The following is a 72,089-nucleotide window of genomic DNA, read 5'->3' on the forward strand; positions in this document are numbered from 1 at the left end:
TTTAATAAGTCACAGCTGCAAAATACTAACGCGAATTCTTTACAGACGAATGGAAAAACTGGTAGAAGCGGACCTCGGGGAAGATCAGTTTGGATTCCGTAGAAAGGTTGGAACACGTGAGGCAATACTAACCTTACGACTTATCTTAGAAGAAAGATTAAGAAAAGGCAAACCTACGTTTCTAGCATTTGTAGACTTAGAGAAAGCTTCTGACAATGTTAACTGGAATACTCTCTTTCAAATTCTGAAGGTGGCAGGGGTAAAATACAGGGAGCGAAAGGCTATTTACAATTTGTACAGAAACCAGATGGCAGTTATAAGAGTCGAGGGGTATGAAAGGGAAGCAGTGGTTGGGAAAGGAGTGAGACAGGGTTGTAGCCTCTCCCCGATGTCATTCAATCAGTATATTGAGCAAGCAGTAAAGGAAACAAAAGAAAAATTCGGAGTAGGTATTAAAATTCATGGAGAAGAAGTAAAAACTTTGAGGTTCGCCGATGACATTGTAATTCTGTCAGAGACAGCAAAGGACTTGGAAGAGCAGTTGAACGGAATGGACAGTGTCTTGAAAGGAGGATATAAGATGAACATCAACAAAAGCAAAACGAGGATAATGGAATGTAGTCAAATTAAATCGGGTGATGCTGAGGGAATTAGATTAGGAAATGAGACACTTAAAGTAGTAAAGGAGTTTTGCTATTTAGGGAGGAAAATAACTGATGATGGTCGAAGTAGAGAGGATATAAAATGTAGACTGGCAATGGCAAGGAAAGCATTTCTGAAGAAGAGAAATTTGTTAACATCGAGTATAGATTTCAGTGTCAGGTAGTCATTTCTGAAAGTATTTGTATGGAGTGTAGCCATGTATGGAAGTGAAACATGGACGATAACTAGTTTAGAGAAGAAGAGAATAGAAGCTTTCGAAATGTGGCGCTACAGAAGAGTGCTGAAGATAAGGTGGGTAGATCACGTAACTAATGAGGAGGTATTGAATAGGATTGGGGAGAAGAGAAGTCTGTGGCACAACTTGACTAGAAGAAGGGATCGGTTGGTAGGACATGTTTTGAGGCATCAAGGTATCACAAATTTAGCATTGGAGGGCAGTGTGGAGGGTGAAAATCGTAGAGGGAGACCAAGAGATGAATACACTAAGCAGATTCAGAAGGATGTAGGTTGCAGTAGGTACTGGGAGATGATGAAGCTTGCACAGGATAGAGTAGCATGGAGAGCTGCATCAAACCAGTCTCAGGACTGAAGACCACAACAACAACAACAACAACAACAACAACAACAACAACATTCCTTGTTATTTAAGACTATAATTTGTTTTGGGCGTTATGAGTTCGTGGGAGTTAGAGATGTGGGATTGTTTCGGAAAGATGTGAAATCTCTTTTAAATATTTGTCATAAAATTATAGATGGTTTAAGAGTGTGTGTCCCTATGCTTCCTAACCGAGCAGAACTTTGGCGAGAATGTTTGCCTAAGGCAACCAGCCGCCGATTCATATTATGACATCGTAGACGCTCTATAGGCTGAGAATGGGGATGCAGGTTCAGCTTCTGGAAATAGGGCTTCACCAGTGATGACGTAATTTGCGAGTGCGATAACATGCAGGACCAACATCTGCTAGTCTGCAGGATATGTGTACTACCATTGATCTTGCTGAAACACACAAAACATTAATCAATACTGCCGATTACCGGGCTAGCCACAAAACATGGATGGTATTATCCCGCTGTTTGTATTTTATTTTATCATCTTGTCAATGTTCTAAGGAATTTTCTCTGTAATTTATTCTTTGTAAGTAAGATGATTTTGTAGGTTCTGGCCCATAGCTCAATTTTATAAAAAATTGCTCATTAACACTCACAATTTTTTTTATTTTTCAAAAAAATTGACCTAATTATCCTGAACCTACATAATCATCCCACTAACCCTTCACATAATAATTATAATATAATAGTAACTATAGTAAAATAACTCTTATTTTACATACATTTCTCATAGGTGACTGTAATAAATATATAATATATAATAAATTAAATGTATAAAATTATTTACTTTCTGCTTTAGCAGCCATAAGATCACTATGATCTGTTGTTTGTAAATGTTTTTTGAGTGATCTCTTCAATACAATCCTACCACATTCATAAAATTTGATTGTTTTGAAAAATTAGTTGAAACTTTGTTGTTGAAAGTAAAGTAAAGAACTTTTCTTATGTATATGAAGATAAGTAAACCAATTAAAATGTATTAGTTAACAAAGTACATTTTAAAATTTTAATTTTTAACTTTTTTCTATCTTGAAATGTTTCAGAAATTTATATAAGCATGAAGTTAACACTTTTATTACTATTTTAAGTTTTTCATTCTTCTTACCATACATTATTTCATAAGCAAGTATAACATCTGGAATTTTATCATTAAAAGTTGGACAATGTTTCATAATTTGGATAATTATTTACTAACTAAATGGACCAATATCAGTGTCTGATTTTAGTAATGTAATATGTTTAAAATCTAAAAATGCATCATATGCTTTTAGAAAATAATTTGGTGGAATAACATTCCACATTTCTTGAGGAAAAACTTCATTTCTACCATTTTTTTTATAAATATTGAGTAGTTTAACATGATTAAATTATGACAAATCAACTAATTGATTATTATAAAGTTCTTCATTCCTTTCACTATTTACTTTTCCGTTATTAAGAAATATGTCGTTCTAAACGTATTTTATCAGTAAAAGATGAAGTAAAATATAATAAAACTGTTGATGAAATAAAAGGATGTTCGATTCTAGGTAATATATTATTTCTTTTTTATTGTTACAAAGCAAACAATTTAGCTACATAATTATCAATTAATTTTTATTTGATTTTCCATCATAAGTTGGATAATCTGTATTATCATTTCCAATAATTTTAAAATTCATATATAATTGGGCATGATTTGGATGTAGCCAACCATCACCAATATTTATTTCAATTTCTGTATCTTTGTTAGGAACATGCAAATTATTTCTAGTTTTTTCATTAAAAGGAAATGAACAAAACTGATAACTTTCAATTTTATTCATGGCACAATCAGATTGCTTTAGCTATCTTATTGTTTTACTAATTATTTATTTATGAAGGAGAAAATTTATTAAGATGTTTTTAAAATAACTGTTACAGTAGCACCATTAAATTCAATTAAATTATGAGTTTCATTAGTTATAGTAACTTCTAAAATATTGAATTGTATCAAAAATAGGAACTTTTACAGGATAATTTGGTTCATAAATTATTGGCCCACCAGATTCAGCATTATGTTTAAATGAAGCAATAATATTAGTTTCTTCATGAAAATGATCCATTATGTTTTTCATACATTCCATCAGAAAGATTAAAATTTATATTTATTAGTTCAAAAGGAATTATTTTTGTAACATCTTTAGCTACAGCTTTTTCATTAGGTAAAAAACTTGATTATTAAAACAAGTAAATTTCCAATTCTATCTTGAATATCCATGTATAATTTTACATCACTTTCAATATTAATTCTATTTAAAATTTCATCTGCTTTAATATGAATATTAGGTTTTTTCGAATGAATAATTTTTTAAATTGTTAAAAACCATATTGACCTACTGGAATTTCTATCTTTTCTACATCACAATAAAGTTTATTATATTTTGTTTTAATATTTGGTGTTCAGGATATTGAATAAAAACCAACTACTGAAACATCAGTATAATTATCACATATTTTCTAAGTTCAGATGATTTATTACGAAGTTGAAATAGGTGCCGAGCCAAAGCTGTTCTTAGATTGCGTCAGGTGGCTCATTAACTAATGAAAAATGTAAATAAATGTAAAAGTATAAATAAATGTAAAATGTATAAATAAATGTAAAAATTTAGTAAATGTAAAAATATAAATAAATGAGATATAAATAAATAAAAAATCATTAAATAAATGAACAAAACAGATTGGGAACCTAAATTAATAATTCCAGAAAATAATTTAAAAAACAAACATGTAAAACTTTTACCAAATTCTATAAGGTGAGTAATAATTGGTCCAAGTGGGTGTGGGAAACAACATTAATGATTGATAATTATATTTTAGCTCCAGGATGATTAAACTGGAATAAAATTACACATTTATATATTTATTCAAAAAGTTTAGACCAACCAAAGTATCAAGAACTTATAAAACAATGTAAAAAATTGAACATCAAGTTAATAAACATATTGTTAGAGAATTGAAAATAATGAAGAAATTATTCCATTGGATGAATGTAAAGAAAATTCAGTTGTTGTATTTGATGACTTTATTCTATAAAATCAAGATATTGTTAGAGATTATTTTACTAGCGCCAGACACAAAGGTATAAATTGCTTTTACTTAGCTCAATCTTATTAAAATATACCAAAACAGAGATAACTTCAATTTTTTAAATATATATAGACAAGATGATACAAATATAAATCATATTTATCATGAATTAGTTCGTGGAGATTTAAAGTCTGATAATTTTAAAGAAATTTGTAGCAAATGTTGGAATGATGAATTTGGTTTTTTAACAATATGTATGTCTAGAAAATCAAACAAAGGTAAGTTTAGAAGTAAAATACAACATTTCTTAAAATGTAAATGCAAATGCCAACCATTTTTTCTTGTTTCATAAATGTTTGGAAAGTATGATGAAGTAGTTGTTAAAAAAGCTAAAGAAAATAGGAAGCTGAACAACTAAAAGAAAAATTTAAACTTTGGAAAAGCAACCAAGAACAGAATTTTAAATTTTTTTACCATTTGCTTCTTTAAGTTTAGTGCTACAGTTTTGAAGATTGGAAATAAGCATCCATTGTATTATATTTGTGCATACTCCACTTTATAAATTGGAAATACAGTTTAATAAATAATCACGGAGCAAGTTTAGGGGTCCTTAGGTCTTGCCTTTTCTGTTGCTCACTGATCTATAATAAATAAAGTTACTGCAGCCTACTTGTCCAACATCCCTTTGACACAGGAAGAAGTGAAAGCCAACGTGTCTGCACTGAATGTAGTATTTTATGTACTTTAAGCTGCATAATTTTTTAAAAATTGATCTAGCTGACATTGTTGCTCGCAACTTTGTTACAAGTAATTTTGTACATCTCTTGCAAGTTCCTCACGACGACTGATAAGTGCCTTCTGTCCATCAATATCACTTAAGCGATTTGAATGACAATTGCATTTTATTAATGTTATTCCAGGAAGAAACTCTTTTAATCGAATGGACACTAAATCGTGATTCCCAACTGAAGGATTTTCACCATATGACAATATGAGCCATAACTAATGATATTTTCTAATAAAATATTATGCTGTACAAGGCTTGAGGCATTGTTAGCTGCAATAGGCAGAAGATATACGTTTCTGCCATGCGGGGTAGCTGCACGGTTATAAGCATATTGTCTCGGACCAGGGCGGCTCCCCCCCCGTCAGAGGTTCTAGCCCTCCCTCGTGTGTGTGTGTGTGTGTGTGTGTGTGTGTGTGTGTGTGTGTGTGTGCTTGCTCGCGCTTGCGCTTAGGGACTGATGATCTCAGCAGTTTGGTAGTTTGGTCCCATAAGACCTCCCCCCCCCCTCCCCCCCCCACATATATATATTACTTTTCTGGTGCTCAACATTTTAGTGATTTTCTGAGTGTTTGCAGTATTCTTCTACGGCATGGCAGTGTAGAAGTGTGCACAGAAACATCTAAGTGAAAAAATCTATGCAATATGCAACGTTTATTTCTAGAGCGAATCTGGCTTTGGAATTTTCCTTTGTGTGGAACCGTGTGTGTAAGATTTATGTGCCAATTTGAAGTTCTAGATTCACATGTTTTACTGTTCACGTCACTTCTGCATATTCTTTTATTGAGTGTGTCAGTATCAATTTGTATTGTCGTATATTGTGAAGTTTTGACGTTCTTGAGTGCTGCAACAAACTCCTAGTGTTATTGTCAATTGAAGGCTTAAACTTAATTGTGCTCATTTAAAATTTTTGAGAATAGCAGGCTTATCCTCATTCAAAAATATTGTTCTCTAATTTCATTGTACAAATTTCGAAGCAAATCAGCATTTGTGGTTCACAGTTCTGCCAAAGAATACATCACCTCCGAATTTCATTGTATATCATCACAATTAAACATTCCTTTTTGAGAATTTTAGAAAGTTACCATTGTCCTTTGCATCATCTATGAGCAGTTTGTAGTAAATTAGCATTTGTTATTTAGTTACTGTACCAGATATTCTAACGTATTGTTTTATATCTAGCTTTCCCTTAACCAGGAGTAGACCTATATATTGCCTCCATTTACTGTAAATTAACTCCGCTTTCAAGTTTGGTAACAACTATAACTAACCTCAAAACGTTTTAGGAAACTAGAAATTTTTTCACAGTTTTTTGTGTTGCCTTAATAGGGACCTCATTTTGTCTATTAACTTCAATTCTTACAGAGAATTAGTAACTATTTAGCTTAACAGATTACAAGATAATCAGTGGGTTAATTTAAAGTTAGCGGTATTTGTTCACTGCCTTGTAATACATTACACGAAAATTTAGCCCACTATGAATGCTGTTCTCGAGCACAGGGTGAGATGGATGACATTTGTAAGCTGCAGGAAATTGCTCTAACTACTGTCAAACGATTGGCAGGTGCTGCAAATTGGTGTGTTAGAAGAACTCCTGTGATACCAGTGCCAGAGGTATCTCAGATATTGTCCTCTCCTGTGGATCCTGTCTCCTCTGTAGAAAGTACAGGTTCTGTCATCCACTGGACAGCAAGTGGCATTTCAGTGGTAGATCTGGGCACCCTGTACAGGGTGGAAAGGGAACAGGGAGGACTCAGGGCGCTGCACTGATCTCCCCAACAATCACGTTTGAGGTGCTTTCACGCAAACTGAAACGAAGCCAGTGGAACTCACTTCACTTGTTTTGGGGAAATCTGCTTTGCCTGGTGTCAGGAGAAGGACAATGCAGAAGGGTAGGGGTCTATCACTTTTCAGCAGTTCTAATGTACAGCGAATGATGGTCCCCTAAGGGAAATGGCAGCAAGGGTCAGGAAAGGATAGCAGGTGCACTCATTGTGTAGGCCTGGGGGCCTCATTCAACATTTGAAGAGGCTATTATAGCAGACATTGAGGGAACAGGGTGCAACCAACTGTAGATTGTGGGACACAGAACTAATGATGCCTGTCATATGGGCTCTGAGGTCATACTTGGGTCATTCCAGTGGCTGACAGAACAGGTTGAGAAGACCAGCCCTGCGCATGGAGTTTCAATGAAGCTCACAATCTGCGGCATGTCCCCAGAACTGATCATGGCCCTTTGGTTCTGAGTTGAGTAGAAGGACTGAATAAGGGACTTTGAAAGTTCTGCGATAAGGTAAGATGTGACTTCCTGGACTTTCACCGTCAATAGCTCAGGTGTGCTCATCAAAGGCTGCCACTCAGCTAGCTGACTGTATGTGGGGTGCACACAAGGTTTTTTTTAGATTAGATGACTCTCCATCCAGTTCAGATAACGATAGCTGTAGGAAACCCAGAAGTATCAATACAAGATTGAAAGAAATCCCCCCCCCCACCCACCACAGGTGAGAGTATTAAAATCCTAATGGTAAATTGCCCAAGCATTTGCAACGAAGTGCTAGCATTTGAAGCTCTGTTGAAAAGCAGCGAAGCTCACATAATACTAGGTACAGAAAGCTCATTGAAGCCAGGCACTGACAGTAGTGAAATTTTTTGGGGAAAACTTACGTGTACATCGAAAGTACAGGCAAATGGCTAATGAAGGAGGCGTACTTGTCACAGTAAACAAGAAGCTCAAATCCACTGAGATTGAAATTGAAGCTGCATGTGAGATTTGTTTGGCAAGACTCAGTATCAGGGGTTGGTTATAAAATGGTAATCGGATCCTTCCATCAACCACCACACTCATCTACGGATGTAATTTAAAACTCTGGAAAAACCTCAGTTCACTTGTACATAAGTTCCCTAGTGATACTTTCATCATCGGTGGAGACTTTAATCATCCAACAATTAATTGGGAAAATTACAGTTTAGTTAGTGGTGGGTATGATAAGACGTCCTGTGAAACATTAATAAATGTCTTCTCTGAAAGCTACCTAGAACAGATAGTTACATCTTATGGCAACAAATAGACCTGATGTCTTTGAGGATGTCCACATTGAAACTGGTACCAGTGAACACGACACAGTTGTGGCAAAACAATTACCAAAATACAAAGGACAGTGAGGGACAGCACAGGTTAGGAGCATGTAGAACTATGGCTCAAGTATAAAGGAATAGTTGACCATGCACTGAGTACATACATACCCAGTAGAACAGCTCATAATTCGAGGGAATCTCCATGATATACAGTCACTGTAAAGAAAACTTTAAAGAAATAAAGACAGATCCATAACAGGGGTGAAACAAAGTATAGGTTTATAGGTAGAGAGACGCTGAATGAAATGCTTTTGGTTGTCAAGAGAGCAACGTGTGATGCCTTCAATGACTACCACAGCAGAATATTGTCAAATGATATGCCAAAGAAATTATTGTCATATCTGAAGGCTATCAGTGGCACCCCAAAGTTAGTGTCCAGTCCCTAGCGAACGAGACAGGAATTGAAATTGAGGATAGCAAAGCAAAAGCTGAAAAGCTCATCTTCGCTTTAAAATGTTCCTTTTCAAAGAAAAACCCAGAAGAATTGCCCCAATTTAATCTTAGTAGTACCACTGAAAAGATGAATGAAATGAGTATTACTGTCGGTGGTGTTGAGAAACAGCTGAAATCATTAATACTGAACAAACCACTATGGCCCGATGGGATCCCTGTCAGACTCTATACTGAATTTACAGCGGAGTTAGCCCTTGTTCTAACTATAATCTATCGTAGATCCCTTGAACAAAAGCTGTGCCCAGTTCCTGGAAAAGAAGCACAGGTCACAACTGTCTAAAGAAGGGTAGTGGAATTGATCCACAAGAGTACCATCCAATGTTTTTGATATCAATTTGGTGTTGAATCTTAGAACATATTCGGAGCTCAAACATAATGAGGTATCTTGAACAGAATGACATCGATCATGTGAAACCCAGCTTACACTTTTCTCACATGACATACTGTAAGCTTTGGCTCAAGGCAATCAGACAGATGTCGTATTTGTTGAGTTCTGAAAAGAATTTGATTCTGTACCATGCCTACGCTTATTGTCAGAAGTACGATAATAGGGGGTATCAAGTGAAATTTGTGGCTGGACGGAGAACTCTTTGGTAGGGAGGATGCATCATGTTATCTTGGATCAAGAGTTATCGTCAGATGTAGAAATAACTTCTGCTGAGCCCCAGGGAAGTGAATTGAGACCGTTGCTGTTCACGTTGTATATTAATGGCCACGCAGACAATATTTACAGTAACCTCAGATTTTTTGCAAATGATGCAGTTATCTATAGTAAAGTACTATTTGAAAGAAGCTGCATAAATTATCAGTCAGATCTTGATAAGATTTCAAAGTGGTGCAAAGATTGTCGATGTGTTTTAAATGTTAAGAAATGTACAATTGTGCACTTGACAAAACGAGAAAACACAGTATTCTATTACTATAACATCAATGACTCACTGTTGGAATCGGCCAACTCATACAAATACCTAGGTGTAACACAATACAGGAATATGAAATGGAATGATCACATAGGTTCAGTCGTGGGTAAAGCAAGCTTATTGAGAAAATACTGGGGAAGTGCAATCAGACTATAAAATAAATTGCTACAAATCGCTAATGCGACCAGTTCAGGAATATTGCTCAAGAGTGTGGGACCTGTAACAGATAGGACTAGCAAGAGTTATGGAACATATACAGTAAAGAGCAACAAGAATGTCACATGTGTTTGTCCATGGGAGAGTGTCGTAGAGATACTAGAATAACTGGAAGACTCTTAAAGATTGACGTAAACTATCTTGAGAATGTCTATTAACAAATCTTCAGTAACTACCTTCAAGTGATGACTATGACTATACTACAATCCCATAGGTATCGCTCCCATATGGATCGTGAGGATAAGATTAGAATAACTACTGCACGTACAGAGGCACACAATCAATCATTCTTCCCTTGCTCCATGTGTGAACAGAACGCGAAGAAACCCTAATATCTGGTTCCCTCTGCCATGCACCCCACGGTGGCTTGCGGAGTACAGATGTAGCTGTAGATGTAAATGTAGAGGGAGTTTCCCATACGGGTCATCCCCAGTTGCCGGCACTGTTGTTATTACAGTCAAATAGAAGAGTATGCTCAATATCTCACTTTTCATTCCGTCATAACTGCACACTACAGTACAAGCAGAACTGAATGAAGCGATATCGGTAGTTTCATCTGTCAAAATGGAAAATTTTATTTTTTGCAGAGTGGAATAGCATTTCTTATAACAGCCATGCTTTTGTTCTTTTACGTAACATTTTGTGCTGTATTAGACTCGGGAAACGCGCTATTTAACAGATCTCAAATGTTCACTTGGATTAAAAGGAATGTCATCAGCTGCTATGAGGAACATGGCTATTTGTCATACCTTTAGACAAAAAACATTGTCCAAGTTAATTAACATACTTTTTTGATCGCATTTCTTTCTTTAATATAGTTAGAGTAGCTACTACATAATCATTACAGTGTAAGCCATTTTGTCCTATAACAATTACTAGGATCATTTGCTATACCTGAACGAAAAGCTGAAGGCTCCTCCCATGCAGTCCGATACTGTTGACGCCTGTGCTGAGTTTTCGCACTTTTTGGCAACTTACGTCTTTGCACTTCTTTTCTTGCGTAGAAACATAGCCTATCTCTTTATCACTACTTGACATTACACCCGCTTAATAAATTTACAAACTAACACACAATGTTAATGTTGTATGTTGATTGTCAAGGCGTTTTATGCACCGAACTAAAGCACGAACAGCCGAGAATGGTTATTAAACAGCTCACAGCACAGCTGTCAGTATAACCAAGAGCAACGAGAAATCATTTACTACAGGAAACACGTAGCCGAAATTAATTGTTAGTTACAGATTTAACCATTAAGGCGAACTGTAAAGGACAAACAGCGCTGAAATAAGCCTTACTACATTATGAGGTCCCTGCGGGGGGCGTGTATCGGAAGACATCCCTACACTAAGCTAAATAATCTTAACGTGAGCGTGTGTCATTGTGTACGAACTTCGTAATCGCTTAATAGTAACCTAATAATGTGTGTAGAGATTGTTTCGCAACGGTTTCTTGCTCGGAAAGTAAAATGAGTCCCATAATTATCGTATTTACGCGTATACTCCTTCAGTTAGGATCAGATACCCTATACGACTTGAAATTATGATAAGAGTATGATCACAAGTGCCTGGTATTATCTTTTTTACACACGTAGCAGCCCTGACCGTCTCTTACTCCCGTGATCATTGTTACCAACATTCGATCGATATTGAATAGACGTTCAGTTATAAACGAGGTTCCAAGATCAACTGAGAAATTTGTTTGTGACAGGGAAAATATTGATGAGTATTTCAGTGTGAATTAAACCGCGTGGTAGGGAAAATATTGATGAGAATTTCAGTGTGTGTTAAATCACGTTTACAATGACTTTAAAAATATGTTTGTATTTGCAACATTATTTGCAACTTGTTCCTTGTCATACTGGCAACATTGTTCTTTGTGCGTGTCCGCGTCTACACAAGCGGAAAACATTTTATTTCTTTAATTATTTATTTATTTATTGATCCATTTCATCTGCAGCTGCACAATGTGCAGAAGATATTTGGATTTTAAGTTAATATTAATAATTTTATATAATTATACCTTTGTATATTAATTTATCAGTTAGTGAATTCTTAAATAAATGTTGTTACGGTATATACAGAGAGATAATAAACAAATATTCTTCTGTATGAGACTAGATTGGGCTAATATAGAAACATCTATTTTTGTAGCTATTCATTTACCACGTAAAAGCAGTGATCAATTAAGTACGACTTCAATTTATATTTGAAGTGATCAATGTTCCGTATGTGTTTAATGGTATCTGGTAAATTATTGTATAGTTTGATAGCAGGATGGGTAAGACTGTTTTGAAGTAACATAGTGTTGGTACTTTGAATATGTACATCCAATTTTTGTCTTGTGCCATAGCTGTGTATGGCGTGATTTTGGCTGGCGAGTGGTGTGGAAGTTACACATGTATTCGAAACGTCTGCAACGCTGAACTGGCATGAAACATTTCACATTGTGCATTTGCATCAAGAGACAGCGGTGCGCTATGACAAGTGAATCTGAAGAGCTAATGGTGTGTGTTGCTGCATTAATAACACCGCACTCGAGTAAATAAGCAGACGAAAAAGCCAAGTCATCATTGTAGAAGACGTGGCGAGAATGACGCGTTGTGTGAACTGAACTTGAAAAACTGCTCTTGTTAATTTCAGTAGGGCGTCGCCATCTGATTTTGAAATTCTAATGTATATTACAGGGCAGCTTGTATTGTTGTGTGCTACTATGACAGATTGGGAGGCCAAACATCGAGCAAAGTCTTCAGTTGACTGAAATAATGGGAGGGTCTGTAACTGGGGCAACAGGTGTTAACTCTCTCTACATTTACATCTATACTCTGAACACCACCATGAGGTGCATGGCAGAGGGAACGTCCCTTTGCACCAGTTGTTAAGGTTTCTTCCGGTTACATTCACGTGTGGAGCGCGAAATGCATGTGTAGCAATCCGCAGCCGCCTACCGTGTGTGTGTGTGTGTGTGTGTGTGTGTGTGTGTTTTAGTATGCGAGTGTCAAATTTGCGCTCGTGCTTCAGTAGTTCTGTGCGCGTCGCCACAGGTACTGTGTTTTCGCACGAAGCGCGGATCATTTATTTCTTGTTTTTCATCTTTTTTATGTTAATTATTCTATTTATTATCTTGTTTCTCGAGAGTGTGCTCCTTTCATATGTGTTTAGTAACGTTAGCAACGAGGAGCACACTGACCTCGACTAGACTATTGAACATTACTAGAATCGTGAGCTCTGTATTTTAGCGCCGTACAGAAAAATAAAGTTCCGTCGTTTAGTTTAGCGAAAAACAGAAGAAAAAATCACATTGGCGCGAAGTATAACTGTTTTACTAACGGCATGGCAGAGTCGCAGGACAAATTCGTTTACACTGTACTAAACCTCTGTCCATGCAGTAATTATTCTAATCTTATACTGAAAATCAACATGTGAGCGACACATATTGGATTGTAGTATATTCCTAGAGTCATCATTTAAAACCCGTTCTTGAAACTTTGTTAATAGTTTACGTCTGTCTTCAAGAGTCTCCCAGTTCAGTTGCTGCTGTATATCTGTGACACTCTTCCACGGATCAAACAAACCTGTGACAATTCTTGCCGCCATTCTCACTGTCCCCTGTTAGTCCTATCTGCACACTTGAGCAATATTCTGGAACTGGTCGCACGAGTGATTTGTAAGCAATCCAAGAGAGGCACATTTTTCTGGAAAGCAATCCCTGTTGAAGCAGTGACATGCAGTTACTGTTACATTTATTGGCAGCAGTGGATTCCAATGAAAGCCGTACATATTTTTTCCTGATTTCAAAGCCAGTTACATCTCAAATAGTTCCTGCAGTTTGCAACGTTTTGTTTGAAGGGTTATGTAAATGTAATTCAGTTATTGTTGAGGGGAGTAGGACGTCAAACCGGCTGACTTGGAGCCGGAGAGGCACCGCAGGACATTTTAATTTCCAATGTCTCTACTTTTACAAATAAAATCATAAAACCTTGTCAGAATGACCAAGAAGGATTCAGGATTCACACTCATAGCAGTGGAAGTTCAAAAACATAACATTTACATGTGAAATTTCATCATTTTTTTCCCTTACTATTGGCTGCACTTGTTACTATAGGTACACTTTTCTTCATAAGAGAGGTTCTTCGATTGATTTTGCACAGTATACAAATCATACTTACAGGTGTATGAAACTCTAGAATTTATTTATTTTATGAAAAGTGAATGAACTGTTATATTTTGAACTCAAATTTTATAGTTAATTATCCCAATTTTTGCTACAGTTTTTAATGGATTTGGAAAATTCTACAGTTTTGCGTTAAGGAGTTTGTGTTTAACAAGGGTTCCAGGTTTGAAAGTAATAGGATAATTATTTTGGATATTACATGTATGAATCTACAGAAATTTGTGTTTTGGGAATAATGGCCGTTAAGGTGTCTGCTTGTATTCGGCATTCTTTTACAGCTGTCCAGCACCATAAGCAAGTTCTACTTCATTTCCTAAAGCAGTTTACTTCCTTTTCACATTCGTATGATGCACTATTCTTGATTTTATCACTTCCAAAAATGATTTATCTGCTTTGACTACACACACTCTGTCTATCGCCTACAAAGTTTTGATGCAGTTCACTTCGGGCTTAGTGCCCATTTTCACTAAAATATATTTCCTGCTTTGGACACCATCATTAAAACCAATACCAAGTGCATTTCCTCCCACAAAAAAGATTTTTGGTAATCTTTCCCACACATATTGGTTAAAGCTTTCATCTGGGTTTTTGGAATCGTCATGAAGATATTTCTTCAATAATTTCTCATTTGCAGGGTCCCTGAACATAGATTTGATGGCTTCCATCAGTAGCAGAGCTCTGCAGCGTGGAATACACTTACATATGACAGAAGAATGCTGTGCAAAGGGTTGTGGCGCTGCATCTTGGTACACTTAAGACCAAATAACGTGACTTATAATCTCTCAAATATATATATGTTTTATACATCAAACTACTCAGGTAGATGTGCGCTACAAAATAGGCATATGAAAAATCGTTTTTTTAAAATTTTTGACGTCCTACTCCCCCCTCCCCCTTAATAGCAGTGAAATATGTGATATGTAATTTATCATACATGTACTCTTATTCTCATTTTAAAATTAATCCAAATTACCATTTTCAATCAAGAAAGCTTTTTTAGCCTCACTGTCTCTCTCTTGCAATGAATATGACGGGGGAATCTGCAACAGACGGTCCTCTGCCACAACCTCTTTGTCTGCTGACTGATGCCTCCTTCATGCGTCCATTTATGTCCATTCGTGCCTCGTACAAAGTGTCATAAATTTTTGTTTTTCTCACTGCTCTTTCGTAGGGCGGCAGCTGAGGCAACTCAATGACGCCAAAAAGTCAGATAACGAATCCTGCTACTAGTGTTGTTGTCGTTGTTGTTGCCGTGTTGAGAAATGAGAGACTTAATTTCTACATCTACGTGATTGTCTTTCGTGTCAAGGAATGCAGCAATTCTGTGTATGGAGTCATGCTTTTCGTTAATGTTATTATAACTTCGAACGTTCCAGAGGCACTCCTCTGCCACGTAGAGTGCCGTGTGACACGGGTTGCTAAATTTTGCTTCTTATCCACTTCATTTTTCTAAAGGAACAAACAGGTGCAACGCTTAACACAACAAAAGAACTAGAGCTGCGTAGAGGCATTCAGTGGTAGCAGGCCACAAAAAATGTTCCTTTGATGTGTACCGGCAGAGTTGTGGAACACTTGTTTTGGCAACATCTCGCGAACACCGGTAGTCCAGTAGTTAGCCGCGGACAATGTTGCAGAAAATGTTTCAAACTCAGTGTAAATGCACATTTACACACACCGTACAGATGTCAACAATGAAAAAGGTGAGGGGGGGGGGGGGAGGTTGGGGTACGGTGTTCCTAACTCTTTTCCGCCTTTAGAAGAATGTCAGTTTCTTTTTTTTTTCACACAGTTTCCACTTTAGCTTCCATTCGTTTCGTGATCAATGCTTTCACTGGCTGCCTACACCTATGGAATGGAGCGAATGCCGTTTGGAATGAAACGAATGTCTATGCAGCGGAATAACACTTGTCTGCACGCACAACGCTTCGAAAATAGTTTCTCGCTTTTGTAAATGATACTTTGGTTAGACTGATTTTCTACGAGGAGAAAAAATACTTAATTTCCCTTCTCCCCTTAGCGTAGTTCATAGGGTACCAGTTTTTGTAACGAATTATGAGGTTGTGGCTAGGTTGGGGCGTTATAGCACGACTTAAATTCTTGCGAGCGGAGAGAAAAAGCAGTCAAATATTTGTGGCAACCAAGATTAATAATTTACTTGATGCTCGGTTTATTCTACATCTACCTCTGTACTCCGCAAACCACCGTGAGGTGCGTGGCAGAGGGTACGTCTCATTGAACCGGTTATTAGGGTTTCTTGATCCGTAATGGATCAACGAAGAAACAAGTTATTAGGGTTTCTTCCTATTCCATTCATGTATGGAGCGCGGGAAGAAAGATTGTTTGCATGCCTCTGTGCGTGAGCTATCTGTAGATAACTGTAGTATATCGCTAGAATAATCTTTTAAACCCGGTTCTTGAAATTCTATTAACAGACTTTCTCGGGATAGTTTCGGTCTGTCTACAAGAGTCTGCCATTTAAGTTCCTTCAGTATCTCTGTGACACTCTCCCACGGATTGAACAAGCCTGTGACCATTCGTGCTGCCCCTCTCTGTGTGCGTTCAATATCCTCTGTTAGTCCTATCTCGTACAGTTCTCACACACTTGAGCAATATTCTAGAACCAGTAGCAATCTCTTTGGTGGCGTAACTGCACTTCCCCAGTATTCCACCAATAAAACAAAGTCTATTACCTGCTTTCCCCACGACTGAATCTATGTGATCATTCCATTTCATAACCCTACAAAGTGTTACACCTAGGTATTTGTATGAGTTGTACGATTCCAACAGTGACCTATTGATGCTATAGTCATAGGATACTACGTTTTTTCTGCTTGTGAAGTGCAAAATTTAACATTTCTGAACATTTAAAGCAAGTGTCCAATCTCGGTATCATGTTGAAATCTTATGAAGACCTGACTGAATATTTATGCAGCTTCTCTCATATAGTACTTCATTATAGGTAACCGCATCATCAGCAAAAAGCCTGATTTCACTATTAACGTTGTCTGCAAGGTCATTAATATCCAATATGAGCAACAAGAGTCCCAATATCCTTTTCTGGGACACACCCGAAGTTACTTCTACAATTGACGATGACTCTCCATCCAAGATGGCATGCTGTGTCCTCCCTACCAAAAAGTCCTCAGTCCAGTCACAAATATCACTTGATACCCCATATGATCGAACTTTTGACAAGGAGCGTAGGTGCGGTACTGAGCCATATGCTTTTCGGGAGCCAGGAAATACTGCATCTACCTGGTTGCCTTGATCCAAACTTTCAGTATGTCACGCGAGAAAAGTGAGAGTTGGGTTATACATGATCAATGTTTTCGAAAACCATGCTGGTTGGCATTGGGGACGTCATTCTGTTCGAGATATCTCATTATGTTTGAGCTCAGAATATGTTCTAAGATTCTACAACACATCGATGTCAATGATATACGGTAGTTTTGTGGATCGCTTCTACTGCCCTTCTTGTCGATGGGTGTGACCCGTGCCTTTTTCCAAGCACTGGGCACAGTTTTTTGTTCGAGTGATCTATGACAGATTATAATTAGAAGATGGATGAATTCAGTCGCAAATTCAGCATAGTCTGGCGGGCTTTCCATTGACGTCTGGAGCTTTGTTGTTTTAACTATTTCAGCTGTTTGTCAACACCACTGAGACTAATACTTATTTCATTCATCTTTTCAGAGGTATTAGTATTAAATTGGGGAAATTATTCTGGGTTTTGCTCTGTAAAGGAACATTTGAAATCGGAGTTAAGCATTTCAACTTTTGCTTTGTTACCCTCAATTTCAGTTCCTGTCTCATTCGCTAGGAACTGGACACTAGCTTTGGTGCCACTAACAGACTTTACATATGACCAGAATTTCTTTGGATTTTGTGAAATGTCGTGTGACAATATTCTACTATGGTATTCGTTGAAGGTATCACACATTAGCAGCAAACGAAGCTGTAGAAACAGGTTCTAAGTAATTCGTAATATATCCATAAAAATAGGCAAATATCCGTGACAACCAAAATTATTCATTTAACCTATGCTGTTAGGTTCCAAGCCCGCTTCCATAGCCGAACTGTAGCCGGCACGGTAGCTCAGCTTGTTTGCTCAGGGTACTGGCCACTCTCTAGATCAAAAGCTGAGTGGGGTTCACATCGGGAGAAATTGGAAATGTGTCATGCGACACTCTCAAAGAACCACTGAAGGCAATACGATGAATAGACGGATCGAAAGAAAGAATATGAAAAAAGGAGGATCTGGGTTCAGTTCCCAGTATCGTGCTTCCATGGAATTTTTACTCGGTGGCAGGACTAGAACGAGTTATTTCCACCTCTTGGTACCAACTGAGGAACTACTTGAGTGAGTAGTAGCGGCTCCCATGTCTAAAAAAAAAAAAGTAGTCTACAACAGCCGTGAGAGCCGTGTAATGACCCCATGCTCCTCCATATCGCATCCGGGGTCAACGAACCTCTCTCGTGGGCCTCGTACGGCATCTGAATGACGCGACATGGCCAGTAGCGGATCCAGAAAAACCTCAAGGAGGGGGCGCTAAAGATATCTTGAGCTAGCTTTACTTTTACCTTAATAAAATATAATCAAGTCACATGCAAAGTTTAATTCTCGAATAAACACTTTATTTGCACTAAAAATTCCAACGCTAGTACACATAGCACTAAAACACACCCGGTCACACTCCGCGTATTTCTAATATCACTAAGCACAACACTGACTGAAGTCCGTGGTAATAGCCAGTAATCGCAGTTCACTTTTATCACTTCCAAGTTATCGCAACGATCGTAGCTTTCAAAAAGCGACTCTGCTTCCCTTATGTATGTGGCTCGGTTATTTCGAGAACATTCGCTGCCAGAATGTCCGCTTCGAGAGTTTTATGTAGTGTGAACAATTACGTTCTGTGAATGCGACTAGCCAATAAGTACCTTACGACACAACGAATAATATAAGGGCGAGTTTCCAATGATGACCTCTTCCGGCAATTTACGTGTGTGGAACTCTTATTGTCGATTCCGTTCCCTTCTAGTGCATTCGATGTTTTTAATGCATTCCTATGTAACAATGCGTTTTTAGAAATCTTCTCGAAAGTCACTATACCGGAGATATACACGTCAATAGTTTCCCATACGTAACTCGTATTACGAGTTAGGTATGGGAAACTGTTGTTACGTTATTAGTAAAAATATTGTTAACGAGTCTCTATGAATTACTATTATTAATACTCAACTGATCACTCTCACTCCTGAGAAATCCTCACGCTTGCACTTGCTACAACTAGGACTTTTTACTTATTTATTCTTGTCTTAATATTTCTGTTTCTGAATGTAAACTGGCTTCCTATTCGGCGAATAGTCCGTATTTATAACGCTACGTATCGAAAGTTTTCTGTACAAGAAAACTGCAGAAAATTCGCGACTTTTATCGAACAAACGCCATACGGAATAACGTATCGAGATCAATAGAACGGCCGCAACTTTTCTCGTAAGTATGTGTTAGCTGTCTATGTGCTAGACTGAAACGTATAAAATATGTTGTCGCGAACACGCGTGCTACTTACGAAAGTACAACTACTCGCTTCATTTGAGACGACTGGCGAAAGAAACGAACTAATAGCGAGCCTCGTACGTCAGGAAGATAGGACTGAACTCACTGGCTCAACTCATCAGACAAACTGCGTTTCTACACCTGTTAACTCGTAATTGGGTGCTGAAGTACAAACGAGAATTGCATCTTTTACTGGAACCCGCTATTGTGGGGCCTTCTTGTATATTAGTCCTTCAACGGTTGGAAGCCTATCGCCCTACTATTAATTTGTTATGGTTGTAGTGGGTACAATAAAATTAAAATCTTGCCAAAATGATTATCGGTTGCATGAGGCACCACATCTATGAAATGAAATGAGGACTGTTACGCAGAAGACACTAAATGCTATAAACAAGCCATTGTACCACATTACATCGAGCATAAATCTTTACTTAAAACTGAACAAAGCTCCAGGCTAGGATCCCCGTCGGATTCTATACTGTATTTACAGGCTAGTTAGACCCTCTTCTAACTATAATCTATCGTAGATCCGTTGAACAAAAAACCGTGTCCATTTCTTGGAAAAAGGCACAGGTCACACCCGGTTACAAGATGGGGTGCCTGGTAGAAGTGATCCACAAAACAACCGTCCACTACCCTGGACATCGATTTGTTACAGAATTTTAGAACATGTTCTGAGATCAAACATAATGAAGTACCTCGAACACAATTAACTCAATGACAACCAGCATGGGTTTCGAAAACATCGATCATGTGAAACAACACTCACTTTTCTCACATGACATACTGAAAGCTTTGGATCAAAACAACCAGGTAGATGGAGTATTTATTGATTTCCGAAAAGCATTTAGCTCAGCATTTGACTCGTATGTGGTATGAAGTGAAATTTGTGACTGGATTGAGGACTTTTTGGTAGGGAGAGCACAGCATGTTATCTTGGATACTGTGTCACCGTAAGGTGTAGAAGGAATTTCGGGTGCGCCCCAGAGAGGTGTGGTGGGGACCACGCTGTTCATCTTGTATATTTATTACCTAACAGACAATATTAATATTATGTAGATGATGCAGTTATCTGTAATGAAGTACTCCCAGAAAGAAGCTGCATACATATTCAGTCAGACCTTGATAAGATTTCTATGTGGTACAGAGATTGGCTACTCAATCTTAATATTCATAAGTGTTAAATTTTGCAGTTCACAATATGAAAAAACGTAGTATCCTACGACTATAATATGAGTGAGTCACTGTTGGAATCGATCAACTCCTACAAATACCTAGGTGTAACACACTGTAGATATCTGAAATGGAATGATCACATAGGCCCAGTCGTAGGTAAAACAGGTGGTTGACTTTGGGTTATTGGTAGACTAACGGGGGAGTGCAATCAGTCTACACAGCAGATTGTTTACAAATCACTTATGCGACTGGTTCTAGAATATTACTCAAGTGTGTAGGACTCGTACCAGACAGGACTAACAGCGAATATTGAATGTATACAGAGAGGGGCAGCACAAATGGTCACAGGTTTGTTTAATTCACAGGTTTGTTTAATCTGAAGGAGGGTGTCACAGAGATACTGGAGGAACTTAACTGGCAGTCTCTTTTAGACAAACGTAAACTATCCCGAGAAGGTCTATCAAGAGAGTTTCAAGAACCGGCTTTAAATGATTACTCCGGGGATATAGGTACTACAACCCCCTGTGTATCCAACACATAGGAATCATGTGGATGACATTAGAATTATTACTTCGCGCGCGCGCGCATACACACACACACACACACACACATACACACACACAGGCATTCAAAGATCATTCTTCCCGCTCTCCACGCGTGAATGGAATAGGAAAAAACAATAATAACTCGTACAATGGGATGTACCGTCTGCCATGCACCTGACGGTAGTTTGTAGAGTACAGACGTAGAATAAACCGAGCGTCAATTAAATTATTAATCTTGGTTGTCACAAATATTTGACTGCTTTTTCTCTCCTCTCGCAGCAATTTAAGCTGTGCTATGACGCATACTGCAAAGTTGCGTATTTCGTTGTGGTACAAGGAACCATTAAGACTCTATAAAAGTGGCTCCCAATTCTCGTTTGTACGCGAGTGCCCAGCTACGAGTTAACAGGTGTAGAACCGCATTTTGCCTGCTTTCGTGTGCGTCGCAGCCTGTCGTAAGTTTCGACAGAGGACAGCAGGTCGGTTGGGTGACATCGTGGTGTTTACAAATCCTAATGTCGAAGTTCCGCTAAGTCACAACCAACCACAAACTTTGTCGCATGTCCTGTGTTGACGAGATCAAGTGCCCTGATAACAAGTTCTGTAGCAGGCAGTGTCGCCCGGGCATTCGTGCGCGCGTTGTTATGAACTGTAAACTTGCTCCAACCCATATTTAGCAAATTAGTTTCGGAAGCGCTGTGCGGTTGATATGTAAGAATGGTTTCAGAAAACATCGTAGCAGATCTTTTGAATCGTTTTGTCGGAGACTATGTCAAAAATTTGGACCAATCGCAGTTGCAAATTGGAATATTTGGAGGTGACCATGGCAATATTGCGTGCGTCGTAGTTCTATTGCGTAGCGCTATTGTAAACAATTTCCATAAGGCACAGTATGTGTTTTCTGTTTATGTGTTGTAATCCCCTACATGTTGTTCAATATTTTATTAGGAGACGTCATCCTGCAAGATTTAATTTTAAAACCAAGTGCACTCAATGAGTTAAATTTGCCAGTGAAAACTGTATTGGCATTTAGGTAAGTTACCTCTTTCAAGTTTTTAAGTAATATTAGTTCTGGCTGTGGTTCTTATTTTATAGGAGCAGCCTTCAGTGGCTCCTACTATCAGCTTTTGTAGAGTTAACTTAAGTCGTTCCACATTCCTTCAGGTGGACCTTGTGGAAACAAGGCAGCGGACAATATCTAGTGTGTGGATGTGTTCGAGGAAAAGGAGAAGGTGGGGGAAGGGGATGAGGTCGTATGGGATGCACGTGGGGGACGGAAGGCGGATGCGGAAGGCGAGGTTGAGTGCATGGCGTTCGAGGATTTGGAGGGCTTTATAGGACCGGGGAGGGGCGGAAATCCAAACGATGCTGGCATAACAGAGGATGGGGCGGATCAAGGATTTGTAGGTGTGAAGGATGGTGGAAGGATGTAGACACCACGTCTGGCCAGACAGGAGTTTCAGGAGGCGGAGGCGGTTGTGAGCTTTGTTTTGGATGGTAAGGAGATGGGGAGTCCTGGTGAGGTAGAAATGATGGAGGTGGAAGGAGTGGGTGGTGCAGCCTATGATGATCGCCTGGGTCTTGGAGGGATTAACATGGAGGAACCACTGGTTGCACCAAGCAGTGAATTGGTCAAGGTGGGTTTGGAGGGTACATTGGGACCGTTGAAGGGTAGGATAAAGAGTTAGGAATAGGAAGGCGGTGTCATCAGTGAACTGGAGAAGATGAACAGGAGGGGGAGGTTTGGGCATATCAGCAGTGTACAGGAGATAGAGGAGAGGGGAGAGGGCAGAACCTTGGGGCATGCCGGCAGAGGGGTATAAAGTACGGGAGTTGGAATTGTGGATAGTCACATAGGAGGGACGATGGGAGAGGAAGGAAGCAACGAGACGGACAAAGTTGATGCGGAGAGTATAGGTCTGGAGTTTGAAGAGGAGCCCGGGATGCCAGACACAGTCATACACGTTCTCGAGATCAAGGAGGGAAAGAAGATTGGTAAGGTTAAGGAGCTGGTCGTCAGCAGAGAAGGAAGGCCGGAAGCCACATTGGGTAAGAGGAAGGAGGCGGTGCTGGGTAAGGTGGCGGTGAATACGGCGAGAGAGGATGGCCTCGAAGACCTTACTGAACATGGAGGTGAGGCAGATTGGACGATAGGAAGAGGTATCAGAGTGGGGTTTGTTAGGTTTAGGGAACAGCAGGACACGTGAAGTCTTCCACAGGTTGAGGTAAAATCCAGAGGAGAGGAGGACATTGTACAGGGTAGCAAGGACAGACAGGAAGGATGGAGGGGATTCCTTGAGGTGACGGTAGGTGATGCAATCATGACCAGGGGCAGTGTTGCGTGTGGAGTGGAGGACGAGTATGTCTTGTGTGGTGATGGAAGTGTTGATGTCTGAGGGGTAACCGATCCAAGTACTGGAAGCTAGGGCCGAGCAGGGGGACAGAGGTGTCAGTGCGGTCTAGGATGGTGGGGAAGAGGGAGTAATCAAAATCAAAATCGTAATCGTCAGGAATGGAGTAGACCTCGGATAGGTGGGAAGTAAAATGGTTAGCGTTAATCAGGTTGTTAGGAAAGGGTCGATCGTCATGGAGGATGGGGTAATGCATGGTGGGATGGCTACCAGTAAGGCGGTGGAAGGCTGACCAGTACTTGGGGGAGTTGACAGGGAGGGTGGAGTTGAGGCATGTGCATGTCTGGCGCCAGCCCCGGCGTTTCTTTGCTGTAAGGAGGTTCTGGATATGTCGCTGTAATTGCCGGTGGTGGGTGAGAGAATCCCGGTCATGAGTGCAGAGGAAGGAGCGGTAGAGCCTGCGGGATGCACGCAGAAGGAGGACGGCCTGTGGAGGAAGCTTAGGGCGGTGAGGGTGGATGAGTTTGGTAGGGACATGAGCCTCCACAGCGTCAGTGACGGTCTTCTGAAGGAAGGAAGAGGCATGGGTGATGTCATCAGTGTGGTGGAAGGTGAGGGGGTGGCTTTCGACCTGTAAGGCAATGGATTCCCAGTAGGCATCTCAATTGGCACGGTGGTAGTCATGGACAGACTTTGGAGGGGCAGCTGTGTGGGTGGCAGCAGTGGGGGGACAGGTAGAGGAGATGGTGAGACAGACAGGGAGATGGTCACTACCGACGGGATCGAGGACATCAATGGCGATGCGACCAAGGAGGTTGGGGGAAGCGAGGATAATATCGGGGGTGGAGTTACTTTCAGGATGGGTGTGCTCTGGGAGAGGAACGAGGTCACCATGGAGGGTGGCAAGGAACTGATGCCACCGCTGAAGGGAGGCAGGGTCACGTTTGTGAATGTTGAGGTTAGCGGCGATCACATAGGTGGAGAAGGTACGGTCAACATGGGAAGTGATGTCAAAGGGGAGAGGAGCTGTGGGGCAGATATAGATAGTGGCACAGGTGATGGTGAGGGAGGGAAAAAATAGGCTGAGGAGAAGGTGTTTGGTCAGGTCATTGAGGAGGGGTTGTGGCTGGACAGGGAGATGCCTGAGGTGGCCTATAGCCATATATATATAGCTATATATATAGCTACATATAGGTTTCATTGTCATGTCTATTGTGGCTTTTTCTTCCTGGGTCTTTGAAATCAGAGTGGTTTTAGTGGGAATCCCGGCGTATGCGGTACATATGTCCCGTCCCATCTTTTAATAACCACCCGTTTGTTTTGAACTGGTTTGTTTCTAACAAGGGAACCTCCCCATCGCACCCCCCCCTCAGATTTAGTTATAAGTTGGCACAGTGGATAGGCCTTGACAAACTGAACACCAATCAATCGAGAAAACAGGAAGAAGTAGTGCAGAACTATGAAAAAATAAGCAAAATATACAAACTGAGTAGTCCATGTGCAAGATACGCAACATCAAGGAGATTTTGAGCTTAGGAGCGCCGTGGTCCCGTGGTTAGCGTGAGCAGCTGTGGAATGAGAGGTCCTTAGTTAAAGTCTTCCCAGGAGTGAAAAGTTTAATTTTTTTTTCAGACAATTATTATCTGTCCGCCCATCTGTCCAATGTGATCAGTTTTTTGGGAGTGTTTATCACATCCACAAGATAACCTAAATCGGGCAAGGTAGAAGAATCTTCTTACCCATTCGCCAAGTGTACAACATAGGTGTGTCGACAACATATTCCTGTCATGTGACGCACATGCCGTCACCAGTATCGTATAGAATATATCATACGTGTTTCCCTGTGGAGGAATTGGTTGACCTATGACCTTGCGATCAAATGTTTTCGGTTCACATTGGAGAGGCACGTCCTTTCGTCTACTAATGGCACGGTTTTGCAGTGCAGCCGCAAAACACAGACACTAAACTTACTGCAGTGAACAGAGACGTCAATGAACGAACGGACAGATCATGACTTTGCAAAAATAAAGAAATTAAACCTTCCACTCAAGGGAAGACTAGAACCAAGGACCTCTCGTTCCGCAGCTGTCCACGCTAACGACGGGACCACGGCGCTCCTGAGGATATATTGTCCTTGATGTTGCCTATCTTGTGTATAGACTTCTCAGTTTGTATACATTGCTTATTTTTTTCGTAGTTCCAGATAGCTTCTTCCTGTTTTCTCGATTGATCTGTGTTCAATTTTTCAAGGCCTATCTACTGTGCCAACTTGTAACTAAATCTGAGGAGGGTGCAGTGGGGAGATTCCCTTGTAAGTAGCCTGTAACATAAGGAAATGTAGAAGAAATGTGGTCGTACCCAAAGAATGAACAAAATATGCTCTTTGATTAACTACATAAGTACGATTTTATACGTTCTTCATCTATTAGTGCGATATCTTTATGCAGAAAGCGATCTCACTGACGAACTTGATACTATGATGTTCTGCCCCCATTAATGCGCCGAAATATCCAGCAGTTCTCCAGTATATTTATGGAACAATCAGCACGCCGGTAAAACTCTAAACCCACAGCATCCATATCATTAAGATTAAATACCACTACATTGCCCTTGTATTTACTTTACTCTAGCTGTTTATTGTAAAGAGTGGGGATTGGGAGGGGGAAGTAGCAAGGTTATATTGGATTACCCGCAGATAACTGGAGACATGGAGGAAGAAAATCACGTACATTTTGCTTACCCAAGTATTTTTTTTTTTTTTACTTTATTGTTATTTTAAAACCTGTACAACAGGCAGGCTGTCAGCAGCACACTACGCTGCTCTTCAGCCATAGAAGACACAAGCAGCAGAAACAGTGAGAGGACACATAAGTCACAGAGCGGTGGGCAATAAAACAGGAGACACATAGAGACAATCACGGAGCCGTTCACACTCGTCGATAATCCACACTGCTAGCTGATGAGACGACGCACAACCACTGAAGATGATGATGGCACTGGTGAACGATGGAGGGGACGGTGAACACTAAACACTAAACACTAAACACACAAAACACTGATGGCGGCGACCTCCGGCGCGCGAATGTCCACGTAACGTGTGCGAGTCCGGGGACCTGCCAAGAGGGGTAGAAGCGGGAGGTGGGGGAGAGGGGAGAAAAAGGATGCCAATGGCTGAGGAGTCAGGGGCAGGAGGAGAGGAACAGGGGTGGGGAGGCCCGGGGGAGGAGGGGGGGAGAAAAGGAGGAGGGAGGGAAAAGAGAGGAGGGAGGGAGGGTGCACGGAGGAGTAAGTACAGGAGGAGGGGTAGATGGAAGGGAGGAGGGCATCATCAGGGAGGGGGAGCTGGTGGAAGCCACCTTGGGAGAGGGTAAGGAGGGTGGAGAGGTGGAGACCGGGTGGGACGTGCGAATACAGGCGCGGCAGCGGGCGGGGGTGGGAGAGGATCGGGGAGACGAGCGGGTGAGGAGGATCGAGTTTGCGGGAGGTGTACAGGAGGGAGGTGTACAGGATCCGTATCCTTTCAAGGAAAAGGAGGAGGTGGGGGAAGGGGATGAGATCGTAGAGGATCCGCGTGGGGGAGGGGATAGGCCAGGCGGAGAGCATGGCGTTCAAGGATTTGGAGGGATTTATAAAAGGTAGGGGGAGCCGAGATCCATGCGGGATGGGCATAACAAAGGATAGGGCGGATGAGGGATTTATAGGTGTGGAGGATGGTGGAGGGGTCCAGACCCCACGTACGGCCGGAAAGGAGCTTGAGGAGACAGAGGCGGGAACGGCCGGAAAGGAGCTTGAGGAGACAGAGGCGGGAACGTGCCTTGGCTTGGATTGTCTGGAGATGGGGAGTCCAGGAGAGGCGACGATCGAGGGTGACGCCAAGGTACTTAAGGGTGGGACTTACCCAAGTATTGTTCTTGTCTGCTTTATTTAACAAGCTTGTTCATACAATATGTGAGCGCAGTCTTACTAGCTAGTACGTTTATCAGACTCTAGCTCACTACGCTTGATGCCATACAATAGACAGGTTTGTCTCTTTTTCTATTCCAACTACTAGTATTTTCACAAAGGCAGTTATCTTTTTATCTAAAAGCTTTTCTCAGGTCCCTGAATGACATTCGTGCCCTCCACGCCCATAGTCGCAATGTAATACGTCTTGGCACGCATAGATGGCTCTGCCGCTTTCGCATATCTGCAGTGGCGTAGCTCGCTCCGTGCTTTCTGCGTTGCTAGCCAACGCCCACCCCGTCTCGAGGTGTGTTTACATGGACGAAATTTTACAGCAACATGTGGCCGCAATGATGTTTCGTAAGTGTTGCTGCAATAAACGGCAATATTTCGGGGTGACTGGCAATATTGCTAATTGAACAAGTTGTTGCAAGTAGTTCGACGTATGTTATCATGATTGTCCCCATAAAAATATATTTTGACAATTTGCTTTACTTTTTTAACTCACTGTCATTAGCAGTGACAATTTTCATTTGCCTTTCCTCTAAAAGCAAGTCAACAATGGTAATGAGGCAGTTTTTATTCCAAACACGGACCGTTGTACTAAAGTGGTCTGAATATCGATAATCTGGAATTCCTGCAACACAGTGATTCTTATAGGCATTTCCGTCATGCGAAACATCTTTAACAAAACTTTCTACGTCACTACTACTACTACCACCGAGACTGTGGATTGTATAAACACTTTGTCCAATTTTCGAAACATACCGAACACGTCAACAAATACGTGATATTCTGTAGATCTTACTCTAATAATAGACTTATTAAGCGAAGTAGCTTATATTATAATACCTGTAAGCTGTTTCTGATTATCCATTCCAGTCCAGAACATTAGTAAATAACCCCCTCCTCCGGAAATGTGAAATATAAATACAATATTGGTAAATTCAGTCTGCTGAAAAGAATGGATATAAAAATTTATAGCTGTTTGTAAACTGCTGCAGTTGGATATGAACTTATCGAGAGACGTATATAAAGCTCCGCTACTTAAAGATAAAATTCAGATCCACATTAATTAAGGAGAACCAGTGTCCTTGATGCTGCGAACATCGGTGATAAACACGAGATTTACACCAATTTATCTGCGCAGCCCTCTACATCCAGAAACTAACAGAATTAGTCAGTGAAGGTAATAAGAACTAGAACATTCTCGTTATAAAAAAATTAGTTGTAATTCGAGAAGAATATAAACTTAACTACGTTTACAGTTAAAGGGTATATTTTCGAGGACTTTATTGTAAAGTGAACTGTAGGTCCAAAAAACTGCATAAGCAGCTTCGGTACTTGGGCACATTCTGAAAATTGTGTTTATCTACACAAGATTAAAAACTTAAATAATTATCAATTTACAATTATGTGTGGAATGAATTAAACAGTTTTTTGCCCTACAAGACGAATGTAAGCTTTCGCTGTATGCCTCCAGGAAGCACTATATCGGCACAAAGATACACTGCCCACATACACAACTTACGATGTGCCAAGAAAGCATGTAGCGGGAACGTGAGCATAGTGCGTGGGCGCGGCGATAAATGCCGGTTCACTGCACATGAGCGACTGTAAGCGGAGATACAACACGTTCCCGCTACAAGCATAATTTCGTTCACTAAATGTTGACCTGGTCAATTTTAGGACTGCTGAAGAGTCATGAAAGGCAACAGTCATTGCAACGTTACAGAATACTCAATGGTGCCAACACACCCTAATTTCATTCACAAAATTGCGCTCTGGTTAGTGTAATCGCTCCTAGGGCTGAGGCTACGCTTGTTGCAATATCGCAATACACTGAGCGAGTTGACGCAATTTCTATTCTTCGAATTATTTATAGAGTGGGAAGAGGAGCGTGAAGGAACAGAGGTATTCAGGAATCCCTGTTCAGTTGTAAGCAGGAATAATACAGGAAAAATTTACGTGTTTGCATGAACATACACTAAGCGATCTTGTTCACACAGTACGTGTGAACGCATTGTTACTAACTGATATCTTTTTCCAGAATGTAGCTCGCTACACGCTCTGCCATACAACAGACATTTTGTTTATGTCTCTGTTCCAGCTACTGCTGCTTCCTACATTCAGAAACGCATTTTTTAAATATATAATCTTGTTTTATGGTGTATACGCCCTGAGACACCCGGCAATATCCTGGGAATTTTCTCATCTGGGAGAGAACTAGGAAAACAATGGGATTTTTATAACTTTGACTGGTAACAACTGATACTCTTTAAAAGAATATTACTGTTTTCAGCTACTGGAGAATAACACTGCAGCAATGAAACAGAAACAAGAGGTAAAACGTAAATAAATAAAACTTAAGTTGGAAAGGAAATGCGCCATTTACAACAACAAAATATACTACACATGCAACCGCCAGCCAACAACAAAATGTGTCAAAGGCTTTATAACGAAGACCATGTAATACTTCATAACAACAAACTACATCCGATGTGCGTGATGTTACACCTGTATGGTAAACAAGTGCATTAAAAGTTCTAACATCTTCAAATGATTTAGGAGCACAAAAGTGAATAATTTCAGTATAACTGAGAAATCTACATCCCTTGCATACATAACATACATGCATGTAATCATTTTATCACCACCCCATACCCTCCTCTTACATTTTTTCTTCAGCATTTACCCAAACATAGTGCTAAGACATGTCAGTATATTGTTAAACATGTGACAAAAATCAGTTTCATTTAATGCAAATATGAAGATTCATTTTTTAAAGAAAAATGTTGCTTACATTGATCCAACTTAATGGCCTTTCTCAAATTTGGGTACTTAATCAATCTGAACTACTTTATTAACATGTGTTCTTTCATCCCCTACTTCTGTAGCTGCACTACCATATCCTTTATATATGTATTTGTAAATGTATTTAACACTTTAAACTGTCATGCAAACTTCAACATTCAAATGGCAATCAAATTTAGGAAGTATGGATTGTACGGTACAAAATAACGACTGTCAAGTGATTGTCCTCAAACATTAATGCTAATACCACTAAGACACCCTCTGTACAATCGATATTGGATATATCTTGTCACCAATGTCTCAACTAATTCAATTATTTTAGCCTTGAATACTTACACAATAATTTCTGAATGGAAATTAGCAGGTTTATGCTGATAAATTTCCAGTCAACTAGGATTGCAAGTCATTGTAAAAAATGATGTTTTGCCAAAATGTTCAACAATGGACATGACATCCAAGTAGTTCTGATACAGATTTCTTGGAGAACCATTAAATGAAGGAGGCAAAATATCTCTTCTTGCAATATTTGCAGTATCAATCAGGTTTAGTAGTAAACAATAATGTAAGTTGATATGAATTTCTGACCTTAGGACAGACTGATGTTTCTTACAAAATAGCCTCCTACCTTAAATATGTACATACATTACAAAAATGCTCTGCAGAAATAATTTTTGTGAATGATGTAAAAGGCTGCTATCTTCTCTAATTGAAAGGCAATAGCATGTATATTGCAACACAGTCATTTTATTTCTAGGTAGCGGATGTATTTGATGTGTTATGGAACAAATTAGCATGCCATTCAGTGTATCCATTAGAAGATAATTGATCTAGTGAGGAATCTAAAACCGAGTGTTTTGGACTGCACCAGTGTTTTTTTTAAACACACTGCATTTCCTTCAAATAGTTCCAGCAGTCACATCTGTTTGAATTGTCTCATTGTAAAGCTAGATGTCTATTTTTTTAGTAAATACAGTAACCATACAAATTTCTCTATTTTCATTCTCCACTCTTTCACAAAAAGTGATTGGTGTGTTATAATTCAACAGGAATTTTGGTATTACATTGTTATCAGTATAGCATGACTGATGATTCTTCATTCAGTCTATAGCAAAGAGCAGCATCGATGTCATAAAAATATAATTGTGTATAAGATGGTGAATGATCATACATAGAAGTCATTGGAATTGACCTATGATAAAAAATATCATGAATATTAGAGAGATATAATCCCTATAAAGCTCTGTATGAAGTTTTGGCTTCAGAAATGATCATAGCAAATCCTGCATCATGCTGCAAATACTGAATTATGGAAATAATTCTTTGATTTCTCTTAACTTCTTGGATCATTTGACATGCATCCTTGATAAAGTGCATAGAAAAATGCCTTCTAGTCATAGCCTAAAACAAATATAGTTTTTGTGTAGCAGTGAAGTCACAAGTCATAGTTATTTAATTTTAAGTAATTAAAAATTGCAAATTTCGTTCAGACTATCTGGTAACAGCAGCAAATGACCACAAAATTACTCTTACAGAAAAGTAAGTGAAATAATGATGCCAATATACAATGTTATTTAGTCTTCATTACTGTGATATTCTGATTTCCAATTAACCTAGCAGTGATCGCATTGTAGCTGCCTGGTATGCCTGTGTTACTATAAATGAACCACATGAACATGAAGGTCCCTAGCATGCAATTTCACAAGACGTTGTTACTTTTGTGTGTTAATTTTTACTATAGTATCTGATGGGTACACAGTGGGTGGCACTTCAACTATCGCTGTTCACATATTGGAGATTTTAATGTGTGATAGAGAAGGTGTCATGATAATGAAACCATCTATTTCACAAAGATTACTTCACATATGGTTCTTTTAGTATTTTTTTTTTTTTTTTTTGCACATTTATGGAAAGGTACCTTTAGAGTTATTTAGGATTCATTGACCACTTTGTATAATTAATAATAAAAATTGATACTTCAGTTCCTGTGTGCATGTATAACATTATGATACTGTGATACAAACTCGCTCATGAGAACTTATAGGGTACTTTCCCTTGACGTACAATCAATAAATTCGTCAAGAAGAAAGGTTTCACAATACAAGTAAAGGAAAAAATAAGAAAATTGTTAATTTGTAGTTATATCATACGATAAAAAATTCTTTTGCTTTTGGTTGTTTGATTTCAAACTTGAAATTAAAACATTCATGAAAGTCTTGGAATCCATGGAAGCAATATCTTGCCACTATCAATCTTGAAAACAAGCAAAAATCGTTGAGATCCTCTATTCTGAGAATGGATTGACTGTCTGTATACATAATTAAGTTTGTACGGAACCCTCAGTGTGTAGGTCCTAAGCACACAATTTATTATTCCATAAGCAGACTATACTTAAGACCTACATGTCTTCTACCACGATCAGACATAGAAAGATAAGTGAGAGCATAAATGACAAGTGAAGCTAAAACATAATCTTGACAAACAAAATAATTTAGTGAATCATTATTTCTCACACATTTGGTTATGATTAAAAAATAATGGTACAATGTGTTGCGATGCCTGTTGGTTGAAGCAAGAGCAGGTAAGAGGTCATGGCTTGAAGGGAAGGCCTCACCTGAAGTCATTTCTGGAGCTGCACACTCTCAGAACAGAACTTTAGCTGAACTATCAAAAGGAAAACTTGAGAGATAGTGTTTAGGATAAAACCTAATGTTAAAATTGCATTCTGTATGGAAGTAGATTTTTGTTTTTTTACATCTACCAGAACAGTTGAAAAATTCATAGTGGATCATAAAGTAGTGTTGGGAATTTTAATAGGCTACACCAAAGTTTGTCACAGAGAATTGAGCAAGTATAAACTTATGGTTGCCTGACACATTGATATTGTGGAAGAAGTGGTCAGGTGTATTGATTCTAGAGGACTGTTATACAGGAGACGAACATTTTAGTGATTCTGAGTGAAAATGCGTGGAGAATGAGCATAAATGATCAAATGATCCTTATTGAATTAAAAATATGGCTTTCAGTGAGTCTCGAAAGGCGAACGAAAGCAGCTTGCAACCGGTAGCCGAGCATGTTACCTGAGAACTTGTTTTTTCCTACAGTGGGTGAAATCATTTTGTTGTTGAATTGCTGCCAAATGTCAGTCAGATGTGTGCTGTTGGTGTAAGTGTTTCGGTGTGTTGAATTTGTACAAATGATTTTTCTATAGGTTTTTTTCTGTCGCAAGTAGAGAGTTAAAGTCTCCCATTAGTATTTTCACGTCTCTTGGTGAATTTTGCTCTTGGTTTTTTCGAGTGTGTTACAAAATTTTTCGGTGTTTTTCTTAATTTCGATGTTGGTGGGGGCATGTGCATTGATGAGGGTATATTTTTTATTGGGCCTCTGAATGAGCATAGTCATAAGTCGATTGTTGATGGGTGTGATTTCTTTGAGAGTGTTGATAATCGATCTGTATTCGAGAAACGCCATGCCGAAGATTGGTGCGCATTTTGCTACCTTTTGTTGTGTTTTGCTCTTAAAGATGCGATGGTTCCCGTAATGCAAGGTTTCATTGTCAGTTAGTCGTGGTTCTGGAAGAGCTAGCTGAGAATTTATTGTCTGTCGGTTTCTTATGTGAGATTATGTAGTTTTCGTGTTTGGATCAATGTATCGATATTTAGTTTGCAAATGCATGTTTTCTGCTTGTAGGGAAATTTACCAGAGATCTGAGATATTCTTTGCCGTGCTAGCCTGGACGCCCCACAATCCGAAAATCCAGCTGCCGCTTTTCGACCGGCGGGTTGCGTACCACCTGGGGTAAAGTTGACGTAGCTTGCACAGTTCATGTTTGTTTCTGTATCATTGGTATGGCCTGGGTGATACCAGGACCAGACAGGACCAGAGGGTGCCAAAGCCTTAGGAAGACAATATTTTCAGCCACGCTCATTGAGCTAACAGACAGTGACCAGAGTACTGGTGATTTTCACTGAGACATGTCTGGATTTTGTGTTCAACGGATTGAGTAGCCGTTCAGAATTGTGTTGTTATTTTGTTCACCCCGAGTATTTGATTTCCTCGCTACCACCGATAAGTACATCATCATCATCATCAAGTCCGATATGGTGTGTCTTCCCACCACTGAAGTAGATGTGTATTGTTCGATTCAGTATTTCCGTCACATAAATGTGGATTATAAATACGTTACATTGCTGCTAGTAGGCATATTTCTCACTTTTTCTTAGACAGTTGCTAAATGTTACTCCATCAAAGGAATTACGTGCCCAGTATTGTTGCAATACAGACGTTCAAATTATCCGATTTCTGTAATTTCATTTCGGTACAAGATCGTTCTAATCGGATTCAGCCAGTCAGTCTGTAAGTAGGCTGTTTATGTTTTCTCTATGTAAGTAGGCTGTTTATGTTTTCTTATTGGCAACGTTACGTAGCGCTCAATATGAAAATCACTGGCTGTGCTGTGTGCAGTCTGTGGCTGCTTTGCATTGATGTAATACTCGCCATTGTAGTGTTAGGCAGCTGGCTGTGAACAGCGCGTAGCGTTGCGCAGTTGGAGGTGAGCCGCCAGCAGTGGTGGATGTGGGGAGAGAGATGGCGGAGATTTGTAATTTGTCATGAACTGCTATATTTATATATGATGATATCAAGGTAAATACATTGTTTGTTCTCTACTAATATCTTTCATTTGCTAACTATCCCTATCAGTAGTTAGTGCCTTCCATAGTTTGAATCTTTTATTTAGCTGGCAGTAGTGGCGCTCGCTGTATTGCAGTAGCTTGAGCAGCGAAGATTTTTGTGAGGTAAGTGATTTGTGAAAGGTATAGTTTAATGTTAGTCAGGGCCATTCTTTTGTAGGGATTTTTGAAAGTCAGATTGCGTTGCGCTAACAAAATATTGTGTGTCAGGTTAAGCACAGTCATGTAAAATTGTTCTAAGGGGAAGTCTCGTGTATAAATAGTTCTAAGGGGACGTTTCATATGTCGACCCTTAGCCTAGGATACCTCACTGGAATCTTCTGATTTTTTCTTGTAGTTTGTGTATTTAGTGTAGCTTTTGTTTATTGCTAGCGCGTAATTGTAGAGAGAATCTCCTTTGTAGTTGCAGTCTTTCATTGTTGTACTGTAAAACAGTTGTGGCATGCATGTAGATTTGCACCAAGTATTTCGCAGCTGCAATTAACTAGATATTATTTTCAGTGCTATATTAATGTGTTCTCTTATTTTTGCTATTCAAATTGTGATTTTCTGTGTTATCGTGTGAAATATTGTGACAATAATGGCGTGTGAAAAACGTAACACTAGGCTCCAAACTAAATTGAGAAATAATAGTGACGACGAGCGTAGCTTATCAGCGCCGCCGAGTAATGAATTTACTAATGTTCAAAGTAGTAATTTGGTAACTGTGCACAGGGAAATGGAGCGGGCGTCAAATAATGGTGTAGACAGTGAAACAGGTAGTGAACAGGGAAGCATTATCGATCGATCGGTCGGCAACAGCTCGCCTCAGGAATCCGAAATGACAAGACACAATTTTGCAAATACTGTAGATTCAGGTTTTGGATCCTCACCGTTTTCTCAAATAAGTCAAGACACATTTTCTGCTTGTCAAAATGTGAATGTTTCCGGTGTAAATTCACTGCCGAAAAGCACTGAGGAACATGTTTCACACACCAATGCATTGTTATTACAATTAATGCAACAAATGGGACAAAAGCTTGAAAAGTTAGACACAATGGAACAACACCAGAGACAAACACAGTAACAGTTAGACACAGTGGAACAAAATCTCAAAAAGTTAGACACAGTGGAACAAAATCTCAAAAAGTTAGACACAGTGGAACAAAATCTTAAAAAGTTAGACTCATTGGAACAAACTCTTGAACAAACACGTGAAGACTTAACTACTGAGTTACATAACATTGAATCGAAATGTCAAAAAGTCTGTAATGACGTAAAAACATAAATTTGTGAGCATTTTCAACCTATTTTTACGCGGCATGAAAAGGCATTACAGAATCACGAAGCAGCCATAAAAGAACTGCAAACCACTGTTCATGAAAATCATGAGACCTTGTGTGCTAAAATTGACTCAGTTGCATCTACCGATTCGGTTACGCAACTTGCAAAAACTCAGGAAAACTTAAAGGACACAGTAGATTCGATTTCAACACAAATGGACACTCTGAAACTTGGTTCAGAAAAACACACTGAGGAAATGTGTTCACTATCGGAGAAAGTAGCCGAACTTTCGGATCAGGTCACTAACTTATCTACGAAGGTAGATGATAATCTGAATGACACAAAACCGGTAGTCTTTAATGACACAGAAGAGTGCGAACAAATTAGGAAACTGAAACAAAATCTGAATCAAATTAATACGCAACACCAAAGAGAAATCCGGGAAGTACAAGAACAGCTGACACAGGTAATACAAGAATTACGTATTTCAGAGGACACTCGCGCTCCAACACGGGAAGAGGAACTTAGAAATACGCAAAAGCCACAAAATAATAACACAGGGCATTTCGGTAATTATGAAAGAAATTGGCAAGGTACACCGAATTTTGAGATGGAACCGCCGACACGACGTAACAATGACCGATATGCTACTCGCCGACACGATGATTTTGACTATAAGCTGTTCATTACTACACGTAAATTCAAAACGTTTAAGAATTCTGCCAACAACATTCATCCACAAGCGTGGCTCCATCAATTCTCTCATTGTTTCCCTCCCAACTGGTCATTGGAGCACAGGTTAGAATTTATGTGTGGCTACTTAGAGAATGAACCAGCTGTAAGAATGCGATCGGTCATTCATGATTGCCACAGTGAAGGAGAATTTTACCATGCCTTCCTCTCAGCATGTTGGTCTCAAGCCACACAAGACCGCATGAAACATTTCGAACAATCTGAATTTTCCAGTCTTGTCAAATATTTTGAAGACATGTTGCACAAGAATCAGTACCTGTCAAACCCATACAGCCCCTCAGAACTCATCCGCATTTGCTTAATCAAACTGCCCGAACATTTACGACATATTATTTTGGCAGGACGTTGCAAAGACGACATTGAAGCATTTCAGGGACTCTTGCAAGAATTAGAAATTGACACTGACAATCGCGGAACGCGAAACCAGGAACACAACAATTACAGGTCACATACGTCACAATTCCGTGACGACAGAAACAATAACTGGACACGAAAAGGCTATTCTTACAACGCAAATCGTGACCAAAACAGACACCACCCATATGACAACCACTGGCAGAGTAATAATAGTTACAGAGAAAGATCTCATTTCCGAAGTAGTGAATATGACAGAGATTACCTTAGAAACGAACAATATGGGAACCAAAACAATTATTATCAAGGGAGGCAGAATAACTTCAGACGCAACAGTTCGGCGCACAGTTACGATTCAGGGAGAAATTCTCTACCACGTGACGGACAAGGAAGAAACTACGGAATCTACCGACATGACGACAGACGATATATTCGTAACGACAGAGCTGAATTGCATCAGAACTGGCGGGATTCAAACAGGGCAGGGCCTTCTCGTCAGGGTGAATTTGTAGAAGTTAGGTCTCCAAACCCCAATAACGGCGCGCGCCAACAAAGAGACAGACAATGACTCGCACAGCAGGCAGCCGCGTGCGCCCGCTGGCTCCGAGAAAAATAACATAAGACGCTAGCCTTGAGAAAAATTTTAGCATTCTTTACCGATGTATACAACATAATTGCTTTCAAGTTGAAACTCTGTGCACTAGGAAGAGTAAAGGTTTACACCACATTTCACATGTAAAACCGTTTATTGAAAGATAATCTGCTTTTTAACTTTGTCTTTGCCATAAAACTTTTCACTTCACATTTCTAGTATGCTTTGTCAGACTTAGAATCTGTTAACATGCAACAATGTTTGAAGTTAAATATCCAGCCAAGAACCAAGAGAACAGAAATTACGAATGCATTGTTATTGTGAACAGGAGACACAGTGTTATTGTGTGTGTACATTCTTGCTTGTTAGTTGCACGATTATGTAACGACTATAAGGCTCACATACTGAGAACATACCAGCACTGCTAATGAAATTTTCATGCAACATTTTGGTTTGCTTGAGAGTGGATCCTGGATTTGAGGTGCTTTCTGTGAAATGCCAGATGACACAGTGGTTAGTTTATGTGACAGCTACACGATTTTATCACGACGCTGCTAATGCATGACAATTTACAATGTTGCTTTTGCGGTGTATCTGTTTTATATCTGCACAGTTTTTTCTGAATTCTTCTATAAAGTGAGACATGTTTTAGTGGTGACTATTGTGGTATAGCTACAAGGAAACAGCCTTTTCTGTAGCACAACAATACGTTACAGCACTAGCGGTTCTAGGCGCTCAGTCCGGAGCCGCGCGACTGCTACGGTCGCAGGTTCGAATCCTGCCTCGGGCATGGACGTGTGTGATGTCCTTAGGTTAGTTAGGTTTAAGTAGTTCTAAGTTCTAGGGGACTGATGACCATAGATGTTAAGTCCCATAGTGGTCAGAGCCTCGTTACAGCACAGTACTTTCTTCATCACGGCAATAAGCGTAATAAGTATGATATCTATACGCAAAGCATTTCACTTTGTTTATCATGAGGTAAGTACATTGACTTCTGCAGAACTTAGCTTTCGGAGGACAATAACTACGACACTTCCCAGAGATTATCTTACAGCAAGACGCACATTTAGCGCTACAGGACATGTATTGAGTGATTAATTTTGTACTTAAAACATTTATTTTTAGAGATTTTTGAATTACAAAGAAAGTTTTTCGTGATACATTTCATTCCATTGCTGTAATCTGTAATACCTGAGGGTACAATTACAATAATCCTCAGGGGGGTACACGCCTACTTTGTGTACCATGTGTTTGGCAAGCACAAGGTACCCTAGCTAATATGGTATTTGCTTATACAACTTTACACATCAGTACCATATTTCTCTCACACACAAATTACACAGCTATCTGATTATTTAACTGAGAGATAAACATTTTTTCACTACATCAGTGACACATGTTTACGCAATACACCGTTGGATAACTTCACACTTACGAAATTGTATTTTGTCTGTACTGTGTGAACTCTTCATATTTTTTCGGAACCATTGTGATACTATGAGAGCTTTGAATGATGTATTTGGTATGGATTCATGATTTTTAAAGTACGTTTGAGGCAGATGACACTTTTGACATGAGCAGAGAATTTTTTTAATTATTGGAGGAAGCTACGACGATTTTGAGATTTGACTGAGGTGTTATGATGTTATTTTTACGACGACGATGTGTATTATGCTGCTGAGGTATGTTTATGATTAATAGGCTGATGCTATATGAGTTATTTGATTATGATACTTATCTGTTATGATGCAATATTGAAGAAGTGTCGACGAATAAGGTAAGGAGTAATGAATAGTGGTTAGGGACGCTGACTTGTGAAAAAGGATGTTGGAAACCGAGAATCGTACTTTAAGAGTTATGAAATGTGTGTGTAAATGCGTGACTGTATCACAATGCTGACGAATATTTTATTTGGACACTTATATTTATAGGACTTTCTTTCTACAGATTTGCAACGCTAATTCTTGACCTGTGAAATATTTTTATATGAGACTGCCACTGTAGCGGAAACTGTTGTCGTAAATATTTCCGTAAGAAAATTAAGTGACCACCTGCACGTAATGCGTCATGGGCACCCAGCTGTGTCAGACGCCTGGAGAAAAAGCCATTAGCGCGTGCCTTTCAGAGCACAGAAAAAAAAAAGGGAAGGCCATTATCCTGGCCATTGTCATTCCTTTAGAGAAAGCATCGCAAATCCGACACACTGATTACTTGGAAACATATCGTACTTTTTGATATTTACTGAAATGCCTAATGAAATGACAAGAAATAGTTTGTCTACACACCTGACTATGACTACTGTCTTTCTAGATGAGAGATTTTTTTACTACTTATGAAATGCCACATGACTATTGAACGATGTTCTTATGCTTTGCTTTGTACATAGTTGCTTATTTCATTTGATATCTAGTTTCTAGCTGCACTGCAGCATTGGTTAAAATAAAATTTTATAGATGTACTAATATAAATATTTTCTGTCTACAGATCGAGTAAATAATAATTTTTTAAAAAAAATGAGGGAGCACAAAATGACATTTACCTTCAGAGGAACTGCATTCATAATTTTCTTTTCAAGTAATTGGTAACTTTTTGGTAGAATAACTTCTTGTGGTGCACCACTTTAATTACTTAGACATTAAGATGTGATTATACATTTCCCTTATCTGCATTGTTATCTTTAGTGTACTATTTTTTTGCTTGAGCTATGTCATGTTTAGATATAAGCTGCTGTTTGCCAGGCATAGTGCTACTGAACTTTAATTTGTGTTACTCTGCTAAGCCAGATTTATTTTTTTGTTTGCTGCACATTGCCTTAGATTAGTTGTAATATTACAATTGCTTTGCTAATTTCTTAATGCTGCTTGCTTCGCAAATCTGCGTTTTTTTTATTGCTGTTTATATTAATTGTTTTATGTGATGCTGCATTGCCTCGTCCCTTAGTTTAGCATCTGAGCTCAGTAGATTTAAGTTAGCTTAAGAGGGGGTAGCCTCTAAGAGAATGAGTTGCGATGAATTGGAAGAAATGCATTGAGAAGTTATACGAAAAAAAGTACAGAAAACAGGTTTAGGTAGGATTTTCTTGGAAATAAATGTTGAGGTAAGAAATGTGTGAACATATAAATACAGAAAGCATGCTTAGATAGAATTTTTTTGGTGGAAACAAAGGATGAAATAAGAGGAAAGATATATGAAGTTTTGGATTGGACTGCAGTACCACATGTTACACTGAAAACGAACCCTGTCCTTTCCTATTGGTGTTATCCCACTATGTGTTTGTGTACCCTTGTGTATTTGTTTTCTTCCTGTCTCTGTGTAGTTTCATGCAATTTTTTTCTTCTTTTAATATTAAGCTATATTCACTATGATGAGGAATACTGTTATCCTCGAATATAATTGGCATTAATAATATGTTATTTACTTTGTAAAGATGTTAGACATTATTAATTCCGTTCTGTTTAATGCTCATGTGTGAAGTTGATGTTTCAAAAGTTATTGTGATCTTTTACGTATGTACTCATGTCATAATTCCACTGATGTATATGTTAGTTCGATTGTTTTGTAAAGCCTGTTTTACTACATATGTTAACTGTATTGTTATGTTCTTTAATGATGTATTTTGTACCTTTGTAATTGTATTTTCATGTTGTAAATTTATAATTGTATAGACACCAGTTCTTCAAATTATGTTACATTTCACTGCACACATTTCTGTTGGTCATAGTATATGGACAATATGTGAGAAGTAGGGACTGATAGTGTTTGCATGTGTGTTAATGATTCAGCAAGGGACTGGATAACAGCATTGTTGGTTCTAGGGACAATTCCAGAAACTTTGTGAGTGCACAAGTGGTGGTTTATGGACTTGCTATATTGTCCACAAGACTCTTCAATGGTGATTGTGCACCTGCACAGTCACAACAGATGGCTGCTGGCCATCTCTACAAGGACTACAGTGGGTCTGCACCTCTGGTGGCCCACCAATACCATTATCTCTACAAGGACTACAGTGGGTCTACATCTTTGATGATCCATCAATACCATTATTTCTACAAGGACTGCAGTGGGTCTGCACCTCTGGTGGCCCACCAATACCGTAATTTCTACCAGGACTACAGTGGGTCTGCTCTGTGATGACCTAACTACCAATATTCTTCAAAACGTCGACTGACTCTGCTGTGGGTTTGCTCCATTGTGGCCCATTACCTGTCTGCATGTCGAGTCAGCACTGTCTTTCCGTTGGAAGGACAACACTACTTCTTCAAGACAGCATGGAAATCCACTACTTCTGTGTGCATTTTCTTTTACTGCTCAGACTTTGAGAAAAACACTGCAATTTTACTGTGACGAATGATGAGGACTGTCTTTATGGACTGTGAGAAAAGGTTAGCTTTTGACCAACATTGTATCAATAAGTGTGTGCATTTGATTTCTTTGTTATTGTAATTATGAAAAATTTTATCAAATCATTATTGGCCACTGCCCAAAAAAAAAATTTGTAAAATTTTTTGTGGGGAGCATGGGGGCTATGTAAGTAGGCTGTTTATGTTTTCTCTATGTAAGTAGGCTGTTTATGTTTTCTTATTGGCAACGTTACGTAGCGCTCAATATGAAAATCACTGGCTGTGCTGTGTGCAGTCTGTGGCTGCTTTGCATTGATGTAATACTCGCCATTGTAGTGTTAGGCAGCTGGCTGTGAACAGCGCGTAGCGTTGCGCAGTTGGAGGTGAGCCGCCAGCAGTGGTGGATGTGGGGAGAGAGATGGCGGAGATTTGTAATTTGTCATGAACTGCTATATTTATATATGATGATATCAAGGTAAATACATTGTTTGTTCTCTACTAATATCTTTCATTTGCTAACTATCCCTATCAGTAGTTAGTGCCTTCCATAGTTTGAATCTTTTATTTAGCTGGCAGTAGTGGCGCTCGCTGTATTGCAGTAGCTTGAGCAGCGAAGATTTTTGTGAGGTAAGTGATTTGTGAAAGGTATAGTTTAATGTTAGTCAGGGCCATTCTTTTGTAGGGATTTTTGAAAGTCAGATTGCGTTGCGCTAACAAAATATTGTGTGTCAGGTTAAGCACAGTCATGTAAAATTGTTCTAAGGGGAAGTCTCGTGTGTAAATAGTTCTAAGGGGACGTTTCAAGTCTTAATGTGGATATCCAACTACGACTCTCATCACACGATAAACTGGGTAAACCACATTCTAAATCGGACTGTTGACTCTGCATCACTTATCTATGACAGGGCCTGAATTCTTGAACGTTATGGAAAATACTAATACAATGTGGTAATTACACATACGTTATTTGAATATAAATATATGAAGTAACGAGATGTCTATTTACTTAGAGGAGCGGAGCCACATAGGTCATAACAGAGCTGTGCAAGATTGGTTTCAGGGCCAAGAGAGAATAAATCTGTTGCTGTTTGTTACACGATCACCGAACATCGACCAGGTAGAAAATATGTGGGCAGAGGTAACAAGGTCATTGCCATGTGGATCTACAAATGCAAGCGACCTTTGGACTAACATAGAAAACGTATGGTGGGAAGTAAACCATGACGCTACACTATAGATGACTTAATGAAGTCAGTGCCCCTACGCCTTCGAGAAATCTTATGTAATGATGGTGGGTTGCTTGGTTACTAAAAGTATACTCGTCCACAAAACCCATGTGGGCAATTATCAGATAATCGGTCAAGCTTTGCTTTGTCGCAGCTCTTTAGAATACAAGTCCACTTCCTTTCAATCTCCTCCTTACAATTCTTGCAATGCAAGGTAATTGAAAAATCTCATCCACTCAACGCCAACTGAGGAATTGACTGGTGTGCACGTGTGTGCGCGTTTTCGTGTTCACGCCCAATCTGAATCAAAAAATTGGTTCAAATGGCTCTGAGCACTATGGGACTTAACATCTGAGGTCATCAGCCCCCTAGAACTTAGAACTACTTAAACCTATGGACATCACAAACATCCATGCCCGAGGCAGGATTCGAACCTGCGACCGTAGCAGCCGCGCGGTTCCGGACTGAAGCGCCTAGAACCGCTTGGACACCACGGCCGGCATCTGAATCAATACTATTAACATTAGAGAGACAACCAACAATAAATATTGCATCAAATATGACTAAAGTATTTTAATGGGATTGTACGTTGTGATGTTACAAAAGAGAAGTGATGTTGCTATTCAATGGAAAGTTGGAAATTGAGATTTAACTAACTGTTTTATCAGTCACAATTGGCGTAAGAATCATGGATTGACCATTGTCATAAAATATTGCATTATGAGATGTGAATAGTTTTTACTTGCGGTTTCGCGTGGCTTGAGGCAGTCACAACTAGCGTGCTATTGATTAAGAAGTTGCGTTATCGTCTTTCTAATTACTTCATGATCGTAGATACGATCATACCCGGTTGTGAAGTTATTGTTATGACAAAAAAATTTCCTAAGGGACCAAAAAGTTCTTAAGGGCGCAAAAACAACTGTAACATCACACAAAAGAGAAATTCAATATTAAAGCTGATGCAAGAAGACGATAAAACAGTTTTCTTTTTATCAATGTAACACGCACATTAGACTGCTGATCTTGGTGTCTGTAATATTAGCAAAATGCATAATTAAAATGAAAATAATACTGAGGAGATAATCGAAATGAGCACTGCTAAATGATTCAGTATTCCCAGAACAAATATTTATTATAACTAAAACATATATCGTACCTTAAGCTTAATACTACAATGACGGTAGATTTTTTATGTCCATATCATGTCCATTGAGCACTCTTTTATATAGCCATTGTCTTCTTTGAGTCGCTCGTGCGTCGTCACGGTAAGTTATAACAGTTCTTTACACTTCACTCAACTCAGACATACACGTTTTTATACATTTAGTAAAAATTAGATCAGACTGCCACAAATCTGCGTCCGTCTTACTCGAGAAAAACAGTACAAGTCTTCTTAGCGCTCCAGGCTTCATTTGTTCTCCCTCGAACAAAAATAGTGAAGGATCGTATATTTTTCTGTCTTTATTGCCGCCCAAAGACGACAAATTACATCATTAGAAAATTCCACCGTCGCTATACGACGCCTCATTATACATTAATCATTATTTACAAACAAGTATTTGCCTTCTGGCTGAAAGTATTAACTACTCGTATTTGCTGTTTTAATTAAGTCAAAAATAGCGAATATCACATTGCCTCCCATGAGGAGAGAGGGAATGCCGAAGGATTACCTCGATCCTCATGTCCTCATGAGATATTCGTGATTTTTGGTGTGACATTTACATAATGTTACTGGCGTACTATGTACTTAAATTGAAATTACATTTATAAACATATATCAGATATTTATCATTTTTCAAAATAAAGTTTTTCATTCTTTGTTCATCAGTCACTTCATTCCATAATACCAAGACTAACATTTATGTGCATTTTTAAGTTTGGTCCATATTTGCTTATAACAATAAGTGAACGTTCATTTCGCTCTTCAGGGGATAGAATTCAGAAATTGCTTTCTCTTGAGCTTAACAACTAATACATGAGTACAGTGAGTGCTTATTTTCACTAAACTAGAGTGGACAATGTTCGAGCATCTGTTGACTCATTGTGGTTCAATTACAGTTTAATAACGTAGCACTACACTTCGTGATGCTTTCACTTTCTGTGTTAGCTGTCTACGGCGTTCATCATGCAGTACATCTGTCCTTTCCACTGTGGTGCCAGGAATTCATGCGGCTTCCCGGGTTTTTATTTACAATATGAAACAGAAGAAATTGAAAATTATTAGTATAACTTACAACCTATTGGATACATTTGTTAAGGATCGGGACTGGTCTGGAGTTTAGGGTCTTCCTATAGTGCACATTCATTTTCTTTGTCCATCAAGAGACAGGATTATAATTCATTTTAGCAGTGTTCAGGAGTGCCGGTATTAATGGCTTTAAGGTCTGAGTAATCTAACAATCTACTTCTCACTCATCTTAACTTTAACTCAAGAAAATTGCATAATTTACATATGAAAATGTAGTCACACAAGTGTACAAATGTCTTTCCTCCAGTATGTACGATGGAAGTCATGGCGGTTAGCAGTTTAAAGTTTGGATTGTTTCGTCACCCACACGTCAGCCACTCACAGCGGCTGCACAGTGTTGCGTGAGCTCCAACACTCAGTATCCGTTCGCGCTCAGGCTGTATCAGAGCTGCTGGTCGTCGAGTGCTCCTTTTTTTTTTTGTGAACTTCGTATCACACGAGTGCATCGATACAAACACCTCGCGCGCGTTTTCCATCGGAGGAGCTGGACACTGAAGCTGCCTCCATACTTCTCTGTCAACTGCCTCCCATGAGGTTCACAGGTAAGTGACGACGAATGTTTTAGCTGTCGCTGCACTTAGAACAACACTGAACTTTGCGTTGCACCTGTTGTCGTAGCCTTGACTTCTTTTTACACTTGCAGTACAACACTACCACTAGTATACAGTGAACAGTTATTTTTATTATGCACGTCGCACTTTAGTGTGCATCTTCACACAGCATTCGTGCTTAGTTCCTTCGCCGATGGAGTTCATTTACAAAACAATCAATTTTGCACGTTTCCTCCACTGGTATAGAAAGACTTATATTCTACTATTTACAAAATATCACTTACGAGCTAATATTTACAATTAATGGTCACTCCTTTTGTTAAGTCCAGTGAACAACTGCTTTATGAATGGACTCTTTATATCTCAAGATTTGCTTTCACTAGTGAACCTAAAAATATTCTTTCAAACTTTCTTTTAAGTGCTCATCTCCTCATTATGAAAACTACAGGTTTCGCAACACTCGTTGCATTTATTCTTTAGTGCACCCAAGATCATTTTCTACTGCCACGCAGCATATCTACTACTTAACGAGTATGCATTTAACGCTGAATCTTTTTTTTTTTTTTGCTTGCCAAATTTGTTTTTATATTTGAGGGCAGACTGGATAACAATAGGTCTCCCTCTTCGCTTCATGTACTCAGCAATCGTTCTCTGTTAAAAAAAAATAGGGTAACGCGTGTCTACTATTTTTTTTTTTTTTTGCATGAATGGAATTACCGACAGTTCACTGGGTTTACGCAACCGGTCCATAACAAACATTACCAAAGCTAGCGAAGTTCATCACGCTACGTGTCTCATTTCTCATAAGCACTGCTTTGCTTCGAAGCACACGTGCCTTTTACAAGTCGACCCTTGGTCTGGGTTAATGAACCAGGATCAAAAGGAACGGGCACAAGGAAAATGGATTTCATAAGAGGAGTGTCTTAGGAGACATTTTTGCAATAAAATCTGCATGTAAATAAAATTATCTTAATAAACATAGGCACATATATAAATTTCAACCTCTTTCATTACAGCATGCTTTGCTACTTCTACGTCTTACTCTGGTTATAGTCAGTATTAAGTTTAAATATCACTGCATTGCTTGTTCTTTAGATTAGCCTTCAATTAGGGTATTGAATGGTCGCTAGATTACACTACAAATCTTCTGAAGATCTTTACTTGGACTTATTTATGATACAGGGGGCTTGCTGTGTGGTTATTTAGTACCTTGATTCTACTGAAATCAGTTCGTCAGCTAACATTCCTCATATACTCTTTACATTGGGCTCAGATCACAGGGAAATAGTTTACTTTCATAGCAAGTAATGGCCTCGTGGAGTACTTACGCTACATTATCGATGCTTCATGGTTTGCCTCTATTCGTACGGTATTTCACCTAACTTAGTTTACTACAGCTTATTGTCTCCTTGCGTGAACACATGCGGGTTACCACTTGTTTTTTCCATTTAACAGCACGCTTTAACTGAACTTTAAGCTATTTCTTCTACTCCTGTCCACTGTCTGGACTGTTTGACCGTGTACCTTTTTTTTTTTAAGCAGGTAATTTGGGCTTTTACTACAGAACTTCAAGTACTTACATTACTAAAAATAAATCTATAAATATTCTTGTACCTTGAGAGAAGTGCTTATTTACGCATCCTTCTCCATTTCTCACCTTTACATATTTATATAGCTCCGGGCAATCGCCTCGCAAGCATTTTTTTTTTTTTTAATACTAACTTAAAATTAAATTGAAATTCTTGGTGCAACCCCAGTTTCCTGCTTCAGCTTGTTGAAGAAATATCGGTTCATGTCCATCACTATAAACAATTTTTTCATACATAGCATTTAATACTTAAAGTTTACATGTAATAGCCGTTACCATGTAGTCAGTGCGCTGTTCAACACAATACTTATCATTAACAGTTCACACAAGGAAATTTCCAGTAAGCAAGAATTCATTTCCACGACAGTATTTAACCACTACCATTATAAAATTTCTTTAAGTCTTGATGGTGAAATAAGCCTTTTACTCTCCCCGTAGCCGGGTCAGTTAACAAATAACTCCCTATGTGCGGTTTCCTTAAAATAAGGTAAGGACCTTGGTACATATGTTGCCACTTGCGATTTTTCTTACATATTAATGATGGCTTGAAATGAGTCTTAAGTAATACCTTTTCACCTACCTGGTAATTTACAACTTTGTTTACTTTTTTATCATAGCCTTTCTTCCTTAATTGAGCATTGGTGGTAATGGAACTTAAAGCTTCTCGAATTTTGACATCTAGATCTACCTCAGGGCTAGGTATCTTGGGAAGAGGATCAACCCACTCATTCTGTTCCTTCTTTCGAGATATCAACTCGTGTGGAGTAAAACCTGTGGAAGTGTGTGGCAAATTATTAACTATCTCCTCAAAAGGTGTCACAAAATCAACCCAACGAGTTTGCTTGTCTGGAATGTACGTCCGAACAAATCTGTTAAACTCCTTGAAGATCCGCTCAGTCAAATTCGACTGAGGCCTAAAACGTGATATTAAGATCTGCTTGACATTGTGATGGGCCAAAAACTCACGCCATTTGCGGCAAGTAAAGTTGGATGCATTATCTGAAAGTATAGATTCGGGGACTCCGAATCGAGGGAAATAGTCATTTTCAAGACAGCGTATAATAGGCGGAGCACAAGATGTCTTCATAACATACATTCGAACGTATTTAGTGAAGTTGTCGAGAACAGCAACGAGGTATTTGACACCTCCCCTACCCATCGGTAGAGGGCCAGCCAGGTCAATGCTAATGAGCTGATTAGGTCTTTCTGCGATGATCGGATTCAATGGAATTAAAGTAGGAATATTCAGAGCTTTCGCCTTTTGGCAGATGACACAGAATTTTAGCAACTTGTGTATCCGACGATGTAGGTTGGGCACATAACAGTAAGTAGCAATCTTCTTTTTACACTTCTCTGGACCATAGTGGCCCCAAGAAATGTGGGTATACCACAAAAGATGTTCGACAAAACTGCTAGGTATACAAACAAGCCAGTTGTCTGATGACACAGAGGTACGATGAAATAATACCTGATTATGAATCTTGAAGAATTTGGACAACTTATGGTTTGGATTTTCTTGAAGAAGTCTGATTACTTTTCCCCACTTAGGATCTGTGCTCTGTAGTGTCTGGATTTGCTTGCACAGTTCCAAGAAATATTTTCTATGAATGGGATCCTGCATAAGAAGAACTTTGTAATTCGACATCTGTTCTACCAACTCACTTGTCTCAGGCAGACCTTCTGGTGAACGAGAAAGTGCGTCTGCAATAATGTTATCCTTGCCCTTTATATACACAATATCAAAATCGTATTCTTGCAGAAATAAACACCACCTGGTCAGACGCGGATGTTGTAATTTACAGGTCAAAAGATACGAAAGTGCTTGATGGTCCGTAAACACTTTTATCTTTCTGCCAAAAATGTAATAATTAAACCTCTTGAAGGACCAAATAACTGCAAGTGCCTCCAGCTCAGTAACTGAATAGGACTTTTCACATTCTGTTAAGACCCTACTCGCAAAACTAATCACTCTGATCTGCTCTGTTTCGTCTACTAATTCAATCTGAAACAAACAAGATCCAATTCCAACAAACGAAGCGTCTGAGGTGATACAAAATTCTTTGTCCATTTGTGGATGACAGAGAATGTTATTGTTTACAAGACCATCTTTAATTGCCTGAAAAGCTTTCTGACACTCTGGTGTCCAAATCCAATGCGTACTTTTCTTCAGAAGATTGTGCAAAGCGGGATTGTTCATTACTTGACCAGACAGAAAGAAAGACGAAAGACCGAGAAATCCTCTTAGTTGCCTCTTAGTTACCGGCGTAGGGAAATTCTTAATCGCAGACAACTTTTCCGGGTCGGGTTTAATCCCTTCAGGTGTAATCACATGACCTAAAAACTTTACCTCACGTTTTCCAAATTTTGACTTTTTCAGATTCGCTGTAACACCATGTTCTTGAAATCTCTGAAACACCTTTCGTAGAATAGCTAAATGATCTTCCCAGTTCTTAGTGGCTATCAACACGTCATCTACATAAACAGTTACCTCATCCAGAAGTTCAGGTCCTAACACAAAATCGAGAGCAGAAATAAATATTCCCGAGCTTACATTTAAACCAAAAGGCATGACCTTAAACTGATATGAGCGGCCGGCAAATATAAAAGCAGTATATTTTCTGGATTCCTTGGCCAATTTCACCTGCCAATAGCTACTTCTTAAATCGAGTGTACTCAAAAATCTAATGCCATGAAATTTTTGCAAGTGCTCCTCAAGTGCTTCAGGCCGAGTCCTTATCGGTACAATTATTTTGTTTATTGATCTGGCGTCCAGTACTAGTCTGACACTACCGTCCTGTTTAAGTACGGACAACAAGGGACTTGAGTACGGCGAATTCGATAACTCGATAACATCCCAACACAGCATTTTCCTAATCTCATGCTTTACGGCTTCTCGTCGGGCGTAGGGTACTGAATAGCTTGCTTTGCAGAACGTTGAGTGGGGAAGCACTTCCATTTTATACTCGAACCCTTTTATTACTCCTGGTTTCTTTGAAAAGATTTTCTTGTAACTTACTAATAAATGGAACAACTCATATTTCTGCTCCCCCCTGAGTTCAGTCGATTCCTTGGCTTTAGCATCGATCTCGTCTGTGTCGGGAAGTAAGTCTTCATACTCATTGTCATTTATGTCATCCCATTTACTCAGGTCATTTGTCTGATCAAAGCACGGTTTGGCGGTCCTCTGTCGTCTCCAAACCTGATGCAATGTCAACACTGCCTTCACTTTACTCCTTAACAAGTTAACAACAACTTGTTGTTGATTTACGATAAAGGTACACATTCCAGATTCAATATCTATCACTGCTTTTGTTTGTCGAAGAAACTCCATCCCCAAGAGACATGGAACTGACAAGTTCTTTACTATTAGAAAGTGGCAAAAAACCAAAACAGATTCTATCTGCAGTTGAAGCTGCGTCTGTAAACTAACTCTCTGTTTCAATGGACCAATCGCTCCCGATATGGAGCAGCCCTGAATCGGCAATGATAAAACTTTTGAAACAGAAGACACCTGTCTGAAGAGACATGATGACATCACATTGATGTTTGCTCCTGTATCAACAATGGCTGTGACAGGAATGTTGGCAATAGAAATCTTAATCGAAGCCTGGACCTGTTCATCATAAATGTCATTAATGTCTTGAGCTTCTAGGTCAGGTGCAAGGTCATCTCGTAAGTCGGTCTTATGGTCGTACCGTATCGCATTAACATACTCAGAATCAGAGTATTCGTTAGTACCCCCACTGGAACCAGCAGCGACCTCTAGGAGGCTGAAAGGTGCTGCCTCTAATTTTCCGCAGGATGTTTAACCTGTTTGTCATTCATGGCCTTAAGTGTTTGTTCCGTTTCATATTGGTGCTGGTTATGTGGTACAAATGCCGGTGTAAAGGGGTAAAATCCACTGGGTGCATTCACTTGTGAATAGAATACTTGAGAAGGCTGATGTCGCCCGATCTTTTGGTTGCCGGCAAAACCATTTCCTTGTGAAGGAAAGTTCGCATTTGGTGCCATTTGAAAATTGTTCCGCGGTCCTCTATCCTGTGAATAGTTGTTCTTATGTTGTGCTGGGTGGCCTCCGCCTTGCCCATGCCACTTGCTATATTTCGACCTATAACTTTGATTGTACACTGGTCCGTTTGAAAAATTACCACTAGTTTGTGGAGAATTTCCATGCTGCTCAGGCGCAGAATTAAAGGGTGGGTTTCCGTACTGATGTTGTACCTGGTGGTTGTAAATTGGGTGGTATCTCTGCTGATTACTGTAATTGGTTTTCTGCTTCCGTTTAAAGTTATTGCCGTTTGCGTTTTGATAACCGCTGGCAGGTTGGCAACAGCGGTCGCAGTAGCTCGCTCTCTCCTTGGGCACATTGTTGTCCGCGTGCGATGCATTCTGCTGGCTGCCAGGGAAGAATTTGCCGCTGCCAACCTTGGAGCGCACATCCTCGCTAATTAAATCTAAGGAATCCAGCACAGAAAGGAATACATCCGTGTCTTCTTCGGACACATTTACTAATTTCTCTCTAATAGACACAGGGAGTTTGCTTTTGAGAATCATAATTACGTCCTTGGAAGAAATCGGAGAATCCCAGAATTTAATTTTTGCTAGATACTTCTCAAAGTATCGCCGGAGACTTCCATGCTTCTCATTGAAAATTTCCGCACCATACACCTCCTTCCTTAATCTTTGCTGTACCCCATTACTCCAAAATTTTGCCAAGAACATTTTCTCAAACTCTTCATAATTCCTACACGTGTCTACCATTTCCGTTCCCCATAATGCTGCATCACCAGAAATAAAGCCAGTGACGAACTGAATACGCTGTCTGTCTGTCCAGCTCCTGGGAAATATGCCGGAAAAATTCTTTAGGAACACGATGGGGTGTATTTCTCGTTTCTGCGGATGAAAAACAGGAAAAGTGCGATGCTTAATCACACTTTCCTCTTGCATTAAACTCACAATTGTGGGCGGATCATTTAGTTTCCCTACTCGGGACTCAACAGGACTGTTGTTTTGCATGTAATCAGGCGGTGAACAATGAGTTGACTGACATTCGTCACCGTCTAAAGAGTTGTTCCCTATAGTTTGCGTATGCGTGTGCGGATTTTCTACACAGTTTCTCAGCATTCTGACTTCGTCCACTACTTGCTGCTTCCACTCGGGAAGATCCCGTGTAAGTGTCCTCCGAATCTGTCCCAATTCAGAAACTACTGTGTCTCCCGACTTACCAGGAGCAGCTAAGATTTCGTAAGTTACATCCTTGACAGTCTCCCTAAGCTCCTCCCTGACCTTCTTTTCGATAAAAATATCTTTACCCTTTATCCATTCACTGTAGTGTTCCGACAATGCCTCCGCGTGTGCTTTCACGGTGCTCTTAACCTGTTCTTCAATATTGATTGAGTCTATCTGCCTCGACAGATCCTCCACTACACCTTCAATGTCAGATACTGCATTTCTAACTGAGTTTATTTCTTTGGTAGCTGCCTGAATTTTTGTGTTTAATGTTCCAGATACTTCAGCTATTTCACTTTTCACCTGTTTCTGCATTTTCTGAATTTGATCACTGATCTTAGTTTGCACCTCACCCAAATGGGTATTTAATTCAGCCGTAATTTCTTTATGCAGATCTGTTTTGATTGTGCCTAGCTGTGTTTTTAATGATTCGCTTACAGCATCTAATCGGGCGTTAACAGTCTCATTTTGTGTTTTTATAGTCTCATTTTGTGTTTTTACTGATTCGCTTACAGCATCTAATCGGGCGTTAACAGTCTCATTTTGTGTTTTTACTGATTCGCTTACAGCATCTAATCGGGCGTTAACAGTCTCATTTTGTGTTTTTATAGTCTCATTTACTGCGTCAAACTGTTGTTTCAGCATTTCCATTAACGCACCGAGGTCATTTGTAGCTGCAGCGGGAAGAATTTGGACTTTAGGGTCACTTTCCCCTGTTACAGACATGGTTAGTTCAGTTTCCACACGGGAACCTACCGTTCGCGATCGTAAAGGGTATGGAATACTATTAACGTCTTCACTCCCGTCTCCTGTTGTCACCTGTCTCTGTTTACTATCTGCCATTTTCGTCAGTAAATAAGGTGCTACGCAAGGCTTTCGTCGTTTGTCAGTGACGTGGTGAGTCCGCTAAGAGCACCGCTCTCGCGTGAGCAACAAATGAAATTCTATCTGGCAAGAAGACAAGATGGAACCTAACCGTTTCAGACAAATGAATGAAGATGCTCTTCACTGCAAATTGCGCACACTATCCACCATGTTGAAAATGCAATACAGGTATACTAACAATGGGGAGAAATAATTTCTATTATCAGACTACGAAGAATTTTACTTTGAAAGATAAAATAAAGCAGATTTTCTATAGCGGGAAGGAGATAGAAAGGATGTGGATCGACTTGGAAAAGCAACGTTGCTACTGAAGCACTACACTGCGTATGCAAAATTCTGACTTACTTTTTGATGGCTTGAATACCGCTATGTTGTCTCAGCAAATTCACGTCTCTTTTCTTTTCTTTTCTCTCGGTAATTAAACTGCATTATTGACCGTTATTCTCACAGAGATACGATGTGTACATGAAACGACAGAACATTTATTAACACAAGCACATAGAAAATTTTCCAAGAATTTGAACTAATTTTTGGTCAAGTCCCTGTTCGGGCGCCAAGTGTGATGTTACAAAAGAGAAGTGATGTTGCTATTCAATGGAAAGTTGGAAATTGAGATTTAACTAACTGTTTTATCAGTCACAATTGGCGTAAGAATCATGGATTGACCATTGTCATAAAATATTGCATTATGAGATGTGAATAGTTTTTACTTGCGGTTTCGCGTGGCTTGAGGCAGTCACAACTAGCGTGCTATTGATTAAGAAGTTGCGTTATCGTCTTTCTAATTACTTCATGATCGTAGATACGATCATACCCGGTTGTGAAGTTATTGTTATGACAAAAAAATTTCCTAAGGGACCAAAAAGTTCTTAAGGGCGCAAAAACAACTGTAACATCACACAAAAGAGAAATTCAATATTAAAGCTGATGCAAGAAGACGATAAAACAGTTTTCTTTTTATCAATGTAACACGCACATTAGACTGCTGATCTTGGTGTCTGTAATATTAGCAAAATGCATAATTAAAATGAAAATAATACTGAGGAGATAATCGAAATGAGCACTGCTAAATGATTCAGTATTCCCAGAACAAATATTTATTATAACTAAAACATATATCGTACCTTAAGCTTAATACTACAATGACGGTAGATTTTTTATGTCCATATCATGTCCATTGAGCACTCTTTTATATAGCCATTGTCTTCTTTGAGTCGCTCGTGCGTCGTCACGGTAAGTTATAACAGTTCTTTACACTTCACTCAACTCAGACATACACGTTTTTATACATTTAGTAAAAATTAGATCAGACTGCCACAAATCTGCGTCCGTCTTACTCGAGAAAAACAGTACAAGTCTTCTTAGCGCTCCAGGCTTCATTTGTTCTCCCTCGAACAAAAATAGTGAAGGATCGTATATTTTTCTGTCTTTATTGCCGCCCAAAGACGACAAATTACATCATTAGAAAATTCCACCGTCGCTATACGACGCCTCATTATACATTAATCATTATTTACAAACAAGTATTTGCCTTCTGGCTGAAAGTATTAACTACTCGTATTTGCTGTTTTAATTAAGTCAAAAATAGCGAATATCACAACGTTAAAAACTGAATTTTTACCCAACTCACGTCCTGCATATTACGTTAAGTAAGTAAGATGTATTAACTCCATAATATCGTTAGGAGAGACAGTGCACTCTTGTTGTCGCGGTTCGTAAGTGCAGCGACTAGCAGTGCCCAATGCCGCCGCGATTTGTTCCCGTTGGCTGAGCGCGGACACTGCAGCAGCCACTTCGCCATAAACAGAAAGAAATCACCTTGGCTCTGACTGCAATGAGCAGACATCACAACCTCCATGTTCTTATAGTAACAAACGTGAGACTCAACTCACAAGTGCCATGGAGGAATTGCAACGGGTATTATCAGAGTATATATCAGTGATTTGAATCCCAAAAATATGGAAACATTCTCACAAAGTAATGTGAGATGATACCAAACTTTATCTAAGACGCAAAAATTAACTGCAGAGATTCCATGCACGCAGTAGTAGCACATAAAGAAATATTATGTCTTGGAAGCGTATATTTCATTTTCTGTTCTCATATCAACGCCCTTGTTATAATATGAAGTGAGAAAATGAACACGAAAAACTGAAGTTCCTGAGGAGCATGTAAGTCATTTCCTCATCTCATATTATAGGTTTTGTTTTATTATGAAGTAAAAAATAAACAGTTCAGGTGTCTGAAGCATAATATGACACCAGATTTTTATCGTAGGCGCTATCGGAGAAGCAAAAAGCCGATAGATGTCCATTCTTTTGTCCAACAGTATGTTTCCTTTCATGCATTACTACCGCTCGGTGATTCTTATTTAAAGATTTGTGGGCATCAAGTTCTTCAGCAGAATAAGCCTTATGTTATTGTGCAATTACAGTATGGGAGAAATACAACAAAGACGAGTTCCCCTAGAGCAGTGAGGATATTTGCACATGTCTGTGTTCAGCAGTGACTGCCAACTGCCACAACACTTCACATAATTTTGCTCGAGCGTTGTCTTACGATTCCGTTACTGAATTTGTATCTGCTTGCTTGTAGCTCTGCTACAAAAGAATTAAAAAATTGGCTTTCAGCGAGTCTCGAAAGACGAACAAAGGCAGTGTACACCTAACAGGCAAGCACGTTACCTAGGAGCTAGCGACCACATGAGATATCTCTGACTTACGTGTTAGCCCAGTTTGCTACGGCAGGTAAATCGCAACATAAGAGACGAGAGTAGTTGTATTTCCAGTGTGGAACGACTTCCCTTGACTCAAAATCATTAACTGATATCTTTGTGTCACATTTCAAGAGAAGATCACATCAATTGAAATGACACGATAATGTCAAGTGATATTAGCAGGATAGTTCTGTGCCATCAAGGAATTAACTCGTCGGTCACAGAGTTGCCAAACTTATTCTGCACTGTTGCCAAGTTTCAGTTATACAGCCAGGAAAGATACCAGCTGATGTGTTCTATGAGTGATCTCGGAAGTGACTATAGCTTCGTCTCAGAGTTGGGGTTGGCAAGGGCCGCAATATCCTCATTATATGTCAATGAGTCTTATTCTCATTTCTGTAACTAGGTTTAGGCGCTAGAGTGTACTTACTTGTAACACACTGATGCAATGAGTGCAAACTAAATGTCATAAATTAATAACTGCGACAATTATTTTTGATTTACTGTCTTAATCGGACCGAAACTTTGAAAGTGTATTCACCAGACGCGATCACAATTTTGGGAGATTCTCCAGTGGTTGAGTTGGCAACGTATCTTTGCTGTACAATTTTGTTATTGAGATCACTGTCATTGGCACATCCGCCAGAAGACAGGCATTGCCTGGCTTTTTGTTGTCATCTTTTCTGACGGATATTCTGGCTTTGCTCGAAATGTGAAAACTTAAGGTGAACTCGAACATTCCATATGGCAAAAATTTGATGATTCTATTCTTACAGCTCTAACATTCAAAAAACAGTTACAATAAGCGGCAGAAAAGCACCTGTGAACCAACAATTAATAATGCAGTGATAATTAGTGGAATCTGACAAATTCCATCTGTCATCTGATAATTGATAAACTACTTGTTTCATCTGCACAGCATTGCAGTATGAGCTCTAAGGTTTCATAGGACTCCTACACTTATTTTCGTTGTGATCGTTTTCAATGACAGTAGGGGAGGAGCAAAACCATCTGACTCGAAACATACTTTTCCAGTGGGATTTGAATCTTCGGCTACAGTTGCAGTAGCACGTCCAGTGAGGTATCAAGAATGTCAGCAATCACTCATTGCTGCAGTATAGGCTAGGGCAGAAAGAAGCAGGTTTCTGACAAAGTAAACGATGAGAGACACTGTCGCTGTCACTTATTAAAGAGGAATTGTTCAGAAAGTTACAACTATATCTAATGAAATGAAATGAGTAGGTTGATGCAGCTCCAGTCCGGCACTATCACTGTGTTGCCATACATTTTCCGAATAGCACTTAAGATAAAAATGTGTGTGTGTGTGTGTGTGTGTGTGTGTGTGTGTGTGTGTGTGTGTGTGTGTGTGTGTGTGTTCTGTTCTTTCGGACATTTCCGAAAGAACAGATACTACGAATCGAAATAGACAGCCTTGTTAATCAATTAAATATCGAAGGACAGATGTCCAGGCTGTCATTGGCGTTGAAATAGAACAACGGCATCATATGAAAATTTGTGCCTGACCAGGTTCAAACCCTGAGTCATAGTGTCTTTTCTTTCAGACATGTCCGAAAGATCAGACACCGCACATATATCCATATTAAGGGTGTTTCAGGTGGAATAGTAGATACACTCCTGGAAATTGAAATAAGAACACCGTGAATTCATTGTCCCAGGAAGGGGAAACTTTATTGACACATTCCTGGGGTCAGATACATCACATGATCACACTGACAGAACCACAGGCACATAGACACAGGCAACAGAGCATGCACAATGTCGGCACTAGTACAGTGTATATCCACCTTTCGCAGCAATGCAGGCTGCTATTCTCCCATGGAGACGATCGTAGAGATGCTGGATGTAGTCCTGTGGAACGGCTTGCCATGCCATTTCCACCTGGCGCCTCAGTTGGACCAGCGTTCGTGCTGGACGTGCAGACCGCGTGAGACGACGCTTCATCCAGTCCCAAACATGCTCAATGGGGGACAGATCCGGAGATCTTGCTGGCCAGGGTAGTTGACTTACACCTTCTAGAGCACGTTGGGTGGCACGGGATACATTTGGACGTGCATTGTCCTGCTGGAACAGCAAGTTCCCTTGCCGGTCTAGGAATGGTAGAACGATGGGTTCGATGACGGTTTGGATGTACCGTGCACTATTCAGTGTCCACTCGACGATCACCAGTGGTGTACGGCCAGTGTAGGAGATCGCTCCCCACACCATGATGCCGGGTGTTGGCCCTGTGTGCCTCGGTCGTATGCAGTCCCGATTGTGGCGCTCACCTGCACGGCGCCAAACACGCATACGACCATCATTGGCACCAAGGCAGAAGCGACTCTCATCGCTGAAGACGACACGTCTCCATTCGTCCCTCCATTCACGCCTGTCGCGACACCACTGGAGGCGGGCTGCACGATGTTGGGGCGTGAGCGGAAGACGGCCTAACGGTGTGCGGGACCGTAGCCCAGCTTCATGGAGACGGTTGCGAATGGTCCTCGCCGATACCCCAGGAGCAACAGTGTCCCTAATTTGCTGGGAAGTGGCGGTACGGTCCCCTACGGCACTGCGTAGGATCCTACGGTCTTGGCGTGCATCCGTGCGTCGCTGCGGTCCGGTCCCAGGTCGACGGGCACGTGCACCTTCCGCCGACCACTGGCGACAACATCGATGTACTTTGGAGACCTCACGCCCCACGTGTTGAGCAATTCGGCGGTACGTCCACCCGGCCTCCCGCATGCTCACTATACGCCCTCGCTCAAAGTCCGTCAACTGCACATACGGTTCACGTCCACGCTGTCGCGGCATGCTACCAGTGTTAAAGACTGCGATGGAGCTCCGTATGCCACGGCAAACTGGCTGACACTGACGGCGGCGGTGCACAAATGCTGCGCAGCTAGCGCCATTCGACGGCCAACACCGCGGTTCCTGGTGTGTCCGCTGTGCCGTGCGTGTGATCATTGCTTGTACAGCCCTCTCGCAGTGTCCAGAGCAATTATGGTGGGTCTGACACACCGGTGTCAACGTGTTCTTTTTTCCATTTCCAGGAGTGTATTTTAGCAGGTGGTAGTACACACGAAATGCATAAAAAAATTCCAAATAAATGTGTCCACTTTCTATTGAGTACAGAGATACAGCTGTTAGTACTTAACCCTAACAAACTCAAAGGAAAGGCAAATGAGGACATTCAAAAATTCTCCCACCAACTTCAATGCACATTTGGCTTTCCTTGGTAACACCATGTGTAGCTCTTATGAGGACGTCTTTGCGTTCTTTTATGAGGGCCGCACTATTCATAATCCGAACGATCAAATCGGCTCTTGGGTTTACTTTTTCTTTGTACACTTCACTCTTAACCATCCCTGCTGACAAAAATCCAAAGACATAAGGTCCGGGGACCTTGGTGGCCAAGAAAACTGCCCATATCTACTGATCCATCTTCCGGGAAATGTTAGGCTTGGATACTTTGTCACCTGACGACTAGAATGTGCAGGAGCCCCGTCTTGCTGGAGGAACAAACGCATTCTTGTAACCAAAGGAACCTCTTCCATTAACGGTGGAAGCTCGTTTTCAAGGAAGTGTAGACAACTGGGTCCTGTAAGGACCAACATACGAAACGAAAATGCATTCAACTCCTGCTATATGTACTCAATAAAAATTGGACACTTGTTATATGGTATTTTTTCTGCAATTTTTCTATTCTACCCCCTCCTACAATACTTACTACTCCTCCTGAAACATCCTGAATAATTATTCAGGTCTCTACAGGTCATCGAGAGATTTCAGTTCTAGACATCGTCCGAACCCTCGCGGGAATACAGAGTGGCCACTAGCGATTCGAATAATGTATGAGAGGGGGTGGAGGGGGGGAGGGGGGGGCGGAAGGTACCGCGCATGTGGTATGCGGCAAAGATGGGAATTCGCGTCTGACGAGGATCGTGTGTAGATAGGTGCTGCAGAGGGGTTGGCTGCTGTGTCCCGATAGTGCCCACCATCGGAGGTTCGACTCCTCCCTCTGGCATGGGTGTGTGTGTGTTGTCCATAGTTTAAATTAGATTACGCAGTGAGTAAGCTTAGGGACCGATGACCTACGCAGCTTGGTCCCATCAGATCTTACCACAAATTTACAAAATTTTAAATCCAAAATTCTGCATCTCGGTTCTTACAATAGCACAACAGGTGTGCACTGGTTAGATGTAACTGAAGAGACTCCAACTCGGATTGTAGCTAAGGGCAAATCCCAAGCTCATGGCTACGAACAATTGGGAGTGGATACTTAATGTCATCGGAGCCTTGTTGAAGGACCATGACATGCGTTCGTTAGACGGACTGCAGAAAGTTTAGTTTATAAATACATACATATTTAGCAAAATTATGATGTCGCAGCAGTCTTACCGATACTGTAGGTCACTACACATAAAATACTAGGTGCAGCGTGTTGGTATACGTGGAAACAAAATATCTTCAAAGTATCCTTCCACACGGCGACTTTGCAGAGGCAAAACGGAGGACTTGGAATTAAAGACGTTAAATCTAGATGTGACACACTGTTTCTAACTCGTGCTTTCATAGTAATACATGCCACTAGGACAGGCATCACGAAACTTCTATTCTTCTCGTTAGATACTGGGGATAGGAACGCTCCTGTTAATATAGCACATTTCGATGCCAGCCTACATTACGTCTGAAAGTACTATGTCGATTGCAGCTGTATAAGACTTCTACCAGCACAAACCAACACTAGAACCGCCTATGATTATGTTACCAGACATGGTCTTCACATCCCAATTCAGGTAAATTAACCTACTAAAAACTGGATGAACGTCTGGAAAAATATCCACAATAAAATTCTACCAACTAGAGTCAGTGCGGTATGGTACGACGTTGTAAACGAAACCATATCCACAGCGGAACGATTATGGAAAATCACATTGAGACCATCTCCATACTGCGACAAACGTCGGCTTGTAGAAACTGAAGCGCACATGTTCCTTTGTGAAAATAGAATCAGAATTTGGAACTGCAATAGGAAGAAATCAGCACTATCAACAGAACCGCAGAAAGTCATATACCGATAACTGAAGCTTTACAACCCGACTGGAAATGTTACCCGTCCGCAAAGAATAACAGTTTTTCGTGGCTTCTGGGACAATTTGTATTTTACGTGTTAACAAAAAAAAGCTTCGAACTTAGAAGAGTACATATTTTATATTGCAGAAGAATGTTTTAAGCTGAAGAAGAATAACAAATATATGGAATGGTTTCAAAAGTTTTTGTCTATTGCTTTATGTGGGCTACAAAGACGTAGACAGTTTTGTTGATTAGAAGCAGAATACTATTCTTTCACTTTTTTAATTCCTGGAATCTTCTTTTACGTTGATTCTAAAGTCAGAAGTGTTCTAATTTGGCAAAACCCCTCCGGCTCCGAAATTTCTTTCATTCGTTGAAAAATATATGGCTTCTTTACAGACCTCATATGCATCGAGTGCATAATAACACAAATTGAGAATATGTTTCTGAATGAATGTTTGTTATGTATTTATCCGTCACCCTTTTGACTGTTATAAGTTATGTTCTACAAAGAACGCACGCCATTGCAGGTGGCAATCTGTAATTTATTTTACCTTAATTACTACTTCAATTTTTTTCTACAATTTAAGGCGCACATGGCAACAAACATGGAATGTACGGGAATAACGCAGCTACTCAGTAGACAGGTATGGGGGAGGCATTGTGGCCAGGCCTCGGATCTTCGACCCCTGCCCTCTTTGCCTCCGCCTACCTGGTGCTGAAAGTCTTCCCAAACTTCTTTTAAAAAATAGTCAGTGGTCAGCGCGTCTATCTAATAAGGAGGAGGTCCAGGTTCGAAGCCCGGTCGGTCACAAATTTTCATCTGCCTTCGTTGCTGTATTTCAATGCGCTGTGACAGTGTGGACATTCGTCCTTCGATATTTAAGATGCAATTGTGTTTTGAGACAACAGAGATGATTTGCGAACATTTGTCTTGCCATCAATGTAACGGGACATCACCGGCATCCAACCCTTAGACATTGCTTTGTGACGACGCTAACCCATGTCATATACTTGCGAATCAGATTGTAGCGCATATTTAGTCAAATAACGAAAGGTCAGTATACAAGTATTTACGAACAGTAGAAGCAGGATTGCAGCGAACTGATCACTTAACCATCGTAGAGTACCTGTGTAATGAGTCATTCCAGCTGCATAGCTGAGGATAACATTTGTTGAGCAATTCACTGCAGAATTAATGTAATACCCGCACGATGATCTCTGTAGTCACACTCTATTAATAAAAGCTCGCGGATGGAGTACTATGCTCGTTAAATCTGATTACTCAAGCTGATACCAAATAACGAGAAATGATGACGCCACCACACTATCTTTACTTAAGTAGGTAGTCAGCGCTAAATTATTTGCGCCACCAATAACGTCACTGTAAGCAGTTTGACAACAACAACAACAACAACAACAACACAACTACTGATGCCTTGTACCATTATCAACACAAAGTTGTAACTCGCAGTGATTACAAGTTGCTGATGTTTGTCAAGAATAACGGCAAGCGCCTCATAAATGGGAAGTTCCAATTGCATTACGCCTTGGACAGAGAGAATCCTAAATAAAAGTAATAGGTCACCCAGCGAAGAGAATAGTTGACGTACTGTCTCAGCTTCTTGCAGTTTGATATTAATGCAGTTCCCGATGGTCTCACAATAACGGGTTCTTTTGGCTATCGGAATACTCATATGGAAATTATTAAAGTGTAATTGCTGGAACGCTCAACTACCTTAATAACACGTCATTCTGGATTGAATACAACTCGGAAAGTGACGTTAATTTGACGTTTCCGTCCATCTCCTGCAGCTGCAGAAATGACTTCACTTCAAGCCATGACCTCTTACCTGCTCTTGCTTCAACCAACAGGCATCGCAACACATTGTACCACTATTTTTTAATCATAACCAAATGTGTGAGAAATAATGATTCACTAAATTATTTTGTTTGTCAAGATTATGTTTTAGCTCCACTTGTCATTTATGCTCTCACTTATCTTGCTATGTCTGATCGTGGTAGAGGATATGTAAGTCTTGTGTATTGCCTGCTTATGGAATCATAAATTGTGCACTTAGGACCTACACACTGAGGGTTCCGTACAAAATTATGTATACAGACAGTCAATCCATTCTCGGAATAGAGTATCTCAACGTTTTTTGCTTGTTTTCAAGATTGATAGTGGCAAGATATTGCTTCCATGGATTCCAAGACTTTCATGAATGTTTTAATTTCAAGTCTGAAATCAAACAATCAAAAGCAAAAGAATTTTTTATCGTATGATATAACTACAAATTAACAATTTTCTTATTTTTTCCTTTACTTGTATTGTGAAACCTTTCTTCTCGCCAAATTTATTGGTTCTCCAACAAGGGAAAGTACCCTGTAAGTTCTCATGAGCGAGTTTGTATCACAGTATCATAATGTTAATATGTGCACACAGGAACTGAAGTATCAATTTTTAATAGTAATTATACAAGGTGGTCAAAGAATCATAAAGAACTCGAAAGGTACTTATCCATAAATGTGGAAAAAAAAAACAACTAAGTAGCCTTTGTGAAATAGATGGTTTCATAATCATTATGACACCTTCTCTATCACACATTAAAATCTCCAATATGTGAACAGCGATAGTTGAAGTGCTGCCCCCTGTGTACCCATCAGGTACCATAGTAAAAATGACATACAAAAGTAACAACGTCTTGTGAAATTGCATGCTAGGGACCTTCATGTTCGTGTGGTTCAGTTATAGTAACACAGGCATACCAGGCAGCTACAATGCGATCACTGCTAGGTTAATTGGAAATCAGAATATCACAGTAATGAAGACTAAATAACATTGTATATTGGCATCATTATTTCATTTACTTTTCTGGAACAGTAATTTTGTGGTCTTTGCTGCTGTTACCAGATAGTGTGAATGAAATTTGCAATTTTTAATTGCTTAAAATTAAATAACTATGACTTCCGACTTCACTGCTACACACAAACTATATTTGTTTTAGGCTATGCCTAGAAGGCATTTTTCTATGCACTTTATCAAGGATGCATGTCAAATGATCCAAGAAGTTAAGAGAAATCAAAGAATTATTTCCATAATTCAGTATTTGCAGCATGATGCAGGATTTGCTATGATCATTTCTGAAGCCAAAACTTCACACAGAGCTTTATAGGGTTTATATCTCTCTAATATTCATGATATTTTTTTATCATAGGTCAATTCCAATGACTTCTATGTATGATCATTCACCATCTTATACACAATTATATTTTTATGACATCGATGCTGCTCTTTGCTATAGACTGAATGAAGAATCATCAGTCATGCTATACTGATAACAATGTAATACTAAAATTCCTGTTGAATTATAACACACCAATAACTTTTTGTCAAAGAGTGGAGAATGAAAATATAGAAATTTGTATGGTTACTGTATTTACTAAAAAATTAGACATCTAGCTTTACAACGAGACAATTCAAACAGATGTGACTGCTGGAACTATTTGAAGGAAATGCAGTGTGTTTAAAAAAAACACTGGTGCAGTCCAAAACACTCGGTTTTAGATTCCTCACTAGATCAATCATTTTCTAATGGAGACACTGAATGGCATGCTAATTTGTTCCATAACACATCAAATACATCCGCTACCTAGAAATAAAATGACTGTGTTGCAATATACATGCTATTGCCTTTCAATTAAAGAAGATTGTAGCCTTTTACATCATTCACAAAAATTATTTCTGCAGAGCATTTTTGTAATGTATGTACATATTTAAGGTAGGAGGCTATTTTGTAAGAAAAATCAGTCTGTCCTAAGGTCATAAATTTACATCAACTTACATCATTGTTTACTACTAAACCTGATTGTTACTGCAAATATTGCAAGATGAGATATTTTGCCTCCTTCATTTAATGGTTCTCCAAGAAATCTGTATCAGAACTACTTGGATGTCATGTCCATTGTTGAACATTTTGGGAAAACATCATTTTTTACAATGACTTGCAATCCTAGTTGACTGGAAATTTATCACCATAAACCTGCTAATTTCCTTTCAGAAATTATTGTGTAAGTATTCAAGGCTAAAATAGAGGAATTAACTGAGACATTGGCGACAAAACACATTTTTGGTAAAGCTTAGGCAATCATTTACACGACTTAATTTAAAAGAGAGTGTTGCTTCTTGCCCATATTTTAATCATTTCAAGTGAAATCTATAATACAGTAAACACTTGTGATATTGATGATGTCCTATGTGCAGAAATTCCTGATATTCAAACACACTGTAAACAATGTGTGTATGTTGCAAAAGATTTGCTGCTTCAACCATATGGTGCACTTAATCAAAATCCTGTGTGTATGAGAGATGGCAATTGCACAAAAAATTTCCTAAATATTTTTATCAAATCACATGAAAAATTATTGTGCAAGTGTTCAAGGCTAAAATAATTGAATTAATTGAGCCATTGGTGACAAAATATATCCAACATCCATTGTACAGAGGGTGTCTTAGTGGTATTAGCATTAATGTTTGAGGACAATCACTTGACAGTCGTTATTTTGTACCGTTCAATCCATACTTCCTAAATTTGATTGCCATTTGAATGTTGAAGTTTGCATGACAGTTTAAAGTGTTAAATACATTTACAAATACATATATAAAGGATATGGTAGTGCAGCTACAGAAGTAGGGGATGAAAGAACACATGGTAATAAAAAAGTTCAGATTGATTAAGTACCCAAATTTGAGAAAGGCCATTAAGTTGGATCAATGTAAGCAACATTTTTCTTTAAAAAATGCATCTTCATATTTGCATTAAATGAAACTGATATTTGTCACATGTTTAACAATATACTGACATGTCTTTGCACTATGTTTGGGTAAATGCTGAAGAAAAAATGTAAGAGGAGGGTATGGGGTGGTGATAAAATGATTACTTGCATGTATGTCATGTATCCAAAGGATTTTGATTTCTCAGTTATACTGAAATAATTCACTTTTGTGCGCCTAAATCATTTGAAGATGTTAGAACTTTTCATGGAATTGTTTACAGTACAGTTGTGACGTCACGCACGTCGGATGCAGTTTGTTGTTATGAAGTATTACATGCTCTTCGTCATAAAGCATTTGACACATTTTGCTACTGGCTGGCGCTTGTATGTGCAGTGTATTTTGTTGTTGTAAATGGCGCATTTCCTTTGCAACACAAGTTTTATTTATTTACGTTTTACCTCTTGTTTCTGATTCATTTCTGCTGTATTATTCTCCAATAGCTGAAAACAGCAATATTTTTTTAAAGAGTATCAGTTGTTACCAGTCAAAGTTATAAAAATTCCATTGTTTTCCCGGTTTTCTCCCGGATGGAAAAATTCCCGGGATTTTGCCGGGTGTCCCAGGACGTATACTCCATAAACAAAAGATTATATATATATTTTTTGTTTTAACAAAAAGATGCGTTCCTGAAAGTAGGAATTAGAAGTAGCTGGAACAGGGACATAAACAATATGTCTACTGTATTGCAGAGCGTGTAGCGAGCTAGATTCTGAAAAAAGATATCAGTTAGCAATAATGCGTTCACACATACTATGTGAACAAGATTGCTTAATGTATGTTCATCCAAACATGTAAATTTTTCCTGTATTATTCCTGCTTACAACTTAACAGGGATTCCTGAATACCTCTGTTCCTTCACACTCCTCTTCCCACTCTATAAATAATTTCGAAGAATAGAAATTGCGTCAACTCGCTCAGTGTATTGAGATATTGCAACAAGCGTAGCCTCAACCCTAGGAGCGATTACACTGACCAGGGCGCAATTTTGTGAATGAAATTACGGTGTGTTGGCACCATTGAGTATTCTGTAACGTTGCAATGACTGTTGCCTTTCATGACTCTTCAGCAGTCCTGAAATTGACCAGGTCAACATTTAGTGAACGAAATTATGCCCTCTTGGCACATTGTAAGTTGTGTATGTGGGCAGCGTATCTTTGTGCCGATATAGCGCTTCCTGGAGGCATACAGCGAAAGCTTACATTCGTTTTGTAGGGCCAAAAACTGTTTAATTCATTCCACAAATAATTGAAAATTGTTAATTAATTAAGTTTTTAATCTTGTGAAAGTAAACACAATGTTCCGAATGTGCCCAAGTACCGAAGCTGCTTATGCAGTTTTTTGGACCTGCAGTTCACTTTACAATAAAGTCCTCGAAAATATACCCTATAACTGTAAAGGAAGTTAAGTTTATATTCTTCCCGAATTACAACTAATGTTTTTATGACGAGAATGTTCTGGTTCTTATTACCTTCACTGACTAATTCTGTTAGTTTCTGGATGTAGAGGGCTGCGCAGATAAATTGGTGTAAATCTCGTGTTTATGACCGATGTTCGCAGCATCAAGGACACTGGTTTTCCTTCATTAATGTGGAGCTGAATTTTATCTTTAAGTAGCGGAGCTTTATATACGTCTCTCGAGAAGTTCATATCCAACTGCAGCAGTTTAAAAACAGCTATATATTTTATATCCATTCTTTTCAGCAGACTGAATTTACCAATATTGTAATTATATTTCACATTTCCGGAGGAGGGGGTTATTTACTAATGTCCTGGACTGGAATGGATAATCAGAAACAGCTTACAGGTATTATGATATAAGCTACTTCGCTTAATAAGTCTATTATTGGAGTAAGATCTACAGAATATCACATTTTTTGACGTGTTCGGTATGTTTCGAAAGTTGGACAAAGTGTTTATACATTCCACAGTCTCAGTAGTAGTAGTGATGTAGAAAGTTTTGTTAAAGATGTTTCGCATGACGGAAATGCCTATAAGAATCACTGTGTTGCAGGAATTCCAGATTATCGATATTCAGACCACTTTAGTACAACGATCCGTGTTTGGAATAAAAACTGCCTCATTACCATTGTTGACTTGCTTTTAGAGGAAAGGCAAATGAAAATTGTTACTGCTAATAACAGTGAGTTAAAAAAGTAAAGCAAATTGTCAAAATATATTTTTATGGGGGCAATCATGATAACATACGTCGGACTACTTGCAACAACTTGTTCAATTAGCAATATTGCCAGTCACCCCGAAATATTGCCGTTTATTGCAGCAACACTTACGAAACATCATTGCGGCCACATGTTGCTGTAAAATTTCGTCCACGTAAACACACCTCGAGACGGGGGGTGACCGTCGGCTAGCAACGCAGAAAGCACGGAGCGAGCTACGCCACTGCAGATATGCGAAAGCAGCAGAGCCATCTATGCGTGCCAAGACGTATTACATTGCGACTATGGGCGTGGAGGGCACGAATGTCATTCAGGGACCTGAGAAAAGCTTTTAGATAAAAAGATAACTGCCTTTGTGAAAATACTAGTAGTTGGAATAGAAAAAGAGACAAACCTGTCTATTGTATGGCATCAAGCGTAGTGAGCTAGAGTCTGATAAACGTACTAGCTAGTAAGACTGCGCTCACATATTGTATGAACAAACTAGTTAGATAAATCAGACTAGAACAACTCGTGGGTATGCATAATGTACGTGATTTTCCTCCTCCCTGCTTGCAGTTAATCTGCGGGTATTCCAGCATAACCTTGCTCCTTCCCCTCCCAATCCCTCCCCTCACTATTAACAACCAAAGCAAAGTAAATACAAGGGCCACAGAGTGGTCTTTAGTCTTAATGATATGGATGCTGTGGGTTTAGAGCTTTTCCCAGCGTGCTGATTGTTCCATAAATATACGGGAGAACTGCTGGATATTAGTAACGTCCTGTCACGATATTTCGGCGCATTAGTGGGGCAAGACTTCACAGTAACAAATTCGTAAGATCGCTGAATGCATAAAGATATCGTACTAATAGGTGAAGAACGTATAAAATCGTACTTCAACCAATTTAGTTAATCAAAGAGCGTATTTTCTTCATTCTTTCGGTACGACCACATTTCTTTTACATTTGCTTATGTTACACGCTACTTACAAGGGAACCTCCCCACCGCACCCCCCTCAGATTTAGTTACAAGTTGGCACAGTAGATAGGCCTTGAAAAATTGAACACAGATCAATCGAGAAAACAGGAAGAAGCTATCTGGAACTATGAAAAAAATAAGCAAAGTATACAAACTGAGTAGTCTATGCACATGATAGGCAACATCAAGGACAATATATCCTCAGGAGCGCCGTGGTCCCCTCGTTAGCGTGGACAGCTGCGGAACGAGAGGTCCTTGGTTCTAGTCTTCCCCTTGAGTGGAAGGTTTAATTTCTTTATTTTTGCAAAGTCATGATCTGTCCGTTCGTTCATTGACGTCTCTGTTCACTGTAGTAAGTTTAGTGTCTGTGTTTTGCGTCCGCACCGCAAAACCGTGCCATTAGTAGACCAAAAAGACGTGCCTCTCCAATGCGAACCGAAAACATTATATCGCAAGGTCATAGCTCAACCGATTCCTCCACAGGGAAACACGTCTGATATATTCTAAACGACACTGGTGACGGCATGTGCGTCGCATGACAGGAATATGTTGTCAACACACCTATCTTGTACACTTGGCGAATGGGTAAGAAGATTCTTCTACCTTGCCCGAATTATGTTTTCTTGTGGATGTGATTATCACTCTCAAAAAGCTGATAACATTGGACAGATGGGCGAACAGATAATAATTGTCTGAAAATAAAATATTAAACTTTTCAGTCGTGGGAAGACTTTAACTAAGGACCTCTCATTCCACAGCTGCTCACGCTAACCACGGGACCACATCGCTCCTAGGCTCAAAATCTCCTTGATGTTGCCTATCTTGCACATGGACTACTCAGTTTGTATATTTTGCTTATTTTTTTCATAGTTCTGCACTACTTCTTCCTGTTTTCTCGATTGATCGGTGTTCAGTTTGTCAAGGCCTATCCACTGTGCCAACTTATAACTAAATCTGAGGGGGGTGCGATGGGAAGGTTCCCTTGTTAGAAACAAACCAGTTCAAAATAAACGGGTGGTTAGTGAAAGACGGGACGTGACATATGTACCGCATACGCCGGGATTTCCACTAAAACCACTCTGATTTCAAAGACCCAGGAAGAAAAAGCCACAGTAGATATGGCAATAAAAAGTGAACTACATTGTAGAGCATCTCAAAGAATTTAACATCAATACACCTCTACATGTTAACCATTTGCAGCACGAAGAATATCGAGTCTACATTCAATTTCTCGCCAAGTTCTTTGTAAAATTTCCTCTGTTATTTTTGCAATCGCATTAGTGAATGTCGCAAAGTAGGAATATCATCCATTTTCGTCGCATGCACGCAGTCCTTCACAAATCACCACACGAAGAAATCAAGCGGCGTGACGTTGGGTGAACGTGGTGGCTAGGCAATGGATCTGATACAACGACTGGGAAATTTCCTATCCAGGAACATGCGAACAGCCGTTGGCCAATGCGGCGGAGCTCCATCTTGAAATACGATGTTGGGTTGCAAGTCTTGTACCTGAGGGTACACAACTGCTCCAACATGTCCAGATACACTGACCCATTCACTGTTTGTTCCGCAAAGAAGAACGGTCCAACAAACCTGCCATGCATTAGCCAGCACCAGACGTTTAGTTTAGGGCTATCACGAACATGTTCAATGACAACGTGCGGATTTTGCGAACCCCAAATCTGAACATTATGCCTATTAACCCTTCCCGATAAATGTAAGGTTGTCTCACCTGAGAATAAAAATCTTTCCAGGAAGCTGATATCCATACCAATACGCAGCAGCAATTTGTTGTCGGCGTGGTTTGTCGTTCGTCGTCATATGTTGCAGAATTTGCACTCTGTAAGCACACAGACGAAGACGCTGGTGAACTACACGATGCAACGTTGATCGAGGTACATCAAGTTGCCTTCATGCTTGACGAATTGACTTACGTGGGCTTCTGAGAAACGTTCGTCTGATGTACACCACTATCTCTTCTGAAATGGGCACCAGAATGTTTCAGAACACTTCCTGTTAGAAATTTCCTATACTATTCCTTGTTTTCAAATCAGGTGTATCACGTTCATACACTAAACGATGATCTAATAATCGGCGATTTTGTTTCTGCAATCCACGCTACTGCTTGTACGTGCTGCTGTGGAGTCGCCATGTTCAGTTCATAGGACCGTGCTGCATTTGGCACTTGTGACGTGGGAATATAAATTCTTTGAGATGCTCTACAATGTGG

Source organism: Schistocerca piceifrons, chromosome 10 (assembly GCF_021461385.2).
Source record: "Schistocerca piceifrons isolate TAMUIC-IGC-003096 chromosome 10, iqSchPice1.1, whole genome shotgun sequence".
Taxonomy (NCBI): domain Eukaryota; kingdom Metazoa; phylum Arthropoda; class Insecta; order Orthoptera; family Acrididae; genus Schistocerca; species Schistocerca piceifrons.